Below are 71,285 nucleotides of genomic sequence, written 5' to 3' on the forward strand. Positions count from 1 at the left end.
TGAGCAGAGAGATCGGCCTATAGGACCCACATGCCTCCGGGTCTTTGTCCCGTTTCAATATCAGCGAGATGGTGGCCTGTGACATCATCGGGGTTAACACCCCTCCGTCTCTTGCCTCATTAAAAACCCTGGCCAGCACCGGCCCCACTATCTCGGAGAACTTTTTGTAAAACTCCACCGGATACCCATCCGGCCCTGGGGCTTTACCCGATTGCATGGCCCTCAAGCCCCCCAATATTTCTTCAGTCCTGATCGGGGCCCCCAACCTATCTACCAATCCCCTGCCCACTTTTGGGAAGGTCAGTTCATCCAGAAAGCGTCTTATCCCCTCCCACCCCGGGAGTTCTGAGGAGTAAAGCTTGCTATAGAAATCCCTGAACACCTTGTTCAGCCCCGCCGAATCCCCTACCAAGTTTCCCCCCCCCCACCCCGTCGACTACCTTCCCTATTTCCCTGTTCGCTTCCCTCTTCCTCAGTTGCTGTGCCAGCATTCGACGGGCTTTCTCCCCGTGCTCGTAAATCGCACCCCTCGCCTTCCTAAGCTGCTCCACAGCCTTACCTGTGGACAACACCCCAAACTCAGTCTGTAGCCATCGTCGTTCACTTAATAGCTCTGCCCCCGGGGTCTCCGCATACCTCCTATCTATCTGCAAGATCTCCTTTACCAGTCGGTCCGTTTCTGCCCTGTCCGTCCTGTCCATATGTGCTTTGATCGAAATCAGCTCCCCTCTCACCACTGCCTTCAGCGCCTCCCAAAGCACCACCACTGAGACTTCCCCTGTGTCATTGACGTACAGGTCGTTTTGCATACATTTCCTCAGCCTCTCACACACCGCCTCGTCCGCCAACAATCCAACTTGTGAGCGCTGAAAACTTTCCTTGCAGGCCAACCCAATGTGGAGCATGGTCCGAAAGAGCGATCGCCGAATATTCTACGTCCGTCACCCCCACTGACAAATCCCTGCTCATGATGAAAAAATCAATGCGGGAATACACCTTATGGACGTGTGAATAGAATGAAAACTCCCTACCCGTCTAGCCCTCCATGGATCAGGCCCCCTCCATTTGCTCCATGAACCCCCTCAGTTCTTTTGCCATTGCCTGCATCTTACCCGTTCATGAACACGACCGGTCTAGGCCGGGATCAAGGACTGTGTTAAAGTCCCCTCCCACAATCAGTCTGTGCGAGTCCAGGTCAGGTGTCTTCCCCAGCAGTCTCTTTATAAAATCCACATCGTCCCAATTTGGGGCGTATACATTGACCAAAATTACCCTCATCCCCTCGAGCTTGCCACTCACCAAGACAAATCTGCCTCCCCATCCGTGATTGTGCTGCCCGCCTCAAATTGCACCCGTTTGTTGACCAAAATCGCAAACCTCCTGGTTTTAGTGTCCAGCCCCGAGTGGAAGACCTGGCTAATCCAGCCCTTCCTCAATCTGACCTGGTCAGCCACTTTCAGATGCGTCTCCTGAAGCATTATCATGTCCGCTTTCAGCGCCCTCAGATGCGCGAGCACACGCGCCCTATTTACCGGCCCATTTAACCCTCTCATGTTCCAGGTGATCAGCCTGGTTGTGGGGCACCGCCACCCCCCCCCCCCGGGCCGATCAGCCATCCCCTTTCTTGGGGCCGCCCCGAGCCCCTGTGTCGTGCTTCTCCTGGCAGCCCCCACCTCCGACCTCGTCCATGATCCCGCACCTAAGTCCCTCCCTCGTCAGCAGAACAACTACCCCCCCCCCCTCCCCCGCGCCTCCCCCCAGCAACAACACCCTGTAACCTAACCCCTGCCATAAACTAACTAAATACACCCCCCCCCCCCAACCTGGCTTCCGTAGACCAGCTCACCCAGCTAGCCTGGTGACTCTCGACTCTGGTGCCAATAACTTTCCCACCTATTGTTCCCTCTGACCCATCCGCCCGGCTTCCGTAGACCAGCTCACCCAGCTAGCCTGGTGACTCTCGACTCTGGTGCCAATAACTTTCCCACCTATTGTTCCCTCTGACCCATCCGCCCGGCTTCCGTAGACCAGCTCACCCAGCTAGCCTGGTGACTCTCGACTTTGGCGCCAACAAGTCTCCCACCGATTGTTCCCTCTGACCCATCCCCCCCACCCATCGACACCACTTCCCCAAACCAGTCGTCCTCGATCAATTGCTCTGAAAAGAAACAAACAAAACAAGAAACAAAGAGAACCCCAACACTAGTGCAAATCAAATAAAACAGAATAAGTAACAGGCACTTGCAACCTCGCCGATCCGAACACAAAAAGCCCCCAGCACCACATACCTTAATCTCCCTCTTTTATCCCAACAAAAACTCAAGTACAGGAGGGAAACAGAAAAACCAGGAAGAAATAAAAAGAAAAACACAGCACCAGAAAAATGTGAAAACATCGCTCAGTGTCTTATTAACCCAAGTCCAAAAAGTCCTCAGTTCGACACCAGCCCTTCTCTCTTGGCGAAGTCCATCGCATCCTCGGGCTCCTCAAAGTAATGATGCCGTCCTTTGTGTGTGACCCACAGGCGCGCCGGGTACAGCAGCCTAAACTTCACCTGCTTCTTAAACAGAATCTCTTTGACTTGCCTGTAGCCTGCCCTCCTTCTGGCCACCTCCACGCTCAGGTCCTGGTAGATGAGCATGACACTGTTATTCCAATGGCTGCTCCGTGTGCGCTTGGCCCACTGTAGCACCCGCTCCTTGTCCAGGAACCTGTGAAACCGGGCCACCATCGCTCGGGGAGGGGGGGGGGCGCCGCTCGCAGCTGCCTCGCCAGCGCCCTGTGCTCCCTGTCCACCTCCACCGGACGCGGGAAGACATCATCTCCCAACAGCTTCTGGAACATGCCCGCCACATACGCTGCGGCATCCTCTCCCCCAGCCCCCTCCGGGAGACCAACGATTCTCAAATTCTGCCGACGAGACCTATTTTCCAGGTCCTCCACCTTTTCCAGGAGCCTTTTTTGCTGGTCCTTCAGCCTCCCCATCTCCACCTCCACCACCGTTTGGTGATCCTCCTGCTCCTCCAGCGCCTTCTCCAGCTTCTGGATCGTACGATCCTGGGCATCCAGCCGATGCTCAAGGCGCTCGATAGACTTCTGAATCAGGTCTAAACTGTCCAGCTTCAAAGTAGTAAAGCCCTCTTGGATGACCTTCAACAGATGCTCCGTTGTTGGCTGGGCTGTCTGCACCGGGGTCCGGACATTGGCCATATTGTCCTCAGCAGCAGCTTGTACACTGCCCTTGTTTGCCCACTTCTTCAACTGTTTGCGATTCTTTCTGCTTCTTAATTCCATACTCCTGTGTCTGGAGTCACTGCCTGAGTGCCTATGCCTTCCGAACTAGCACTCAAACGTACAAACAAGTCGGGGGAAAAGGTCCAAAAGTCCGACCAGATCGAGAGCCACCAAATGTGCAACTTACTCCTCCATAGCCGCCACCAGACGTCTGAAGCCTTATTCTTAATGAAATTCTGATCAAGGTCTAATCCCTCATTTACTCTCATTGGTTTCTAATTCTCAGCTGAAGATTCCTGATTTATTCAAATAACTGTCTATCACTCAGAAAATGATTTGTTGTCCAAGCATTGGTCATTACTTAAGATTTACTAATCTCCATCAAATGAATTAAATGTCTACGTGCCCCCGTCACGTGTACCAATCCTACAAATATAAGGAGCTTGCATTAACCTTGCTGTTGCTAAGGCTTTCATACATTTTTATTACCAAATGTTGCTGTTGCTAAGGCTTTGATACATTTTTATTATAAATGTTGCTGTTGCTCAGGCTGTGATACATTTTCATTACAGAATGTGTTGAGGAAGAATGGTTTATTAATTACAAGGGGCTTTGATGCAACTTTTCATGAAACAATGTTAGATTCCAGCTTAGCAGTTATTACTTATTATCTGAAACAATGACTATCTTTCCACATTAGCCTTGTGGATATTCCATTCTCTGTCTGAATTAAGAAATGTACGGCATCAATTGTTAAAGGCACCAATAAATCAGTGAATCAATAAATCAGTGAATCAATAAATCAATAAATAGCTGGCCGTTCATCTGCTGTGTGTGTGGGAAAGGTTTTCCCTGTTATCCACCCTGTGCAGCTACCAGCGAGTTCACAAGTGGTGACAGGGGTTGGGCTCTGCTGTTATTGCTGCTGTTAATCACACCCAGGACTGAACCATGTCCATTCTGACACTTGGTGAAGTGGGAGGGTCAGAGGGTTTCTCTCTGCTGGACTCAGTGAGGGGCTGAGGAGATTTACGAGAACGGCACCAGGGATGAGGGACTTCAGTTAGTTGGAGAGACTGGAGCAGCCAAAATTGTTCTCTTCAGACCACAGGGTCATTCGGGAAGAGAAGGAGGCCATTCAGCCCATTGATCCCATGCTGGATCTCTGTGGAGCAAACCGGTCAGTCCCATTTCCCTCAAGTACCCATCCAAATTTCAATCTGAAATTGTTCAGGGTGTCTGCTTCCACCATCCTCACGGGCAGCGAGTTCCAGGTCACTCCCTGTGTACCTCCCCACACACCCGCATCTTTCTATTTTCATTCTTCATGGGATGTGGTGTTTCTGGCCGGGCCCAGCATTTGTTGTCCGTCCCTAATTGCCCCTTTAGAAGGTGGTGGGTGAGGCACCTTCTTGAACTGCTGCAGTCTGTGTGGTGTCGGTGACACCCCGGTAACACCCACAGTGCTGTCTGGGAGGGATCCAGAACTGGACTCAATATTCTAGTTGTGACCTAACCAGAGCTATAGAAAGGTTCAGCAGAACCTTCCTGCTTTTGTTCTCAATCCCTCGATTTCTGAAGCCCAAGATCCCATTTGCTCCGAACAGGAATATCAGAATTGTTTTTTCTTGAACATTAACAAACATTTGAGTGACATTCTTAAAATGGCTGAAGATGAGTTTGACCATTGACGTAAAAAGAAGCCATTTTGAACTTACATGGGCTGGATTCTCCCATCCTGCGGCTATGTCCACAGGATCTGTCTGGTCTTACGACCAGAAAGTCGGCGGAACCCCCTCACCGATCCTCTGCCCGGTGGGGGGGCTTTCAGCCGCACAGCGTAAAGCCCGTGGCTTTACCTATGGATACGGCCGGAGAATGGCCATGCAACATGGTGCCGGCCACGCGCGGACCCGGCCTGCCTCGGGATGGGGCCTTGGGTGACGTCCAGAGGCTGCCCATATGGTGTGTGGAGTACTCCCCGAGTACGGCGTTTTTGAGGGAGTGAGCATCACAAAAACGGTGCCGCCCCCGATTCCGGCACAAACGGGGATTCTCCGGCCCATCGCCGAACACGATTTCAGCGCCGGCGATCGGAGACCCCCAGCCCACTGGCTCCAAAAGACAATCCAAAATGTTGGAGTCTGGGAAATGAACTGGAAAATGAGGCTCCGCCTACAACTGAGCCAGAAGAAGAGAGTTTAAATGTGGGATTGACCGGGACATTCCCTTTGGATCGAAACAATGGGGAAACTACACACATGGAAGAAAATAAAGTTCAAAAGGTGAACTCTGAACAGACTGTTTTCAAAACTGAACTTGAAACCTCCCATCTGAGCAGCAACGAGGACTCTCCTCTCGCAGAAGGAACTTTGGATGATAATTATTGGAAGAAGATAACTTTCAGAACACACAGCAGCAGCAATGTTTCCATCTTCAGTGGTCGGTGATTCCTGGACATGGAATTCAGCAGCGTGCTGTCAGCAAGATAGACTGGTGAATGTGAAGGGGACAATGGAGGGATTATTATGGATTTTCCAGGTTATCAGATATTTAAACACTGGGAAACATCGGAGTAGGAGTCGGCCATTCGGCCCTTCGAGCCTGCTCCACCACTCAACAAGATCACGGCTGTTGTTAAGATGTACAGCACGTTGTAACTGGTAATATTCCGAATGGGAGGGTGATACATTTTCATTTCTTCCTGGGAATATCTAGTTTCTGAATTCATGTTTTAGAAATATAACATAGTTTGGGAATTGGATTTTTTAAAATGTAAGATTAATGGAAACCCTGGGTTCTGGTTCAGATAAAAATACCCTCCGGGAATTTGCAATCACAAGGTGTGGCTCATGTTGACTGAAGAAGTCAAAGCTGGAAGGGTAAGTTCTGTAAAAGGGCAGCTGGGCTCCTTTAGCTGGAGACCCGGAGACATCGGGTCTGACAATTACTGTCCTGTCTCTGTGCAGACCTCGGGGTCGGAAAGTTTGGTTTTGAAGCGGAAAGTCGATTAATTTGAACATCTGTTGGACATCCCAACGAGTCTGTGTTACCATGGGGATAAGTGATTCAGGGTGGGGCCTTGGTTGGAATTCTGGGTGTTTCTCACAGAAAGCAGGCAGTCTGCAGTTAGCTGGGATGCAGTCAGCTGTGGGAGCAGGAGCTGTGAACCAGCTGTGGGAGCAGGAGCTGTGAACCAGCTGTGGGAGCAGGAGCTGTGAACCAGCTGTGGGACCAGGAGCTGTGAAGCTGCTGTGGGACCGAGGAGCTGCGAACCAGCTGTGGGTGCAGGAGCTGCGAGCCGGCTGTGGGAGCAGGAGCTGTGAACCAGCTGTGGGAGCAGGAGCTGTGAACCAGCTGTGGGACCCAGGAGCTGTGAACCAGCTGTGGGAGCAGGAGCTGTGAACCAGCTGTGGGACCCAGGAGCTGTGAACCAGCTGTGGGAGCAGGAACTGTGAACCAGCTGTGGGAGCAGGAGCTGCGAACCGGCTGTGGGAGCAGGAGCTGTGAACCAGCTGTGGGAGCAGGAGCTGTGAACCAGCTGTGGGAGCAGGCGCTGTGAACCAGCTGTGGGAGCAGGAGCTGTGAACCGGCTGTGGGAGCAGGAGCTGTGAACCAGCTGTGGGAGCAGGAGCTGTGAACCAGCTGTGGGAGCAGGAGCTGTGAACCAGCTGTGGGAGCAGGAGCTGTGAACCAGGTGTGGGACCAGGAACCTAGATGGCCATGAGGAACCAGGTGTGTTCCTAATGTTTAAATCCCTCAGGAGAAGGGAGTGAAGCTCCGCTTGGACTGAGGAGTCAACAATTTTGAGGTCTTAAAGGAAAGTTGGAGGGTTGTTCAGTCGAAAGCTGATGGAAGGACCCCAGATATTCTTGGGGCTTCGGGAATACTGAGGAGAATTAAAGTGAATTCTGGAGAGTTTTCACATACCTTTGGGATGGTCCTGGGAACAGAAATGAATGAAGTTAAGATATTGTTATGTATAAGGGGATGTGATTTTTAATTTTCTTTTGTTTTAAATAAACAGTAAAGTTTGATTTTGGTTAAAAACATGGAATCTTGTGACGTAATTCTTCCAGTTAATTACTGGGTGTTCACATTTCTCTTTAAACATCAATGGTCCCAAACGGTATCGTAACGATTCACACAAACAATATTTCAAAACTATTCAAAAAAGAAAAAATCATGATTTTCCTTTTGTAATCTAATAATAATCGCTTATTGTCACAAGTAGGCTTCAGTAAAGTGACTGTGAAACGCCCCCTAGTCGCCACATTCCGGCGCCTGTTCAGGGAGGGAAGTACGGGTTTTGCACAAGTCATTACATTAACTTATAATGTAAGTTATTGCAACTCATAAGCTGAACAAAAGAACAGACCAAAACTGGACGAGAATTGCAAAGGATATATTCCATTTTAAAAGGACAAATGCTGTCCAGAAACCATCTCTGCAGACAGACAGCAGAATTTACATCCCCTAGACTCATCTCGGATAGGAACAAAGCAGGGCCATGGGTCATGACAAGGCCAACGGAAAGATTATGCGGGAGGGTCTGCACGGCTCGAATTCACTCCCAGAGAAACAATGGGGTGGAAATGAGTTTTGCCCTGGCCAGATAAAATCGCACTATACTAATGGGAAAATGAGTAAAATTGTCCCCAACGTCCACTTGAGCCATTTGCAAGAGATCCGCGGTCTGCGGAGACATTATGGAACCTTTTGTGGAGAAACTGATCCCATCAGTCAGCAAATTGTCTGTGTAGCTTTCAAACTATTTTCTTGATTTCTCTCTGATTCCCATCACCCAACGCCATTAATCCTTGTCAAACACTGATCAGAAACATCAGAGATTGTTTCGGGGTTACGGTAATGTCCTGATTGAGTAAACTGCACATCCACTGACTTTCCAAAAACAATTACTTTACCCTGCTCCATGTCCAGCTGTATTTGTGCCTTTTTATGGAAGATACGCTCAGCAGTGAGGATATCTCACTGGAGACTACACCGGTCCCCATCAATTGGCTGCCTCCAGCTTTTTTGCATGAAATCACCACTCTTTCTAAGTGACTTCAATGTGTTGACATCACCAAAGCAAAACAAGGAGAGCTTTAATACTTCTTAACCCAGTATCGATCTTCACTCCAAGGAGAATCTGTGAAGCATTTTCACCAGTCTGATCCCCGTTCTGTTGATGCAGCCACTGTCCAGCACAGTTGAATGAAGCACAGTTGAATGAGTCAGTGACAAACACACACTGGATCAAAAAGCTCCTTGTGACTGGTCCAATTTCTTCAGCGTGATCACCACCTTCAGCCTCAGAATTCGCTTTGTCACCTTGAAGACCCTGGCTGGAATTTTCTGGTTGTCAGAATTCCCTTTGCCCGCTGCCAGCACACCCCCAGCAGGGTTTTGCGGCATCACGGGTTGGTTTCAATGGGGACATTCGGCCAAAAAGCACGCGGCGGGAGAACGGAGAATCTCGCTCCTGACTTTCTGCGCAAAACCAGCACATGCTCAGAGCCCTCCTTAGACACCAATAAAACAATTACATAGGAGAAAGACATCAATAAACACTCTGTACTCAAAATGCCACTCTGTAATACCCGGTCATTCCTGGGGTTCATTCACTCATTAGCGCTGTTCCAATCGTGTCTTGTTGCGATATCCAGATCTGCTAAAGATGCTTTCACCCAGATTTGAAACCTACAAAAGGTACCAAAATTGGCTTCCAGGGTTCCGTGGCAGGCCAGGCTGATCTGTACAACTTGAGTTTCATGTAGTTTCCTGTTCGTCCAATCCGTGGTTGGTTTCTTCTCTGATTGGAAGTGCTGGAAACAGCACAAAATTAAAATTTTGAGATCGGGGTGAGCGCGGATAGTGGAGCAATGGTGAGACTGGGGCCTGCAAGAGGGAGCTGGACCTGTGAGAGGAAGTGGTGCCTCAGAGAAGAAACTGGGAGGCCTGGGACTCCGAGAAGGAGCTGTGGGATGAGAGTGTCTGAGACAAGCCTTGGAGGAGCGGGGTGAGGAACGAGTTGGGCCTCGGAAAGAGGTATACGAGTGAAATACGAGAGCAAGTGAGTATATGTGAAAGATGAGAGTGTAGGAGTTAAGAGTGTGTGTGAGCGAGGACTGTGGTGATATACATCACTGTAAGTACACAAAGGGTTAATGTACATATACTACACCTAGCTAGACACTAGAGGGAACACCAGAGACATGACACACAGACAGTCAACCACTAGGTCAGTAAGATAGGACACGACCAATGGGCATTCACAATACGCACAGAGGTGACACTACCACAGGAGGGCATTACACCAACCCATATAAAAGGACACATCACACATGCTCAGTCTTTTTCCAGTGGAGACTCTCAGTGAGTACGGACACAGGGTTGATTGAACATCACTCCCACCACGTGGATTGTAGCAGACTGGTTCGTCAGTCTGAGTAGCTATAGAAGGATTAACAGTAGCGTCGAATCCAAGTAGGAGAATTGTTAATAGTTTAATAAACGTGTTAAAGCTATCTCCAAGTCTGAACCTTCCTCTGTCAGAGTGCACATCAAGGAAGCAGCTTATGCAACGACAAGAGCATAACAAAACATGGTACCCAGGAGTGAACTGTTTCAATCCATACAGTTACAACTCAGCAAACAGTGACTACCAGCAACAGCAGCCAGGCAAGATGATGTTCGAGATTCCGGTCCCACAGCAGCTCAGGTACCAAGGCAATCTCAGTGAAAACTGGCGTTGGTTCAGGCAGACATTCGAGATCTACCTGGTAGCGTCCGATCTAGATGGCGTTGCGGATGCAGAGAAAATAAAGCTTCTAGTTACCATCGCAGGTCCAGAAGCAGCTGAAATCTTCCAAATTGTCAAATACTCAAAGGGGCAAAACAAGCGATTTCCAGGCAGTCCTGGACAAATTCCATGAATTCTGCGAGAAACATACAAGAAGAAAAGGTAAAAGAGGTGCCAAAACTCACCACGAGGTAGGCTTGCAGCAATGAATGGCAGTTTTGAATTGCAACCATCTTGGGAAAGGTGCTGCACACGCGCAGTTGCACGAAGAGCGCACAGAATGGGAAGGTCCGTTTGCTCATGCGCGAGAAGCCGCACATGCGCAACTGAGAACAAGGCCCCAAGTAAAGGAACAGCGATCTGCATATGCGCAATCGCTTCCTACGCATTACATCACACACTTCAGGACGTCAGAAGGGTTTTGTGGGGGCAGCACGGTGGGCAGTGGTAGCACTGCTGCCTCACAGCTCTGGGTCACTGTTCGTGTGGAGTTTGCACATTCTCCTCGTGTTTGTGTGGGTTTTGACCCCGCAACCCAAAGATGTGCAGGGTAGGTGGATTGGCCAGGCTAAATTGCCCCTTAATTGGAAAAAATTAATTGGGCACTCTAAATTTATACCAAAAAAAAGGGTTCCGTGGATGGAAGTTTGGGAAGCCCTGCAATAGATCATCTTAATTGTCAATCTCTTCAATGAACCCGAATAGAAGATTCAAAACTTAATCAGGGCCCCACTGACGGGCACCCAGCTCCAAAAATATTTTGTTTCTGATTTTGCTTTTGTTAGGAAGTGAGAAGGCCAGGGCCAGACCTTGTTTCCTCCTTGGTGGAGACGTAACCCGTGTCCACATCTCCACTTCATTCTTCCACTGGTTGTATGGCTCAGGCTCCGAGAACACCAGCGGGTAATCAGACCCTGACAATTTCCACGCGGTGCGAATCGGGCACTGAAGGAGTCTCTTTCATGAGCTCAAGGGACTATCCAAGAAGTTCCCCCCATCTGTATATCCTAAACTGCGATTGAGAGAGTTAACACTGTCAGTCGGAGCATCTGAGGTCTCTAATCGGTGTGAAGCTGCTGGTGTGTCAATAGGATGAATATTGATGATACCTTTCCTGCACTCAGATCAGGTGAATGGACTCTCCTTGGTGTCAACACGGTGTGGCCACAGATTGCATGACTGAGCGAATCTGACATTCAATTTTTGATGCGCCGTTTGGTGTGAGATTTCTGTCTGTAAATACTCTCCTTCTACTATCACTGTCAGTCCATAATAGAAATTCAGAACAGACAATTCTAGTTTCTATGGAATACTATTTCCTCTCATTCCCCAAGATCTGTAAATCTCCATCCCACACACTCTCCCTCCATTCTCACTCTGCTGTATCTAATATTCACCCTCCCAATTCTCCTGAAGGTACTGATTCAGGCTGATTGACAGCCTGTCAATCACCCTGCTCCCTGTCCTGGACACAGAGACCTGAAAATTTTCCTGCAGACTACCAGACAAATGTGTGTCTACATCACTGGGCTGGATTCACTTAATTTCCCTTCAGCTGCTGCAAATCATCAGTGTCTAGGTGCATAGCTAGGGGGCATAGCCTCAAAATAAGGGGAAATAGATTTAGGACTGAGTTTAGGAGGAACCTCTTCACCCAAAGGGTTGTGAATCGATGGAATTCCTTGCCCAGTGAAGCAGTAGAGGCTCCTTCATTAAATGTTTTTAAGATAAAGATAGATAGTTTTTTGAAGAATTAAGGGTTATGGTGTTCGGGCCGGAAAGTGGAGGTGAGTCCACAAAAGATCAGCCATGATCTCATTGAATGGTGGAGCAGGCTTGAGGGGCCAGATGGCCTACTCCTGCTCCTAGTTCTTATGTCTCCCCAGAATGAGAAAAGGAATGGAAAGGGGGAAACATTGATTTCCTCCGAGATCAATGCCCCTCCGAGGGGCAGCACGGTAGCATTGTGGATAGCACAATTGTGTCACAGCTCCAGGGTCCCAGGTTTGATTGTGGCTTGGGTCACTGTCTGTGCGGAGTCTGCATATCCTCCCCGTGTGTGCGTGTGTTTCCTCCGGGTGCTCCGGTTTCCTCCCACAGTCCAAAGATGTGCAGGTTAGGTGGATTAGCTGTGATAAATTGCCGTTAGTGTCCAAAATTACCCTTAGTGTTGGGTGGGGTTACTGGGTTATGGGGATAGGGTGGCGGTGTTGATCTTGGGTAGGGTGCTCTTTCCAAGAGCCGGTGCAGACTCGATGGGCCGAATGGCCTCCTTCTGCACTGTAAATTCTATGAGAATCTATGAGATGTTGCAGAGGAGGCGGTTTTAGTCCAACTTCCGCATTGTGACGTCACATGGGAGCCCTGCCTGCATCAGACAATAGGAATCACCTTGCCTCGTGGTGACGTCTCCGGGTTCCAGTGCGCAGGCCCGGCGTGGACACGGGAACCCCGCCCCCACCCATTGTTCCCTGGACACCTCCTTCTGACAAGGTTTGCAGGCAACCGCCCATCAGTGACCGCCCCCTTGCCCTAGTCTGCGCATGTGCGGGTGAGAGCCCGCCCCCTGACCTTCCGGCTGCGCTGTTGACCAATGGTAATATTGGAGGATCGGAAGGACTCTGTTCCAACAGGTCATCAACCGCGGACTTCCGGTGACTCAAAATGGCGATTCACACAGACTGAAACTTCCTCCTGTCTCCAACATCTGTGAGTAAAACACTTTCTTTTCTCCCCTTTCCATTTCTTTTCTCATTCTCACCTTCAATTGGTCACTTGCAGCAACTGAAGGGAAAGGAAGTGAATCCAGGGAGAGTGCAGACTCTGCAAAGCTTGGCCCAGGTCTCTCTCTCTCTCTCAAAGACATTGACATCCTTTGCTCCCTCAGCTTGACACATTTATTTGTCTGGCTAAAAGGATGCTCTCTTTCCCAATGTTCCCAATTAAAGGGCTGAATTCAAATTGCACCATCTGCTGTGGTGGGATTCGAACCCTGGTCCCCAGAGCATTTACAAAGCATCTGCTGTGACAAAGAGTCATCCAGACTCCAAACGTTAGCTCCCTTCTCTCCCCACAGATGCTGTCAGACCTGCTGCGATTGGCCAGTATTTTCTGTTTTTGTTTCAGATTCCAACATCTGCAGTAATTTGCTTTTATCCCCAGAACATTATCCTGGATCTCTGGATTACTGAGCCAGTGATAATACCACTGCACCATGCGCAGTGGCTAGCCCTGGGTTCAATCACGGCACCGGGTCACTGTCCGTGTGGAGTTTGCACATTCTCGCAGTGTCTGTCTGGGTCTCCCCCCGCAACCCAAATATGCGCAGGGTAGGTGGATTGGCCACGATAAATTGCCCCTTGATTCGAAAAATTTCAAAAAAAACACTGCAACACAGCCTCCCCTCTCCATAATCCTGTTCCCCTGAAAGTTTATTTCCCTCAAGTGCCGATCCAATTTCATTTTGAAGTGCTTTGCCTTCCCATACGTCATTTAGATTGTCTGTCAGTTCCAGATTTCTCACATCCTCCTCCCACATAGGGTTCAGTATATTGCTCATTATCAGTTCAGTTATCTACACAGGGGCCGGTTTAGCTCAGATAGTTGTACAGTTGGTTCGAGATGCAGAGCGACGCCAACAGCGTGAGTTCAATTCCCGTATTGGCTGAGGTTGTTCATGAAGGCCCACTTTCTCAACCTTGCCCCTTGCCTGAGGTGTGGTGATGGTCAGATTAAATCACCACCAGGCAGTTCTCCCCTGCAAAGGGGAAAGCAGCCTATGGCAATCTGGGACTATGGCGACTTTGCTATAGATACAAATGGAGAATACAAGCAGCCTGGACAAAGATTTTAAGGCCTCTCTGTCTGGGTCATGAAACAGTGACCATGGATCTGTTGCTCAAATTAAATCGCACCTTAACAAGATTTCGGTGGAGTGAGTGTTGGATGACTTTTGGGAAGGAGAGATGATGGAATGTTCATAGATGCTAGAATTTACTGTTCTGAATTTCTATCCTGTACTGACAGTGATGATTTTGTAAACTCCTTTTACAGGATCTCAGAAGGTGAGGATTTACAGACAGAAATCTCAAAGCAAACATCACGTCAACATCCGACAGCGTCGCTCCATTCATCGGGACTGGAATATCCTCGGCCTTTAAATCTCGAAGGAGAAATGTTTGTCTGTTCTGTCTGCTTCAGAATGCTTTAAACATCAGTGTGACTGGAAAAGCACCGAGACACACGCACCCGAGTGAGAGTGTTCCAGAGCACTGACTGTGGAAAGAGCTTTAACCAGTTACACTGCCTGAAAAAATATCGCACCATTCACAGCGGGGAGAGACCGTACACGTGTTCTGTGTGTGGACGAGGCCTCAACTGGGCGGTGAATCGGAGAGACACAAGGACACCCGCACCATGGAGAAACCGTGGAAATGTGGAGACTGTGGGAAGGCATACAGAGTCCCATCACAACTGGAAGCTCATCGACGCAGTCACACTGGGGAGAGGCCGTTCACCTGCTCTCGGTGTGGGAAAGGATTCACTCACTTTTTCACCCTGCAGAAACACCAGAGAGTTCACACTGGGGAGAGGCCGTTCACCTGTTCTCAGTGTGAAAAGGGTTTTACTCAGTTATCCAGCCTGCAGACACACCAGCGAGTTCACACAGGGGAGAGGCCGTTCACCTGCTCTCAATGTGGAAAGGGTTTCACTCGGTTATCCAGCCTGCGGACACACCAGCGAGTTCACACCGGGGAGAGGCCGTTCACCTGCTCTCGGTGTGGGAAGGGATTCACTCGGCTGTGTAACCTGCAGTCACACCAGCAAGTTCACACCGGGGAGAGGCCCTTCACCTGCTCTGTGTGTGGGACAGGATTCACTCGGTTGTCCAACTTGCGGGTACACCAGCGAGTACACACCGGGGAGAGGCCATTCACCTGCTCACAGTGTGGGAAGGGTTTCAGTGATTTATCCAATCTGCGGGTACACGAACGAGTCCACACCGGGGAGAGGCCGTTCACCTGCTCTGTGTGTGGGACAGGTTTTGCTCAGTTGTCCAACCTGCAGACGCACCAGCGAGTCCACACCGGGGAGAGGCCATTCACCTGCTCACAGTGTGGGAAGGGATTCAGTGAGTTATCCAACCTGCGGGTACACGAGCGAGTCCACACTGGGGAGAGGCCCTTCACCTGCTCGGACTGTGGGAGGAGATTCTCTAAGTCATCCAACATGGTGTCACACCAGCGACTTCACACCAGGGAGAGGCCATTCACCTGCTCTGTGTGAGGGAAGGGATTCAGCGATTCATCCACCCGGCTGTCAGACCAACGCAATCACAGTGGGGAGAACCATTCACCATCTCTAAGTATGGGATGGGGTTCACTCGATCAACCTACCTGCCCAAACACCAGTGAATTCACACTGGGGAGAGGCCGTTCACCTGCTCCAAGTGTGGAAGGGATTCAGTCAGTTAACCTACCTGCTCAAACACCAGCAGGTTCACATCGGGAAGAGGCTGTGATATGATATGTTATCTTCAAAAAAGAGCCACAGGTCCGGTTGCTTTGAGGTGTCTAAAAATACAACTTTATTTGCCAATGATTCACCTTGATTATCTTAAATAGAAAAAATAAATCAAAACTTATATCAAATAATACATCAAAACATAATAGAGAGTTAAACAAAAACATAAGAAAATATTAGAAATTCAATCGATGGTTCACAATTTCTTCAAAAATAAGTTCAGAACAAAACTTTAATCATGAAGCCTTATTCTTAAAGAAATTCTTCTCAATGGTCTAATTCCTCATTTACTCTCATTGGTTTCTAATTCTCCGCTGAAGATTCCTGATGTTTCAAATAACTGTCTATCACTTAGAAAATGATTTGTTATCCAAGCATTGTTCATTACTTAAGACTTATTAATGTCCATCATATTAATGAAATGTCTACATGCCCCCGCCACTTGGACTAATCCTACAAATATAAGGTGCTTGCATTAACCTTACTGTCGCTAAGGCTTTGATACATTTTTATTACTAAATGTTGCTGAGGCTTTGACACATTTTCATTACAGAATGTGTTGAGGAACAATGGTTTATTCATTACAAGGGGCTTTGATGCAACTTTTCATGAAACAATGTTAGATTCCAGCATTGCAATTCTTATTTATTATCTGAAACAATTACTATCTTTCCACATTAGCCTTGTGGATATTCCATTCTCTGTCTGTGCGTTGAATTAAGAAATGTACTGCATCTATTCTTAAAGGCACCAATAAATCATCAAAACATTAAATCAGTGAATCAATAAATTAGTAAATATCTGGCCGTTCATCTGCTGTGTGTGTGGGAAGGGTTTTCCCTGTTATCCACCCTGCGCAGGTACAGCGAGTTCACAAGTGGTGACAGGGGTTGGGCTCTGCTGTTATTGCTGCTGTTAATCACACCCAGGACTGAACCATGTCCATTCTGAGACTTGGTGAAGTGGGAGGGTCAGAGGGTTTCTCTCTGCTGGACTCAGTGAGGGGCTGAGGAGATTTACGAGATCGGCACCAGGAATGAGGGACTTCAGTTAGTTGGAGAGACCGGAGCAGCTGAAATTGTTCTCTTCGGACCACAGGGTCATTCGGGAAGGGAAGGAGGCCATTCAGCCCATTGATCCCATGCTGGCTCTCTGTGGAGCAAACCGGTCAGTCCCATTTCCCTCAAATACCCATCCAAATTTCATTTTGAAATTGTTCAGGGTGTCTGCTTCCACCATCCTCACGGGCAGCGAGTTCCAGGTCACTCCCTGTGTACCTCCCCACACACCCGCATCTTTCTAATTTCATTCTTCATGGGATGTGGTGTTTCTGGCCGGGCCCAGCATTTGTTGTCCGTCCCTAATTGCCCCTTTAGAAGGTTGTGGGTGAGGCACCTTCTTGAACTGCTGCAGTCTGTGTGGTGTCGGTGACACCCCGGTAACACCCACAGTGCTGTCTGGGACGGACCCAGAACTGGACTCAATATTCTAGTTGTGACCTAACCAGAGCTTTAGAAAGGTTCAGCAGAACTTTCCTGCTTTTGTTCTCAATCCCTCGATTTCTGAATCCCAAGATCCCATTTGCTCCGAACAGGAATATCAGAATTGTTTTTTCTTGAACATTAACAAACATTTTTTTTTAAAAAAATATATTTTATTGAAAATTTTTCGATCACAATTTTTTGCCCTTACACATCAAACATAAGAAAAAGAAAATTTAACAGTACATGTAACATAGTAACCACAGTCTAATAATAAGTAACTAACCAACATGGTAAACTAATCATTTAACATAAAATAAAACTTCCCCCCCCCCCCCCCCCCGGGTTGCTGCTGCTGGTCATCTGTCTTCCCTCTAACGTTCCCCTAGGTAGTCGAGGAATGGTTGCCACCGCCTGGTGAATCCTTGAGCCGATCCTCTCAGCGCAAACTTTATCTGCTCCAGTTTAATAAACCCCGCCATATCGTTTACCCAGGCCTCCAGTCCGGGGGGTTTCGCCTCTTTCCACATGAGTAGAATCCTACGCCGGGCCACGAGGGACGCAAAGGCCACAACATCGGCCTCTTTCGCCTCCTGCACTCCCGGCTCGTCCGCAACTCCAAATAAAGCTAACCCCCAGCCTGGTTTGACCCGGACCTTCACCACCTTCGAGATCACTCCCGTAACTCCCCTCCAATACCCCTCCAGTGCCGGGCACGACCAAAACATGTGTGTGGTTTTCCGGGCTTCCGCCGCACCTCCCACACTTGTCCTCCACTCCGAAGAAACTGCTCAACCTTTCTCCCGTTATGTGTGCTCTATGTAGCACCTTAAATTGAATCAGGCTAAGCCTGGCGCACGATGAAGAGGAATTTACCCTGCTTAGGGCATCAGCCCACATACCCTCCTCTATCTCCTCCCCGAGCTCTTCTTCCCACTTTCCTTTTAGTTCGCCCACCAGCTCCTCCCCCTCTTCTCTCATCTCTCGGTATACCTCTGACACCTTGCCCTCTCCGACCCACACCCCCGAGAGCATTCTATCCTGGATCCCCTGTGTCGGGAGCAATGGAAATTCCCTCACCTGTTGTCTTGTGAACGCCCTCACCTGCATATACCTAAAAAAGTTTCCCCGGGCCAGCTTATACATTTCCTCCAACGCTCCCAAGCTCGCAAACGTCCCGTCTATAAATAAATCTCCCACCCTCCTAATTCCTAACTGGTGCCAGCTCTGGAATCCTCCATCCATCTTCCCTGGGGCAAACCTATGGTTGTTCCTGATTGGGGACCCCACCAGGGCTCCCAGCACACCTCTCTGTCGTCTCCATTGTCCCCAGATATTTAATGTTGCCGCCACCACTGGGTTCGTGGTAAATTGTTTTGGTGAGAGCGGTAGCGGCGCCGTCACCAACGCCTCTAGACTCGTCCCTTTACAGGACTTTCTCTCCAGTCTTTTCCACGCCGCTCCCTCTCCCTCCATCATCCACTTACGGATCATCGCCACATTGGCGGCCCAATAGTAGTCGCCCAAATTCGGCAGCGCCAGTCCCCCTCTGTCTCTGCTACGTTGTAGGAACCCCCTCCTTACCCTCGGGACTTTCCCTGCCCACACGAAGCTCGTGATGCTCCTGTCTATTTTTTTAAAAAAGGCCTTAGTAATTAGTATAGGGAGACACTGGAACACAAATAGGAACCTCGTGAGGGCCGTCATCTTAATTGCCTGCACTCTGCCCGCCAATGACAGTGGCTGCATGTCCCACCTCTTGAAGTCTTCTTCCATTTGTTCTACCAATCGTGTCAGATTAAGTCTGTGCAAGGTTCCCCAGCTCCTGGCGATCTGAATCCCCAGGTATTGAAAGTTTCTTTCCACTTTCCTTAGAGGCAGGCCTTCTATCCCTCTACTCTGGTCCCCAGGGTGTATCACAAAAAGTTCACTCTTCCCCATGTTAAGCCTATATCCCGAGAAATCTCCGAACTCCCTCAATATCTGCATGACCTCTGTCATCCCCTCCACTGGGTCCGTCACATACAGCAGTAGGTCATCCGCGTAGAGCGGCACTCGGTGTTCTTCTCCCCCTCTAATCACCCCTCTCCATTTCCTGGAATCTCTCAGCGCCATGGCCAGTGGTTCAATTGCCAACGCGAACAGTAATGGAGATAGCGGGCATCCCTGCCTTGTTCCCCTGTATAGTCGGAAATACTCCGATCTTTGCCGACCCGTGACCACACTTGCCGTTGGGGCCCCATAGAGAAGTTTGACCCAGCTAATAAACCCGTTCCCGAACCCGAACCTCCTTAGCACCTCCCATAAGTACTCCCACTCCACCCTGTCAAATGCCTTCTCTGCATCCATTGCCGCCACTATCTCTGCCTCCTCCCCTACTGGGGGCATCATTATCACCCCTAATAGCCGTCGCACGTTGACATTTAGTTGTCTCCCCTTTACGAACCCTGTCTGGTCTTCGTGCACCACCGCCGGGATACAGTCCTCTATCCTCGTTGCCAGCACCTTTTACTAGCAATTTGGCGTCCACATTCAATAGTGAGATAGGTCTATAGGACCCGCACTGCAGCGGATCTTTATCCCGCTTCAAAATTAGCGATATCGTCGCCTCCGACATTGTCGGGGGTAGAGTCTCTCCTTCCCTGGCCTCGTTAAAAGTCCTCACCAACAGCGGGGTCAGCAGGTCCACATATTTTCTATAAAATTCCACCGGGAACCCATCTGGTCCTGGAGCCTTCCCTGCCTGCATATTCCCCAGCCCCTTAATAACCTCGTCCACCCCAATTGGTGCCCCCAGGCCTTCCATCTCCTGCTCCTCCACCCTCGGTAACCTCAATTGATCCAGGAACTGCCACATCTCCTCTTTTCCCTCCGGGGTTGGGACCTATACAGTCCTTCGTAGAAGGTCTTAAACACCTCGTTTATCTTCCCTGCTCTCCGCACCGTAGCTCCCTTTTCGTCTCTAATTCCCTCTATCTCCCTCGCCGCTGTCCTCTTTCGCAGCTGATGGGCCAACAGGCAACTAGCTTTTTCCCCATACTCCTACCTCACCCCCTGTGCCTTCCTCCACAGCACCTCCGCCCTCCTGGTGGTCAGAAGGTCGAACTCCGTCTGGAGTCGTCGTCTCTCCCTGTACAGTCCCTCTTCCGGGGTCTCCGCAAATTCCCTGTCCACCCTTAAGATCTCCCCCAGTAGTCTTTCCCTTTCCTTGGCCTCTGTTTTCCCTTTGTGGGCCCTGATGGAGATCAGCTCTCCTCTGACCACCGCTTTTAGTGCTTCCCATACCACTCCCACTTGGACCTCCCCGTCGTCATTGGCCTCCAGGTACCTCTCGATACACCCCCGCACTCTTCCACAAACTCCCTCATCCGCCAACAATCCCACATCTAATCGCCAGAGTGCTCGCTGCTCCCTCTCCTCTCCTAGTTCCAGGTCCACCCAATGTGGGGCATGATCCGAAATAGCTATGGCTGAATACTCAGCTTCTTCCACCCTCGAGATCAACGACCTTCCCAAAACAAAAACATCTATCCGGGAGTACACTTTATGAACATGGGAGAAGAAGGAGAACTCCCTGGCCCTTGGTCTAAGAAATCGCCATGGATCCACTCCCCCCCCATTTGGTCCATAAACCCCTTAAGCACCTTGGCCGCTGCCGGCCTTCTTCCGGTCTTAGATCTGGATCTATCTAACCCTGGGTCCAGCACGGTGTTGAAATCTCCTCCCAATATCAAGTTTCCTACCTCCAGGTCCGGTATACGTCCCAACATCCGTCTCATAAATCCCGCATCGTCCCAATTCGGGGCATATACGTTAACCAACACAACCTCCATTCCCTCCAGCCTGCCACTCACCATTACATATCTGCCTCCACTATCTGCTACAATGCTCCTTGCTTCGAATGCTACCCGTTTCCCCACCAGTATGGCCACCCCTCTATTCTTTGCATCTAGCCCTGAATGGAACACCTGTCCCACCCATCCTTTCCTTAACCTAACTTGGTCCGCCACCTTCAGGTGCGTCTCCTGGAGCATAACCACGTCTGCCCTTAGTCCTTTCAAGTGCGCGAGCACTCGGGCCCTTTTAATCGGTCCATTTAGGCCTCTCACGTTCCACGTGATCAGCCTCACTAGGGGGCTACCTGCCCCCTTCCCGTGTCGACTAGCCATCACCTTCTCTAGGCCAGTCCCACGTCCCGCTTCCGCGCTCCCACTCGTTCCCCAGGTGTCGCATTCCAGCCCCGACCACCCATTCTTTAGCCAGTTCCTCTTTGATTTCCACAGCAGCAACCCAGTTACCACCCCCCCTCCCCGCTAGATCCCCCTCTAGCGTGATTGCTCCCCCCATATTACTTCCGCAAGTCAGCTGACTTCAACTGACCCCGGCTACTCCTGCTCACTCCCTGACCCCCCCCGTGTGGGGAACTCCCATCTACCTTGCGCCTATCTTCCCGCCATTATCTTTCTGGCGCGGGAACATCTCTATAGCTGACCCGCCTCTTATGGCGCAGCTCCCTTTCCCATCCCACTCCCATTCCTCATTCTCCGCCTATGTCCCTTCTTTCCCCCCTCACCGGCGCCCACATTTCCTAGTGTCTCCCCCCTTCCCAATTTACTTCTCTATTTACATCGACAATAACATTTCCCTGCAGTATCAGTCCCTCAGTTCCGATCCAATTTCTCCTCTTTCATAAAGGTCCATGCTTCTTCCGCCGTTTCGAAATAGTGATGTCTCTCCTGGTACGTGACCCATAGTCGTGCCGGCTGCAGCATCCCGAACTTCACCTTCTTCTTGTGTAACACCTCCTTGGCTCGGTTAAAACTTGCCCTCCTTCTCGCCACCTCCGCACTCCAATCCTGGTACACCCGTACCACTGCATTCTCCCATCTGCTACTCCGTACCTTTTTAGCCCATCTCAGAACCACTTCTCTATCTTTAAAGCGGTGAAATCGCACGATTGTCGCCCTAGGTGGTTCTCCCGCTTTTGGTCTCCTCGCCGGGATCCGATGAGCCCCCTCCACTTCTAAGGGGCCCAAAGGGGCCTCAGCTCCCATCAGCGAGCTTAGCATCGTGCTCACATAAGCCCCGCAGTCCGCTCCTTCCACTCCCTCAGGGAGACCCAGAATCCGAAGGTTCTTCCTTCGTGTTCTGTTTTCTAGGGCCTCAATCCTTTCAATGCACTTTTTGTGGAGCGCCTCGTGCGTCTGTGTTTTGACCGCCAGGCCCAGGATCTCGTCCTCATTGTCCGTCACCTTCTGCTCCACCACGCGGAGCTCTGTCTCCTGGGTCCTTTGTGCCTCCTTAAGCCCCTCAATTGCCTGTAGCATCGGGGCCAGCACCTCCTTCTTTAGTAGCTCCACACACCGTCTTAGGAATTCATCTTGATCGGGCCCCCATGTCGCCTGGGCTTTCTCCGCCGCCATCTTGTTTCTCTTTCCTTTCTGTCCCTATCGTCGAGGATTCCTTGCGCTGCAGCTGCCGCCGCCGATATTTTCCTCTTTCGTTGGGGGGGGGACTCCCTACTCACTCACCCCACACCGGGTTTCGTCGCGCGAAAATTTCCCGTTGGGGCTCTTAAAAGAGCCCGAAGGTCCGCTGGAGCTGCCGAAACGTGCGGCTTAGCTGGTCATCGCCGCAACCGGAAGTCCCAACATTAACAAACATTTGAGTGACGTTCTTAAAATGGCTGAAGATGAGTTTGACCACTGGCGTAAAAAGAAGCCATTTTGAACTTACATGGGCTGGATTCTCCCATCCTGCGGCTATGTCCACAGGCTCCGTCTGCTCCTACGACCAGAAAGTCGACGCCGCCCCCTCACCGATCCTCTGCCCGGTGGAGGGGCTTTCAGCCGTGCAGCGTAAAGCCCGTGGCTTTACCTATGGATACGGCCGGAGAATGGCCATGCAACATGGTGCCGGCCACGCGCGGACCCGGCCTGCCTCGGGATGGGGCCTTGGGTGACGTCCAGAGGCCGTCCATATGGTGTGTGGAGTACTCCCCGAGTACGGCGTTTTTGAGGGAGTGAGCATCGCAAAAACAGCGCCCCCCCCGATTCCGGCACAAACGGGGATTCTCCGGCCCATCGCCGAACACGATTTCAGCGCCGGCGATCGGAGACCCCAGCCCACTGGCTCCAAAAGACAATCCAAAATGTTGGAGTCTGGGAAATGAACTGGAAAATGAGGCTCCGCCTACAACTGAGCCAGAAGAAGAGAGTTTAAATGTGGGATTGACCGGGACATTCCCTTTGGATCGAAACAATGGGGAAACTACACACCTGGAAGAAAATAAAGTTCAAAAGGTGAACTCTGAACAGACTGTTTTCAAAACTGAACTTGAAACCTCCCATCTGAGCAGCAACGAGGACTCTCCTCTCGCAGAAGGAACTTTGGACGATAATTATTGGAAGAAGATAATTTTCAGAACACACAGCATTAGTAATGTTTCCATCTTCAGTGGACTGTGATTCCTGGACATGGAATTCAGCAGCGTGCTGTCAGCAAGATAGACTGGTGAATGTGAAGGGGACAATGGAGGGATTATTATGGATTTTCCAGGTTATCCGATATTTAAACACTGGGAAACATCGGAGCAGGAGTGGGCCATTCGGCCCTTCGAGCCTGCTCCACCACTCAACAAGATCACGGCTGTTGTTAAGATGTACAGCACGTTGTAACTGGTAATATTCCGAATGGGATATTACGAGGGTGATAAATTTTCATTTCTTCCTGGGGAATATGTTGAGAATATCTAGTTTCTGAATTCAGGTTTTAGAAATATAACATAGTTTGGGAATTGGATTTTTTAAAATGTAAGATTAATGGAAACCCTGGGTTCTGGATCAGATAAAAATACCCTCCGGGAATTCGCAATCACAAGGTGTGGCCCATGTTGACTGAAGAAGTCAAAGCTGGAAGGGTAAGTTCTGTAAAAGGGCAGCTGGGCTCCTTTAGCTGGAGACCCGGAGACATCGGGTCTGACAATTACTGTCCTGTCTTTGTGTAGACCTCAGGGCCGGAAAGTTTGGTTTTGAAGCGGAAAGTCGATTAATTTGAACATCTGTTGGACATCCCAACGAGTCTGTGTTACCGTGGGGATAAGTGATTCAGGGTGGAGCCTTGGTTGGAATTCTGGGTGTTTCTCACAGAAAGCAGGCAGTCTGCAGTTAGCTTGGAAGCAGTCAGCTGTGGGAGCAGGAGCTGTGAACCAGCTGTGGGAGTAGGAGCTGTGAACCAGCTGTGGGAGCAGGAGCTGTGAACCAGCTGTGGGAGCAGGAGCTGTGAACCAGCTGTGGGAGCAGGAGCTGTGAACCAGCTGTGGGAGCAGGAGCTGTGAACCGGCTGTGGGAGCAGGAGCTGTGAACCAGCTGTGGGAGCAGGAGCTGCGAACCAGCTGTGGGAGCAGGAGCTGCGAACCAGCTGTGGGAGCAGGAGCTGCGAACCAGCTGTGGGAGCAGGAGCTGTGAACCAGCTGTGGGAGCAGGAGCTGTGAACCAGCTGTGGGAGCAGGAGCTGCGAACCAGCTGTGGGAGCAGGAGCTGCGAACCAGCTGTGGGAGCAGGAGCTGTGAACCAGCTGTGGGAGCAGGAGCTGTGAACCAGCTGTGGGAGCAGGAGCTGTGAATCGGCTGTGGGAGCAGGAGCTGTGAATCGGCTGTGGGAGCAGGAGCTGTGAACCGACTGTTGGAGCAGGAGCTGTGAACCGGCTGTGGGAGCAGGAGCTGTGAATCGGCTGTGGGAGCAGGAGCTGTGAACCGGCTGTGGGAGCAGGAGCTGTGAACCAGCTGTGGGACCAGGAGCTGTGAACCAGCTGTGGGAGCAGGAGCTGTGAACCGGCTGTGGGACCAGGAGCTGTGAACCGGCTGTGGGAGCAGGAGCTGTGAACCGGCTGTGGGAGCAGGAGCTGTGAACCGGCTGTGGGAGCAGGAGCTGTGAACCAGCTGTGGGAGCAGGAGCTGTGAACCAGCTGTGGGAGCAGGAGCTGTGAACCGGCTGTGGGAGCAGGAGCTGTGAACCGGCTGTGGGAGCAGGAGCTGTGAACCGGCTGTGGGAGCAGGAGCTGTGAACAGGCTGTGGGAGCAGGAGCTGTGAACCGGCTGTGGGAGCAGGAGCTGTGAACCGGCTGTGGGAGCAGGAGCTGTGAACCAGCTGTGGGAGCAGGAGCTGTGAACCGGCTGTGGGAGCAGGAGCTGTGAACCGGCTGTGGGAGCAGGAGCTGTGAACCGGCTGTGGGAGCAGGAGCTGTGAACCGGCTGTGGGAGCAGGAGCTGTGAATCGGCTGTGGGAGCAGGAGCTGTGAACCGGCTGTGGGAGCAGGAGCTGCGAACCGGCTGTGGGAGCAGGAGCTGTGAACCGGCTGTGGGAGCAGGAGCTGCGAACCAGCTGTGGGAGCAGGAGCTGTGAACCAGCTGTGGGAGCAGGAGTTGTGAACCAGCTGTGGGAGCAGGAGCTGTGAACCAGCTGTGGGAGCAGGAGCTGTGAACCAGCTGTGGGAGCAGGAGCTGTGAACCAGCTGTGGGACTAGGAGCTGTGAACCAGCTGTGGGAGCAGGAGCTGTGAACCAGCTGTGGGAGCAGGAGCTGTGAACCAGAGGTGGGACCAAGAGCTGTGAACCGGCTGTGGGACGAGGATCTGTGAACCAGCTGTGGGAGCAGGAGCTGTGAACCAGAGGTGGGACCAAGAGCTGTGAACCGGCTGTGGGACTAGGAGCTGTGAACCAGCTGTGGGACTAGGAGCTGTGAACCAGCTGTGGGAGCAGGAGCTGTGAACCAGCTGTGGGAGCAGGAGCTGTGAACCAGCTGTGGGAGCAGGAGCTGTGAACCAGCTGTGGGAGCAGGAGCTGTGAACCAGTCTTGGAGCAGGAGCTGGGAACCGGCTGTGGGACTAGGAGCTGTGAACCAGCTCTGGGAGCAGAAGCTGCGAACCAGCTGTGGGAGTAGGAGCTGTGAACCAGCTGTGGGAGCAGGAGCTGCGAACCGGCTGTGGGAGCAGGAGCTGCGAACCAGCTGTGGGAGCAGGAGCTGTGAACCAGCTGTGGGAGCAGGAGCTGTGAACCAGCTGTGGGAGCAGGAGCTGTGAACCAGCTGTGGGAGTAGGAGCTGTGAACCAGCTGTGGGAGCAGGAACTGTGAACCAGCTGTGGGAGCAGGAGCTGTGAACCAGCTGTGGGAGCAGGAGCTGTGAACCAGCTGTGGGAGCAGGAGCTGTGGACCAGCTGTGGGAGCAGGAGCTGTGAACCAGCTGTGGGAGCAGGAGCTGTGAACCAGCTGTGGGAGCAGGAGCTGTGAACCAGCTGTGGGAGCAGGAGCTGTGAACCAGCTGTGGGAGCAGGAGCTGTGAACCAGCTGTGGGAGTAGGAGCTGTGAACCAGCTGTGGGAGCAGGAGCTGTGAACCAGCTGTGGGAGCAGGAGCTGCGAACCGGCTGTGGGAGCAGGAGCTGCGAACCTGCTGTGGGAGCAGGAGCTGCGAACCAGCTGTGGGAGCAGGAGCTGCGAACCAGCTGTGGGAGCAGGAGCTGCGAACCAGCTGTGGGAGCAGGAGCTGCGAACCAGCTGTGGGAGCAGGAGCTGTGAACCAGCTGTGGGAGCAGGAGCTGCGAACCAGCTGTGGGAGCAGGAGCTGTGAACCAGCTGTGGGAGCAGGAGCTGTGAACCAGCTGTGGGAGCAGGAGCTGTGAACCGGCTGTGGGAGCAGGAGCTGTGAACCAGCTGTGGGAGCAGGAGCTGTGAACCAGCTGTGGGAGCAGGAGCTGTGAACCAGCTGTGGGAGCAGGAGCTGTGAACCAGCTGTGGGAGCAGGAGCTGTGAACCAGCTGTGGGAGCAGGAGCTGTGAACCAGCTGTGGGAGCAGGAGCTGTGAACCAGCTGTGGGAGCAGGAGCTGTGAACCAACTGTGGGAGCAGGAGCTGTGAACCAGCTGTGGGAGCAGGAGCTGTGAACCTGCTGTGGGACCCAGGAGCTGTGAACCAGCTGTGGGAGCAGGAGCTGTGAACCAGCTGTGGGAGCAGGAGCTGTGAACCTGCTGTGGGACCCAGGAGCTGTGAACCAGCTGTGGGAGCAGGAGCTGTGAACCAGCTGTGGGAGCAGGAGCTGTGAATCGGCTGTGGGAGCAGGAGCTGTGAACCGACTGTTGGAGCAGGAGCTGTGAACCGGCTGTGGGAGCAGGAGCTGTGAACCAGCTGTTGGAGCAGGAGCTGTGAACCGGCTGTGGGAGCAGGAGCTGTGAACCAGCTGTGGGAGCAGGAGTTGTGAACCAGCTGTGGGAGCAGGAGCTGTGAACCAGCTGTGGGAGCAGGAGCTGTGAACCGGCTGTGGGAGCAGGAGCTGTGAACCGGCTGTGGGAGCAGGAGCTGTGAACCAGCTGTGGGAGCAGGAGCTGTGAACCAGCTGTGGGAGCAGAAGCTGTGAACCAGCTGTGGGAGCAGGAGCTGTGAACCGGCTGTGGGAGCAGGAGCTGTGAACCTGCTGTGGGAGCAGGAGCTGTGAACCAGCTGTGGGAGCAGGAGCTGCGAACCAGCTGTGGGAGTAGGAGCTGTGAACCAGCTGTGGGAGCAGGAGCTGTGAACCAGCTGTGGGAGTAGGAGCTGTGAACCAGCTGTGGGAGCAGGAGCTGTGAACCAGCTGTGGGAGCAGGAGCTGTGAACCAGCTGTGGGAGCAGGAGCTGTGAACCGGCTGTGGGAGCAGGAGCTGTGAACCAGCTGTGGGAGCAGGAGCTGTGAACCGGCTGTGGGAGCAGGAGCTGTGAACCGGCTGTGGGAGCAGGAGCTGTGAACCAGCTGTGGGAGCAGGAGCTGTGAACCAGCTGTGGGAGCAGGAGCTGTGAACCAGCTGTGGGAGCAGGAGCTGTGAACCAGCTGTGGGAGCAGGAGCTGTGAACCAGCTGTGGGAGCAGGAGCTGTGAACCAGCTGTGGGAGCAGGAGCTGTGAACCAGCTGTGGGAGCAGGAGCTGTGAACCAACTGTGGGAGCAGGAGCTGTGAACCAGCTGTGGGAGCAGGAGCTGTGAACCTGCTGTGGGACCCAGGAGCTGTGAACCAGCTGTGGGAGCAGGAGCTGTGAACCAGCTGTGGGAGCAGGAGCTGTGAACCTGCTGTGGGACCCAGGAGCTGTGAACCAGCTGTGGGAGCAGGAGCTGTGAACCGGCTGTGGGAGCAGGAGCTGTGAATCGGCTGTGGGAGCAGGAGCTGTGAACCGACTGTTGGAGCAGGAGCTGTGAACCGGCTGTGGGAGCAGGAGCTGTGAACCAGCTGTTGGAGCAGGAGCTGTGAACCGGCTGTGGGAGCAGGAGCTGTGAACCAGCTGTGGGAGCAGGAGTTGTGAACCAGCTGTGGGAGCAGGAGCTGTGAACCAGCTGTGGGAGCAGGAGCTGTGAACCGGCTGTGGGAGCAGGAGCTGTGAACCGGCTGTGGGAGCAGGAGCTGTGAACCAGCTGTGGGAGCAGGAGCTGTGAACCAGCTGTGGGAGCAGGAGCTGTGAACCAGCTGTGGGAGCAGGAGCTGTGAACCGGCTGTGGGAGCAGGAGCTGTGAACCTGCTGTGGGAGCAGGAGCTGTGAACCAGCTGTGGGAGCAGGAGCTGCGAACCAGCTGTGGGAGTAGGAGCTGTGAACCAGCTGTGGGAGCAGGAGCTGTGAACCAGCTGTGGGAGCAGGAGCTGTGACCCAGCTGTGGGAGCAGGCGCTGTGAACCAGCTGTGGGAACAGGAGCTGTGAACCAGCTGTGGGAGCAGGCACTGTGAACCAGCTGTGGGAGCAGGAGCTGTGACCCAGCTGTGGGAGCAGGCGCTGTGAACCAGCTGTGGGAACAGGAGCTGTGAACCAGCTGTGGGAGCAGGCACTGTGAACCAGCTGTGGGAGCAGGAGCTGTGGGAGCAGGAGCTGTGAACCAGCTGTGGGAGCAGGAGCTGTGAACCAGCTGTGGGAGCAGGAGCTGTGAACCAGCTGTGGGAGCAGGAGCTGTGAACCAGCTGTGGGAGCAGGCACTGTGAACCAGCTGTGGGAGCAGGAGCTGTGAACCAGCTGTGGGAGCAGGAGCTGTGAACCAGCTGTGGGAGCAGGCACTGTGAACCAGCTGTGGGAGCAGGAGCTGTGGGAGCAGGAGCTGTGAACCAGCTGTGGGAGCAGGAGCTGTGAACCAGCTGTGGGAGCAGGAGCTGTGAACCAGCTGTGGGAGCAGGAGCTGTGAACCAGTTGTGGGAGCAGGAGCTGTGAACCAGCTGTGGGAGCAGGAGCTGTGAACCGGCTGTGGGACCAGGAGCTGTGAACCAGCTGTGGGAGTAGGAGCTGTGAACCAGCTGTGGGAGCAGCAGCTGTGAACCGGCTGTGGGAGCAGGAGCTGTGAACCGGCTGTGGGACCAGGAGCTGTGAACCAGCTGTGGGAGTAGGAGCTGTGAACCAGCTGTGGGAGCAGGAGCTGTGAACCAGCTGTGGGAGCAGGAGCTGTGAACCAGCTGTGGGAGCAGGAGCTGTGAACCAGCTGTGGGAGCAGGAGCTGTGAACCAGCTGTGGGAGCAGGAGCTGTGAACCAGCTGTGGGAGCAGGCGCTGTGAACCAGCTGTGGGACCAGGAGCTGTGAACCAGCTGTGGGAGCAGGAGCTGTGGGAGCAGGAGCTGTGAACCGGCTGTGGGAGCAGGAGCTGTGAACCAGCTGTGGGAGTAGGAGCTGTGAACCAGCTGTGGGAGCAGGAGCTGCGAACCGGCTGTGGGAGCAGGAGCTGTGAACCAGCTGTGGGAGCAGGAGCTGTGAACCAGCTGTGGGACCAGGAGCTGTGAACCAGCTGTGGGAGCAGGAGCTGTGAACCAGCTGTGGGAGCAGGAGCTGTGAACCAGCTGTGGGACCAGGAGCTGTGAACCAGCTGTGGGAGCAGGAGCTGCGAACCGGCTGTGGGAGCAGGAGCTGTGAACCAGCTGTGGGACCAGGAGCTGTGAACCAGCTGTGGGAGCAGGAGCTGTGAACCAGCTGTGGGAGCAGGAGCTGTGAACCAGCTGTGGGAGCAGGAGCTGTGAACCAGCTGTGGGACCAGGAGCTGTGAACCAGCTGTGGGAGCAGGAGCTGTGAACCTGCTGTGGGAGCAGGAGCTGTGAACCAGCTGTGGGAGCAGGAGCTGTGAACCAGCTGTGGGACCCAGGAGCTGTGAACCGGCTGTGGGAGCAGGAGCTGTGAACCGGCTGTGGGAGCAGGAGCTGGGAACCAGCTGTGGGAGCAGGAGCTGTGAACCAGCTGTGGGACCCAGGAGCTGTGAACCGGCTGTGGGACCCAGGAGCTGCGAACCAGCTGTGGGAGCAGGAGCTGTGAACCAGCTGTGGGACCCAGGAGCTGTGAACCGGCTGTGGGACCCAGGAGCTGCGAACCAGCTGTGGGAGCAGAAGCTGCGAACCAGCTGTGGGAGCAGGAGCTGCGAACCAGCTGTGGGAGCAGGCGCTGTGAACCAGCTGTGGGAACAGGAGCTGTGAACCAGCTGTGGGAGCAGGCACTGTGAACCAGCTGTGGGAGCAGGAGCTGTGACCCAGCTGTGGGAGCAGGCGCTGTGAACCAGCTGTGGGAACAGGAGCTGTGAACCAGCTGTGGGAGCAGGCACTGTGAACCAGCTGTGGGAGCAGGAGCTGTGGGAGCAGGAGCTGTGAACCAGCTGTGGGAGCAGGAGCTGTGAACCAGCTGTGGGAGCAGGAGCTGTGAACCAGCTGTGGGAGCAGGAGCTGTGAACCAGCTGTGGGAGCAGGCACTGTGAACCAGCTGTGGGAGCAGGAGCTGTGAACCAGCTGTGGGAGCAGGAGCTGTGAACCAGCTGTGGGAGCAGGCACTGTGAACCAGCTGTGGGAGCAGGAGCTGTGGGAGCAGGAGCTGTGAACCAGCTGTGGGAGCAGGAGCTGTGAACCAGCTGTGGGAGCAGGAGCTGTGAACCAGCTGTGGGAGCAGGAGCTGTGAACCAGCTGTGGGAGCAGGAGCTGTGAACCAGCTGTGGGAGCAGGAGCTGTGAACCGGCTGTGGGACCAGGAGCTGTGAACCAGCTGTGGGAGTAGGAGCTGTGAACCAGCTGTGGGAGCAGCAGCTGTGAACCGGCTGTGGGAGCAGGAGCTGTGAACCGGCTGTGGGACCAGGAGCTGTGAACCAGCTGTGGGAGTAGGAGCTGTGAACCAGCTGTGGGAGCAGGAGCTGTGAACCAGCTGTGGGAGCAGGAGCTGTGAACCAGCTGTGGGAGCAGGAGCTGTGAACCAGCTGTGGGAGCAGGAGCTGTGAACCAGCTGTGGGAGCAGGAGCTGTGAACCAGCTGTGGGAGCAGGCGCTGTGAACTTGCTGTGGGACCAGGAGCTGTGAACCAGCTGTGGGAGCAGGAGCTGTGGGAGCAGGAGCTGTGAACCGGCTGTGGGAGCAGGAGCTGTGAACCAGCTGTGGGAGTAGGAGCTGTGAACCAGCTGTGGGAGCAGGAGCTGCGAACCGGCTGTGGGAGCAGGAGCTGTGAACCAGCTGTGGGAGCAGGAGCTGTGAACCAGCTGTGGGACCAGGAGCTGTGAACCAGCTGTGGGAGCAGGAGCTGTGAACCAGCTGTGGGAGCAGGAGCTGTGAACCAGCTGTGGGACCAGGAGCTGTGAACCAGCTGTGGGAGCAGGAGCTGCGAACCGGCTGTGGGAGCAGGAGCTGTGAACCAGCTGTGGGACCAGGAGCTGTGAACCAGCTGTGGGAGCAGGAGCTGTGAACCAGCTGTGGGAGCAGGAGCTGTGAACCAGAGGTGGGACCAAGAGCTGTGAACCGGCTGTGGGACTAGGAGCTGTGAACCAGCTGTGGGATAGGAGCTGTGAACCAGCTGTGGGAGCAGGAGCTGTGAACCAGCTGTGGGAGCAGGAGCTGTGAACCAGCTGTGGGAGCAGGAGCTGTGAACCAGCTGTGGGAGCAGGAGCTGTGAACCAGCTCTGGGAGCAGGAGCTGGGAACCGGCTGTGGGACTAGGAGCTGTGAACCAGCTCTGGGAGCAGAAGCTGCGAACCAGCTGTGGGAGTAGGAGCTGTGAACCAGCTGTGGGAGCAGGAGCTGTGAACCGGCTGTGGGAGCAGGAGCTGCGAACCAGCTGTGGGAGCAGGAGCTGTGAACCAGCTGTGGGAGCAGGAGCTGTGAACCAGCTGTGGGAGCAGGAGCTGTGAACCAGCTGTGGGAGTAGGAGCTGTGAACCAGCTGTGGGAGCAGGAGCTGTGAACCAGCTGTGGGAGCAGGAGCTGTGAACCAGCTGTGGGAGCAGGAGCTGTGAACCAGCTGTGGGAGCAGGAGCTGTGGACCAGCTGTGGGAGCAGGAGCTGTGAACCAGCTGTGGGAGCAGGAGCTGCGAACCGGCTGTGGGAGCAGGAGCTGTGAACCAGCTGTGGGAGCAGGAGCTGTGAACCAGCTGTGGGAGCAGGAGCTGTGAACCGGCTGTGGGAGCAGGAGCTGTGAACCAGCTGTGGGAGCAGGAGCTGTGAACCAGCTGTGGGAGCAGGAGCTGTGAACCAGCTGTGGGAGCAGGAGCTGTGAACCAGCTGTGGGAGCAGGAGCTGTGAACCAGCTGTGGGAGCAGGAGCTGTGAACCAGCTGTGGGAGCAGGAGCTGTGAACCAGCTGTGGGAGCAGGAGCTGTGAACCAACTGTGGGAGCAGGAGCTGTGAACCAGCTGTGGGAGCAGGAGCTGTGAACCTGCTGTGGGACCCAGGAGCTGTGAACCAGCTGTGGGAGCAGGAGCTGTGAACCAGCTGTGGGAGCAGGAGCTGTGAACCTGCTGTGGGACCCAGGAGCTGTGAACCAGCTGTGGGAGCAGGAGCTGTGAACCGGCTGTGGGAGCAGGAGCTGTGAATCGGCTGTGGGAGCAGGAGCTGTGAACCGACTGTTGGAGCAGGAGCTGTGAACCGGCTGTGGGAGCAGGAGCTGTGAACCGGCTGTTGGAGCAGGAGCTGTGAACCGGCTGTGGGAGCAGGAGCTGTGAACCAGCTGTGGGAGCAGGAGTTGTGAACCAGCTGTGGGAGCAGGAGCTGTGAACCAGCTGTGGGAGCAGGAGCTGTGAACCGGCTGTGGGAGCAGGAGCTGTGAACCGGCTGTGGGAGCAGGAGCTGTGAACCAGCTGTGGGAGCAGGAGCTGTGAACCAGCTGTGGGAGCAGGAGCTGTGAACCAGCTGTGGGAGCAGTAGCTGTGAACCGGCTGTGGGAGCAGGAGCTGTGAACCTGCTGTGGGAGCAGGAGCTGTGAACCAGCTGTGGGAGCAGGAGCTGCGAACCAGCTGTGGGAGTAGGAGCTGTGAACCAGCTGTGGGAGCAGGTGCTGTGAACCAGCTGTGGGAGTAGGAGCTGTGAACCAGCTGTGGGAGCAGGAGCTGTGAACCAGCTGTGGGAGCAGGAGCTGTGAACCAGCTGTGGGAGCAGGAGCTGTGACCCAGCTGTGGGAGCAGGCGCTGTGAACCAGCTGTGGGAACAGGAGCTGTGAACCAGCTGTGGGAGCAGGCACTGTGAACCAGCTGTGGGAGCAGGAGCTGTGACCCAGCTGTGGGAGCAGGCGCTGTGAACCAGCTGTGGGAACAGGAGCTGTGAACCAGCTGTGGGAGCAGGCACTGTGAACCAGCTGTGGGAGCAGGAGCTGTGGGAGCAGGAGCTGTGAACCAGCTGTGGGAGCAGGAGCTGTGAACCAGCTGTGGGAGCAGGAGCTGTGAACCAGCTGTGGGAGCAGGAGCTGTGAACCAGCTGTGGGAGCAGGCACTGTGAACCAGCTGTGGGAGCAGGAGCTGTGAACCAGCTGTGGGAGCAGGAGCTGTGAACCAGCTGTGGGAGCAGGCACTGTGAACCAGCTGTGGGAGCAGGAGCTGTGGGAGCAGGAGCTGTGAACCAGCTGTGGGAGCACGAGCTGTGAACCAGCTGTGGGAGCAGGAGCTGTGAACCAGCTGTGGGAGCAGGAGCTGTGAACCAGCTGTGGGAGCAGGAGCTGTGAACCAGCTGTGGGAGCAGGAGCTGTGAACCGGCTGTGGGACCAGGAGCTGTGAACCAGCTGTGGGAGTAGGAGCTGTGAACCAGCTGTGGGAGCAGCAGCTGTGAACCGGCTGTGGGAGCAGGAGCTGTGAACCGGCTGTGGGACCAGGAGCTGTGAACCAGCTGTGGGAGTAGGAGCTGTGAACCAGCTGTGGGAGCAGGAGCTGTGAACCAGCTGTGGGAGCAGGAGCTGTGAACCAGCTGTGGGAGCAGGAGCTGTGAACCAGCTGTGGGAGCAGGAGCTGTGAACCAGCTGTGGGAGCAGGAGCTGTGAACCAGCTGTGGGAGCAGGCGCTGTGAACCAGCTGTGGGACCAGGAGCTGTGAACCAGCTGTGGGAGCAGGAGCTGTGGGAGCAGGAGCTGTGAACCGGCTGTGGGAGCAGGAGCTGTGAACCAGCTGTGGGAGTAGGAGCTGTGAACCAGCTGTGGGAGCAGGAGCTGCGAACCGGCTGTGGGAGCAGGAGCTGTGAACCAGCTGTGGGAGCAGGAGCTGTGAACCAGCTGTGGGACCAGGAGCTGTGAACCAGCTGTGGGAGCAGGAGCTGTGAACCAGCTGTGGGAGCAGGAGCTGTGAACCAGCTGTGGGACCAGGAGCTGTGAACCAGCTGTGGGAGCAGGAGCTGCGAACCGGCTGTGGGAGCAGGAGCTGTGAACCAGCTGTGGGACCAGGAGCTGTGAACCAGCTGTGGGAGCAGGAGCTGTGAACCAGCTGTGGGAGCAGGAGCTGTGAACCAGCTGTGGGAGCAGGAGCTGTGAACCAGCTGTGGGACCAGGAGCTGTGAACCAGCTGTGGGAGCAGGAGCTGTGAACCTGCTGTGGGAGCAGGAGCTGTGAACCAGCTGTGGGAGCAGGAGCTGTGAACCAGCTGTGGGACCCAGGAGCTGTGAACCGGCTGTGGGAGCAGGAGCTGTGAACCGGCTGTGGGAGCAGGAGCTGGGAACCAGCTGTGGGAGCAGGAGCTGTGAACCAGCTGTGGGACCCAGGAGCTGTGAACCGGCTGTGGGACCCAGGAGCTGCGAACCAGCTGTGGGAGCAGGAGCTGTGAACCAGCTGTGGGACCCAGGAGCTGTGAACCGGCTGTGGGACCCAGGAGCTGCGAACCAGCTGTGGGAGCAGAAGCTGCGAACCAGCTGTGGGAGCAGGAGCTGCGAACCAGCTGTGGGAGCAGGCGCTGTGAACCAGCTGTGGGAACAGGAGCTGTGAACCAGCTGTGGGAGCAGGCACTGTGAACCAGCTGTGGGAGCAGGAGCTGTGACCCAGCTGTGGGAGCAGGCGCTGTGAACCAGCTGTGGGAACAGGAGCTGTGAACCAGCTGTGGGAGCAGGCACTGTGAACCAGCTGTGGGAGCAGGAGCTGTGGGAGCAGGAGCTGTGAACCAGCTGTGGGAGCAGGAGCTGTGAACCAGCTGTGGGAGCAGGAGCTGTGAACCAGCTGTGGGAGCAGGAGCTGTGAACCAGCTGTGGGAGCAGGCACTGTGAACCAGCTGTGGGAGCAGGAGCTGTGAACCAGCTGTGGGAGCAGGAGCTGTGAACCAGCTGTGGGAGCAGGCACTGTGAACCAGCTGTGGGAGCAGGAGCTGTGGGAGCAGGAGCTGTGAACCAGCTGTGGGAGCAGGAGCTGTGAACCAGCTGTGGGAGCAGGAGCTGTGAACCAGCTGTGGGAGCAGGAGCTGTGAACCAGCTGTGGGAGCAGGAGCTGTGAACCAGCTGTGGGAGCAGGAGCTGTGAACCGGCTGTGGGACCAGGAGCTGTGAACCAGCTGTGGGAGTAGGAGCTGTGAACCAGCTGTGGGAGCAGCAGCTGTGAACCGGCTGTGGGAGCAGGAGCTGTGAACCGGCTGTGGGACCAGGAGCTGTGAACCAGCTGTGGGAGTAGGAGCTGTGAACCAGCTGTGGGAGCAGGAGCTGTGAACCAGCTGTGGGAGCAGGAGCTGTGAACCAGCTGTGGGAGCAGGAGCTGTGAACCAGCTGTGGGAGCAGGAGCTGTGAACCAGCTGTGGGAGCAGGAGCTGTGAACCAGCTGTGGGAGCAGGCGCTGTGAACTTGCTGTGGGACCAGGAGCTGTGAACCAGCTGTGGGAGCAGGAGCTGTGGGAGCAGGAGCTGTGAACCGGCTGTGGGAGCAGGAGCTGTGAACCAGCTGTGGGAGTAGGAGCTGTGAACCAGCTGTGGGAGCAGGAGCTGCGAACCGGCTGTGGGAGCAGGAGCTGTGAACCAGCTGTGGGAGCAGGAGCTGTGAACCAGCTGTGGGACCAGGAGCTGTGAACCAGCTGTGGGAGCAGGAGCTGTGAACCAGCTGTGGGAGCAGGAGCTGTGAACCAGCTGTGGGACCAGGAGCTGTGAACCAGCTGTGGGAGCAGGAGCTGCGAACCGGCTGTGGGAGCAGGAGCTGTGAACCAGCTGTGGGACCAGGAGCTGTGAACCAGCTGTGGGAGCAGGAGCTGTGAACCAGCTGTGGGAGCAGGAGCTGTGAACCAGCTGTGGGAGCAGGAGCTGTGAACCAGCTGTGGGACCAGGAGCTGTGAACCAGCTGTGGGAGCAGGAGCTGTGAACCTGCTGTGAGAGCAGGAGCTGTGAACCAGCTGTGGGAGCAGGAGCTGTGAACCAGCTGTGGGACCCAGGAGCTGTGAACCGGCTGTGGGAGCAGGAGCTGTGAACCGGCTGTGGGAGCAGGAGCTGGGAACCAGCTGTGGGAGCAGGAGCTGTGAACCAGCTGTGGGACCCAGGAGCTGTGAACCGGCTGTGGGACCCAGGAGCTGCGAACCAGCTGTGGGAGCAGGAGCTGTGAACCAGCTGTGGGACCCAGGAGCTGTGAACCGGCTGTGGGACCCAGGAGCTGCGAACCAGCTGTGGGAGCAGAAGCTGCGAACCAGCTGTGGGAGCAGGAGCTGCGAACCAGCTGTGGGAGCAGGAGCTGTGAACCAGCTGTGGGAGCAGGAGCTGTGAACCAGCTGTGGGAGCAGTAGCTGTGAATCGGCTGTGGGAGCAGGAGCTGTGAACCAGCTGTGGGAGTAGGAGCTGTGAACCGGCTGTGGGAGCAGGAGCTGTGAACCGGCTGTGGGAGCAGGAGCTGTGAACCAGCTGTGGGAGCAGGAGCTGTGAACCAGCTGTGGGAGCAGGAGCTGTGAACCGGCTGTGGGAGCAGGAGCTGCGAACCAGCTGTGGGAGCAGGAGCTGTGAACCAGCTGTGGGAGCAGGAGCTGTGAAGCAGCTGTGGGAGCATGAGCTGCGAACCAGCTGTGGGAGCAGGAGCTGTGAACCGGCTGTGGGAGCAGGAGCTGCGAACCAGCTGTGGGAGCAGGAGCTGTGAACCAGCTGTGGGAGCAGGAGCTGTGAACCGGCTGTGGGAGCAGGAGCTGTGAACCAGCTGTGGGAGCAGGAGCTGTGAACCAGCTGTGGGAGCAGGAGCTGTGAACGAGCTGTGGAAGCAGGAGCTGTAAACCAGCTGTTGAAGCAGGAACTGCGAACCTGCTGTGGGAGCAGGAGCTGTGAACCAGCTGTGGGAGCAGGAGCTGTGGGAGCAGGAGCTGTGAACGAGCTGTGGAAGCAGGAGCTGTGAACCGGCTGTGGGAGCAGGAGCTGTGAACCAGCTGTGGGAGCAGGAGCTGTGAACCAGCTGTGGGAGCAGGAGCTGTGAACCAGCTGTGGGAGCAGGAGCTGTGAACCAGCTGTGGGAGCAGGAGCTGTGAACCGGCTGTGGGACCAGGAGCTGTGAACCAGCTGTGGGAGCAGGAGCTGTGAACCAGCTGTGGGAGCAGGAGCTGTGAACCAGCTGTGGGAGCAGGAGCTGTGAACCGGCTGTGGGACCCAGGAGCTGTGAACCAGCTGTGGGACCCAGGAGCTGTGAACCAGCTGTGGGAGCAGGAGCTGTGAACCGGCTGTGGGACCCAGGAGCTGTGAACCAGCTGTGGGAGCAGGAGCTGTGAACCGGCTGTGGGACCCAGGAGCAGTGAACCAGCTGTGGTAGCAGGAGCTGGGAACCAGCTGTGGGAGCAGTAGCTGTGAACCAGCTGTGGGAGCAGGAGTTGTGAACCAGCTGTGGGACCAGGACCTGTGAACCAGCTGTGGGACCAGGAGCTGCGAACCGGCTGTGGGACCCAGGAGCTGCGAACCAGCTGTGGGAGCAGAAGCTGCGAACCAGCTGTGGGAGCAGGAGCTGCGAACCAGCTGTGGGAGCAGGAGCTGTGAACCAGCTGTGGGAGCAGGAGCTGTGAATCAGCTGTGGGAGCAGGAGCTGCGAACCGGCTGTGGGAGCAGGAGCTGTGAACCAGCTGTGGGACCAGGAGCTGCGAACCGACTGTGGGAGCAGGAGCTGTGAACCAGCTGTGGGACCAGGAGCTGTGAACCAGCTGTGGGACCAGGAGCTGTGAACCGGCTGTGGGAGCAGGAGCTGCGAACCGGCTGTGGGAGCAGGAGCCGTGAACCAGCTGTGGGACCAGGAGCTGTGAACCAGCTGTGGGAGCAGGAGCTGTGAACCAGCTGTGGGAGCAGGAGCTGCGAACCGGCTGTGGGAGCAGGAGCTGTGAACCAGCTGTGGGACCAGGAGCTGTGAACCAGCTGTGGGAGCAGGAGCTGTGAACCAGCTGTGGGAGCAGGAGTTGTGAACCAGCTGTGGGAGCAGGAGCTGTGAACCGGCTGTGGGAGCAAAATTATGTAGGAGGGTCTGCACGGCTCGAATTCACTCCCAGAGAAACAATGGGATGGAAATGAGTTTTGCTCTGGCCAGATAAAATCGCACGAGACTAATGGGAAAATGATTAAAATTGTCCCCAACGTCCACTTGAGCCATTTGCAAGAGATCACCGCGGTCTGCGGAGACATTATGGAACTTTTGTGGAGAAACTGATCCCATCAGTCAGCAAATTGTCTGTGTAGCTTTCAAACTATTTTCTTGATTTCTCTCTGATTCCCATCACCCAACGCCATTAATCCTTGTCAAACACTGATCAGAAACATCAGAGATTGTTGAGGGGTTACGGTAATGTCCTGATTGAGTAAACTGCACATCCACTGACTTTCCAAAAACAATTACTTTACCCTGCTCCATGTCCAGCTGTATTTGTGCCTTTTTATGGAAGGTTTGCTCAGCAGTGAGGATATCTCACTGGAGACGACACCAGTCCCCATCAATTGGCTGCCTCCAGCTATTTTGCATGGAATCACCACTCTTTCTCAGTGACTTCAATGTGTTGACATCACCAAAGCAAAACAAGGAGAGCTTTAATACTTCTTAACTGCTGTCGGCTTTAAAAAAATAAAATTTTAAAAATGGGCAGCACAGTAGCATTGTGGATAGCACAATTGCTTCACAGCGCCAGGGTCCCAGGTTCGATTCCCGGTTTGGGTCACTGTCTGTGCAGAGTTTGCACATCCTCCCCGTGTGTGCGTGGGTTTCCTCCGGGTGCTCCGGTTTCCTCCCACAGTCCAAAGATGCGCAGGTTAGGTGGATTGGCCGTGATAAATTGCCCTTAGTGTCCAAAATTGCCCTTAGTGTTGGGTGGGGTTGGGTTATGGGGATAGGGTGGAGGTGTTGACCTTGGGTCGGGTGCTCTTTCCAAGAGCCGGTGCAGACTCGATGGGCCGAATGGCCTCCTTCTGCACTGTAAATTCTATGATTAACCCAGTATCGATCTTCACTCCAAGGAGAATCTGTGAAGCATTTTCACCAGTCTGATCCCCGTTCTGTTGATGCAGCCACTGTCCAGCACAGTTGAATGAAGCACAGTTGAATGAGTCAGTGACAAACATACACTGGATCAAAAAGCTCCTTGTGACTGGTCCAATTTCTTCAGCGTGATCACCACCTTCAGCCTCAGAATTCCCTTTGTCACCTTGAAGACCCTGGCTGGAATTTTCCGGTTGTCAGAATTCCCTTTGCCCGCTGCCAGCACACCCCCAGCTGGGCTTTGCGGCATCACGGGTTGGTTTCAATGGGGAATTTCGGCCAAAAAGCACGCGGCGGGAGAACGGAGAATCTCGCTCCTGATTTTCTGCGCAAAACCAGCACATGCTCAGAGCCCTCCTTAGACACCAATAAAACAATTACAGAGGAGAAAGACATCAATAAACACTCTGTACTCAAAATGCCACTCTGTAATACCCGGTCATTCCTGGGGTTCATTCACTCATTAGCGCTGTTCCAATCCTGTCTTGTTGCGATATCCAGATCTGCTAAAGATGCTTTCACCCAGATTTGAAACCTACAAAAGGTACCAAAACTGGCTTCCAGGGTTCCGTGGCAGGCCTGGCTGATCTGTACAACTTGAGTTTCATGTAGTTTCCTGTTCATCCAATCCGTGGTTGGTTTCTCCTCTGATTGGAAGTGCTGGAAAAGCAGAAAATTAAAATGTTGAGATCGGGGTGAGCGCGGATAGTGGAGCGATGGTGGGACTGGGGCCTGCAAGAGGGAGCTGGACCTGTGAGAGGAAGTGGTGCCTCAGAGAAGAAACTGGGAGGCCTGGGACTCCGAGAAGGAGCTGTGGGATGAGAGTGTCTGAGACAAGCCTTGGAGAACGAGCGGGATGGGGAGCGAGTTGGGCCTCGGAAAGAGGTATACGAGTGAAATACGAAAGCAAGTGAGTATATGTGAGAGATGAGTGTGTATGAGATAAGAGTGTGTGTGAGCGAGGACTGTGCTGATATACATCACTGTAAGTACACAAAGGATTAATGTACATATACTACACCTAGCTAGACACTAGAGGGAACACCAGAGACATGACACACAGACAGTCAACCAATAGGTCAGTAAGATAGGACACGACCAATGGGCATTCGCGATACACAACAGTGGTGACGCTACCACAGGAGGGCATTACACCAACCCATATAAAAGGACACATCACACATGCTCAGTCTCTTTCCAGTGGAGACTCTCAGTGAGTACAGACACAGGGTTGATTGAGCATCATACCCACCACGTGGATTGTAGCAGACTGGTTCGTCAGTCTGAGTAGCTATAGAAGGATTAACAGTAGTGTCGAATCCAAGTAGGAGAATTGTTAATAGTTTAATAAACATGTTAAAGCTATCTCCAAGTCTGAACCTTCCTCTGTCAGAGTGCACATCAAGGAAGCAGCTTATGCTACGACAAGAGCATAACAAAACATGGTTCCAGGAGTGAACTGTTTAAATCCATATAGTTAAAACTCAGCAAACAGTGACAACCAGCAACAGCAGCCAGGCAAGATGATGTTCGAGATTCCGGTCCCACAGCAGCTCAGGTACCAAGGCAATCTCAGTGAAAACTGGCGTTGGTTCAGGCAGACATTTGAGATCTACCTGGTAGCGTCCGACCTAGATGGCGTGGCGGATGCAGAGAAAATGAAGCTTCTACTTACTATCGCGGGTGCAGAAGCAGCTGAAATCTCCCAGACCTTCAAATACTCAAAGGGGCAAAACAAGCGATTTCCAGGCAGTCCTGGACAAATTCCATGAATTCTGCGAGGAACATACAAGAAGAAAAGGTAAAAGAGGTGCCAAAACTCACCGTGAGGTAGGCTTGCAGCAATGAATGGCAGTTTTGAATTGCAGCCATCTTGGGAAAGGTGCTGCACACGCGCAGTTGCACGAAGAGCGCACAGAACAGGAAGGTCCGTTTGCTCATGCGCGAGAAGCCGCACATGCGCAACTGAGAACAAGGCCCCAAGTAAAGGAACAGCGATCTGCATATGCGCAATCGCTTCCTACGCATTACATCACACACTTCAGGGCGTCAGAGGACCACGCCCACTTAAAGGGGAAATGTCCCAAAACACGGAAAAGAAATTTAAAGCCTCAAAACGAGATTCTTTCACCTGGAACGACAGCACAATGCCTGAAATTCGAGCTGAAAGTAACCTCTGCAGAACCCTGCAACAAGCAGCTAGCACCACCCAAAGAGATGATACAGTCCTTGAAGACTATGACTCGGACCTTGAATTCTTCTTTGGACATCGCGAGCCCAATGCCAGCTCCGACACAAACCGTGATGATGTGGTCTTGGAAGACAACGTTTCAGACAAAGCTTTCACCTTGGGAGGCTACCCCAGTACCAAATCCGAACCGCAACTAGACGTGTTGCACATTGACGACCCCGACGACGAGTTCTTCGGATTTGAGGATCTTCAGCCCAGCAGATATGACATCCCGACTCGTGAGTGCAGGATTAGGCTGCGGCCTGAAACCAAGAGACAGAGAGCGGTACAAGCCCACTGAGAGCGGCCTGCTGCCACACAGAGAGTGGTCCACACACCACAAAGGGTCCCAGCCTCCACACAGAAAGCGATGAATGACTCCACAGCGAGCTCGTGGACAGACTCCACGATAGAAGCAACGCAAGACTCCACAGCGCAGTCCTTGCATGAACAAGAAGTGACTCGAGTGACACAAGCCTCCACAATAGAAGCAATGCAAGACTCCAAAGCACAGTCCTTGCATGAACAAGACCATGAGGGTCTAGCAACCTCCACTGAGCAACCAGCAGTAGATACTGCAAGTCTGCCACGCTCTAGTGTACAGCAAGCAGACTATGACAGTCAACTATGCTCCAGTGAACAAGAAGAAGACTCTGACAGTCTACCACGCTCAAGTGTACAGCAAGCAGACTATGACAGTCCACCCAGATTATTTGAGCCACCAGAAGAAGACTCTGACGGTCGACCCAGCTCAAGTGTACGACAAGAAGACACTGAGGCTCTACCTACTGTATGTGAGACAAGTGATGATGGCATCCCACTTCCCATACCAGATGTGCAACGTGACAGACCTCAGCTAGAATGTACAGAGGCACTCGACAATCACAGTGAGACTACTGGTGACACCACGTTACTTCAAACCTCACTCGCTTGAGCCTCTCTGGAAGCAAATGCATTCCTGAATGTTTTGACTCCGGACGTGGAGCATCAAGAAACCTCAGAAGATGCAAGTGAACCTGCAATGACTCCGGATGGGGAGCATCGACAAACCAAAACTGACTCAGGTGAAACAGCCCAGACTCCAGACGGGGAGCATCGACAAGCCAAAGCTGATTCAAGTAAGCCGGACATGACTCCAGACGGGGAGCGCCGCAAACTCAGTGACGGCACGCTCAAGGAGACAGCAGATGCCACAGAGCACGCTAACAAGAGTAACTGTGTGAAGGACTCGTATTATCCACAGAGTGTGGTCCTTGAGCGCAACAAACACGGCAACAAAACCAACCAACACAACAACAACATCAAAGACAAGAGCAAGAAGCGTACCAAAGGCAACAACGTCGACAAGAAGCACGACAAACACAACGCCAATGGAACAACGACAGGTACGACATGGTACAACTCTGCCCATGAGGGACACTGTTACTGCCCAGCTCAGTACAATGACATGCCATGGCAGGACGATGCATCTTACCAATTCACGTTTGCTGCACTACCAACAGGCAACATGGCTTTCAGGACAGATGCCATCAAGAATTACCACCACAAGCATCGAAAGAAAAATCAGACAACGAAGTGATGTGACCACTTCTTGGTTCCTTCAGCACAGGGACACTGACGGTGTTTGCAATGCAATGCCACCATCAACATCACCAACTCACCAACCAAACAAGAAAGCCACTTGACCATAATGAATGAACTTTGGACTCATGCATATGATTTGGACTTATTATTTAATGATCACTGTTATCATAACTTGTACAGACTATCACTCATCTACCTAGTTTGTTCAATTTTCTTTGACACTGTACAGAAAATATGTAACACGAAAAAAGGGGGGATGTGGTGATATACATCACTGTAAGTACACAAATGTACAATCACTACACCTAGCTAGACGCTAGAGGGAACTCCAGAGACATGACACACAGACAGTCAACCAATAGGTCAGTAAGATAGGACACGACCAATGGGCATTCACGATACACACAGAGGTGACACTACCACAGGAGGGCATTACACCAACCCATATAAAAGGACACATCACACATGCTCAATCTCTTTCCAGTGGAGATGCTCAGTGAGTACAGACACAGGGTTGACTAAGCATCACTCCCACCACGTGGATTGTAGCAGACTGGTTAGTCAGTCTGAGTAGCTATTGAAGGATTAACAGTAGTGTTGAATCCAAGTAGGAGAATTGTTAATAGTTTAATAAACGTGTTAAAGATATCTCCAGATCTGAACCTTCCTTTGTCAGAGTGCACATCAAGGAAGCAGCTTATGCTACGACAAGAGCATAACAAAACAAGGACTGTGTGACGACAGAGCAGAGTGCACGTGTGGGAGATGAAAGTGTGTGTGTGCGAGAGAGAGATGAGAGTGTATGTGAGAGGAGTGTAAGTGAGAAATTGTACATATTGCGCAAAAACAATTTTTTTTGTAGTTTAACTTCAACGCAATAACAATGTTTCTCAGGGGTTTTGTCAGTACTCTTGGGAGGTCAGAAGGGTTTTGTGGGGGCAGCACGGTGGGCAGTGGTTAGCACTGCTGCCTCACAGCTCTGGGTCACTGTTCGTGTGGAGTTTGCACATTCTCCTCGTGTTTGTGTGGGTTTTGCCCCCGCAACCCAAAGATGGGCACGGTAGGTGGATTGGCCGCGCTAAATCGCCCCTTAATTGGAAAAAATTAATTGGGCACTCTAAATTTATACAAAAAAAAAGGGTTCCGTGGATGGAAGTTTGGGAAGCCCTGCAATAGATCATCTTAATTGTCAATCTCTTCAATGAACCCGAATAGAAGATTCAAAACTTAATCAGGGCCCCACTGACGGGCACCCAGCTCCCAAAATACTTTGTTTCTAATTTTCCTTTTGTTAGGAAGTGAGAAGGCCAGGGCCAGACCTTGTTTCCTCCTTGGTGGAGACGTAACCCTTGTCCACATCTCCACTTCATTCTTCCACTGGTTGTATGGCTCAGACTCCGAGAACAGCAGCGGGTAATCAGACCCTGACAATTTCCACTTGCTTCAGTCATTTCTCACAAAATCTACTGGGATTTTGAGATTCTGTCTGAAATTTTATTTTCCAACCTTCACCATCAGACAAGCATTCTCGGTTTCCATGTTATAATCCTGACAACGTCATCCTGACCGTCTCCCAGTGAGTTCTCCCAGTAAGCCAGAGAACACAGAGCCAGGAGTGAGACACAGCTAAGAGTGAGTTTGGGAATTTGAATCTAGGTGGGAATTGAATCAAATCAGTAAGGCAGCTCCTTTTAAATTTCAGGAGTTTAAATTAATTTAAATTAAGCTACAATTGTGCAGTGTAGGTTAACAAGGGCTGCCCCACCCACTCACATAACTGGTTGGCAGTTAAGTGTCAGTCACTTAAATCTACCTTGATCTAAAAGCAGGTGGGGGAGGGGTGTCAATTCAGGAGAGTTTAAAAAGAGCAACTTGTAAACTCACTCCCAGTGAGTTCTCCCAGTGAGCCAGAGAAGACCGAGCCAGGAGTGAGACACTTCTAAGTGTGAGTTTGGGAATTTGAATCTAGGTGGGAATTTGAAACTGGGTGGGAAGTGCTTTTTATCCCTGGTAAGTGACTGGGAAGTAGTGTTTCTGTTTCTTTTCATTGGTATATTTATTTATTTTTTCTTTGTTGTTTTTTTTTGCTGAACTTGTAGTTGTTGAAGTTAACCGAAGGTTTAAGACATGGCAGGAGATCTCAGACCCGTGTCATGCTCCTCGTGTGCGATGTGGGAGCTCAGGGACACGTCCACTGTCCCTGGCTCCTTCACGTGCAAGAAGTGTGTCCAGTTGCAGCTCCTGTTAGACCGCTTGACGGCTCTGGAGCTGCGGATGGACTCACTTTGGAGCATCCGCGATGCTGAGGACGTCGTGGATAGCACATTTAGCGAGTTGGTCACACCGCAGGTGAAAGGTACTGAGGGAGATAGAAAATGCGTGACCAAAAGACAGAGCAAGAGTAGGAAGGCAGTGCAGGTGTCCTCTGCGGTCATCTCCCTGCAAAACAGATATACTGCTTTGGATACTGTTGAGGGAGATGGCTCACCAGGGGAAGGCAGCAGCAGCCAGGTTCATGGCACCGTGGCTCGCTCTGCTGCGCAGCTGGGCAGGAAGAAGAATGGCAGGGCTATAGTGATGGGGGACTCAATTGTAAGGGGAATAGACAGGCGGTTCTGCGGACGCAATTGAGACTCCAGGATGGTATGTTGCCTCCCTGGTGCAAGGGTCAAGGATGTCTCGGAGCGGCTGCAGGACATTCTGGAGGGGGGAGGGTGAACATCCAGCAGTCGTGGTGCACATAGGCACCAACGATATAGGTGAAAAAACGGTCCTACAAGCTGAATTTAGGGAGCTAGGAGTTAAACTAAAAAGTAGGACCTCAAAGGTAGTAATCTCAGGATTGCTACCAGTGCCACGGGCTAGTCAGAGTAGGAATGTCAGGATAGAGAGGATGAATGCGTGGCTCGAGAGATGGTGCAAGAGGGAGCGATTCAAATTCCTGGGACATTGGAACCTGTTCTGGGGGAGGTGGGACCAGTACAAACCGGACGGTCTGCACCTGGGCAGGACTGGAACCGATGTCCTAGGGGGCGGGGTGTTTGCTAGAGCTGTTGGGGAGAGTTTAAACTAATGTGGCAGGGGGATGGGAACCGATGCAGGAAGTTGGAAGGTAGTAAAACAGGGACAGAAATAAAAGGCAGTAAGGGGGAAAGTGTAAGGCAGAGAAGCCACAGTAAAAAATCAAAAAGGGCGACAGTACAAGGTACAGTGACTGAGGGGAGCTCAGTGAATAGGACCAGGAATACTAAAAGAAAGAAAATGGGAAGTGAAAACATTAATGGTAAGCGACGCGGCAGGTTGTTACATGAAGATATGGGTTTAACGACAAGGAAAATTAGGAGAAAGGTTAAGAGGAAATATAACTTAGGAGAGGTTACTGATCGAGGTGTGAAGATTCAGAACAGAGGTAAAAAAGCCAACATAAGTGTACTTTACCTGAATGCTCGTAGTATTCGGAATAAGGTAAATGAGTTGATGGCGCAAATCATTGTGAATGACTATGATTTAGTGGCCATTACTGAAACATGGTTAAAGGATGGTCACGACTGGGAGTTAAATATCCGAGGGTATCAAACTTTTCAGAAGGACAGAGTGGATGGTAAGGGAGGTGGTGTAGCTCTGTTATTTAAGGATGACATCCGGGCAACAGTAAGGGATGACATCGGTGCTATGGAGGATAAGGTTGAATCCATTTGGGTGGAAATCAGGAATAGTAAGGCGAAAAGGTCACTGATCGGAGAAATCTATAGGCCACCAAATAGTAACATTATGGTGGGGCAGGCAATAAACAAAGAAATAACTGATGCATGTAGAAATGGTACAGCAGTTATCATGGGGGATTTTAATCTACATGTCAATTGGTTTAACCAGGTTGGTCAAGGTTGAGGAGGAGTTTATAGAATGTATCCGCGATAGTTTCCTAGAACAGTATGTAATGGAACCTACGAGGGAACAAGCAGTCCTAGATCTGGTCCTGTGTAATGAGACAGGATTGATTCAGGATCTCATAGTTAGGGATCCTCTCGGAAGGAGCGATCACAATATGGTGGAATTTAAAATACAGATGGAGGGTGAGAAGGTAAAATCAAGCACTAGTGTTTTGTGCTTAAACAAAGGAGATTACAATGGGATGAGAGAAGAACTAGCTAAGGTAGACTGGGAGCAAAGACTTTATGGTGAAACAGTTGAGGAACAGTGGCGAACCTTCCAAGTGATTTTTCACAGTGCTCAGCAAAGGTTTATACCAACAAAAAGGAAGGACGGTAAAAAGAGGGAAAATCGACCGTGGATATCTAAGGAAATAAGGGAGAGTATCAAATTGAAGGAAAAAACATACAAAGTAGCAAAGATCAGTGGGAGACTAGAGGACTGGGAAATCTTTAGGGGGCAACAGAAAGCTACTAAAAAAGCTATCAAGAAGAGTAAGATAGATTATGGGTAAACTTGCTCAGAATATAAAAACAGATAGTAAAAGTTTCTACAAATACATAAAACAAAAAAGAGTGGCTAAGGTAAATATTGGTCCTTTAGAGGATGAGAAGGGAGATTTAATAATGGGAGATGAGGAAATGGCTGAGGAACTGAACAGGTTTTTTGGGTCGATCTTCACAGTGGAAGACACAAATAACATGCCAGTGACTGATGGAAATGAGGCTATGACAGGTGAGGACCTTGAGAGGATTGTTATCACCAAGGAGGTAGTGATGGGCAAACTAATGAGGCTAAAGGTAGACAAGTCTCCTGGACCTGATGGAATGCATCCCAGAGTGCTAAAAGAGATGGCTAGGGAAATTGCAAATGCACTAGTGATAATTTACCAAAATTCACTAGACTCTGGGGTGGTCCCGGCGGATTGGAAATTAGCAAACGTGACACCACTGTTTAAAAAAGGAGGTAGGCAGAAAGCGGGTAATTATCGGCCAGTGAGCTTAACTTCGGTAGTCGGGAAGATACTGGAATCTATCATCAAGGAAGAAATAGCGAGGCATCTGGATGGAAATTGTCCCATTGGGCAGATGCAGCATGGGTTCATAAAGGGCAGGTCATGCCTAACTAATTTAGTGGAATTATTTGAGGACATTAACAGTGCAGTAGATAATGGGGAGCCAATGGATATGGTATATCTGGATTTCCAGAAAGCCTTTGGCAAGGTGCCACACAAAAGGTTGCTGCATAAGATAAAGATGCTTGGCATTAAGGGGAAAGTAGTAGCATGGATAAAGGATTGGTTAATTAATAGAAAGCAAAGAGTGGGGATTAATGGGTGTTTCTCTGGTTGGCAATCAGTCGCTAGTGGTGTCCCTCAGGGATCAGTGTTGGGCCCACAACTGTTCACAATTTACATAGATGATTTCTAGTTGGGGACCAAGGGCAAAGTGTCCAAGTTTGCAGACGACACTAAGATAAGTGGTAAAGCAAAAAGTGCAGAGGATACTGGAAGTCTGCAGAGGGATTTGGATAGGCTAAGTGAATGGGCTAGGGTCTGGCAGATGGAATACAATGTTGACAAATGTGAGGTTATCCATTTTGGTAGGAATAACAGCAAAAGGGATTATTATTTAAATGATAAAATATTAAAACATGCTGCTGTGCAGAGAGACCTGGGTGTGCTAGTGCATGAGTCGCAAAAAGTTGGTTTACAGGTGCAACAGGTGATTAAGAAGGCGAATGGAATTGTGTCCTTCATTGCTAGAGGGATGGAGTTTAAGACTAGGGAGGTTATGCTGTAATTGTATAAGGTGTTGGTGAGGCCACATCTGGAGTATTGTGTTCAGTTTTGGTCTCCTTACCTGAGAAAGGACATATTGGCACTGGAGGGAGTGCAGAGGAGATTCACTAGGTTGATCCCAGAGTTGAGGGGATTAGATTATGACGAGAGGTTGGATTACGAGGAGAGGTTGTGTAGACTGGGACTGTACTCGTTGGAATTTAGAAGGATGAGGGGGGATCTTATAGAAACATATAAGATTATGAAGGGAATAGACAGGATAGATGCGGGCAGGTTGTTTCCACTGGCGGGTGAAAGCAGAACTAGGGGGCATAGCCTCAAAATAAAGGGAAGTAGATTTAGGACTGAGTTTATGAGGAACTTCTTCACCCAAAGGGTTGTGAATCTATGGAATTCCTTGCCCAGTGAAGCAGTAGAGGCTCCTTCATTAAATGTTTTTAAGATAAAGATAAATAGTTTTTTGAAGAATAAAGGGATTAAGGGTTATGGTGTTCGGGCCGGAAAGTGGAGCTGAGTCCACAAAAGATCAGCCATGATCTCATTGAATGGTGGAGCAGGCTCGAGGGGCCAGATGGCCTACTCCTGCTCCTAGTTCTTATATTCATGGTGAAGGAAGAAACTGCAGCCGATCTGTACTTGGGACAGATTTATTCACGGGTGAAACATTACAGGGATTTACCTCCTGACCCCACTCCAGTCTTTATCAATAAGTGACTCTTGATACTCATTTTGATTAAAACAAACAAACAATTTAGGTGGGATGACAGGCCCTGGTCGGGCTCTGTAACTAAAAAAATATGAAAGATTAAACAAACTGAACCAAATTGTAATTCCTGGGGGTGATGATGCACCCCAGCCCCCGCGGTGCCGATCGGGCACTGAAGGAGTCTCTTTACATGAGCTCAAGGGACTATCCAAGAAGTTCCCCCCCATCTGTATATACTAAACTGCGATTGAGAGAGTTAACACTGTCAGTCGGAGCATCTAAGGTCTCTAATCGGTGTGAAGCTGCTGGTGTATCAATAGGATGAATATTGATGATACCTTTCCTGCACTCAGATCAGATGAATGGACTCTCCTTGGTGTCAACACGGTGTGGGCACAGATTGCATGACTGAGCGAATCTGACATTCAATTTTTGATGCGCCGTTTGGTGTGAGATTTGTCTGTAAATATTCTCCTTCTGCTATCACTGTCAGTCCACAATAGAAATTCAGAACAGACAATTCTAGTTCCTATGGAATACTATTTCCTCTCATTCCCCAAGATCTGTAAATCTCCATCCCGCACTCTCCCTCCATTCTCACTCTGCTGTATCTAATATTCACCCTCCCAATTCTCCTGAAGGTGCTGATTCGGGCTGATTGACAGCCTGTTAATCACCCTGCTCCATGTCCTGGACACACAGACCTGAAAATTTTCCTGCAGACTACCAGACAGATGTGTGTCTACATCACTGGGCGGGATTCACTTCATTTCCCTTCAGTTGCTGCACCAACGTCTCCCCAGAATGGGAAAAGAAATGGAAAGGGTAAAAGTTTTAGTCCAACTTCCGCATTGTGGCGTCACCAGAGAGCCCTGCCTGCATCAGCCAATAGGAATCACCTTGCCTCGTGGTGACGTCTCCGGGTTCCAGTGCGCAGGCCTGGCGTGGACACGGGAGCCCCGCCCCCACCCCACCCCACCCATTGTTCCCCGTGCATCTCCTCGAGACAAGGTTGGCAGGCAACCGGCTGACGGCTCCGGTCAGAACGAGAATCCGCTCAGTGACCGCCCCCTTGCCCGAGTCTGCGCATGTGCGGGTGAGAGCCCGCCCCCTGACCTTCCGGCTGCGCTGTTGACCAATGGTAAAATTGGAGGACCGGAAGGACTCTTTTCCAACAGGTCATCAGAGCGCGGACTTCCGGTGACTCAAAATGGCGATTCACACAGACTGAAACCTCCTCCTGCCTCCAGCATCTGTGAGTAAAACACTTTCTTTTCTCCCCCTTTCCATTTATTTTCTCATTCTCACCTTCAATTGGTCACTTGCAGCAACTGAAGGGAAAGGAAGTGAATCCAGGGAGGGTGCAGACTCTGCAAAGCTTGGCCCAGGTCTCTCTCTCTCTCTTAAAGACATTGACATCCTTTGCTCCCTCAGTTTGACACATTTATTTGTCTGACTAAAAGGATGGTCTCTTTCCCAATGTTCACAATTAAAGGGCTGAATTCAAATTGCACCATCTGCTGTGGTGGGATTCGAACCCTGGTCCCCAGAGCATTGACAAAGCATCTGCTGTGACAAAGAGTCATCCAGACTCCAAACGTTAGCTCCCTTCTCTCCCCACAGATGTTGTCAGACCTGCTGCGATTGGCCAGTATTTTCTGTTTTTGTTTCAGATTCCAACATCTGCAGTAATTTGCTTTTATCCCCAGAACATTATCCTGGATCTCTGGATTACTGAGCCAGTGATAATACCACTGCACCATGCACAGTGGCTAGCACCAGGTCACTGTCCGTGTGGAGTTTGCACATTCTCCCCGTGTCTGTCTGGGTCTCCCCCCGCAACCCAAATATGCGCAGGGTAGGTGGATTGGCCACGATAAATTGCCCCTTGATTCGAAAAATTTCAAAAAAAACACCTCTGCAACACAGCCTCCCCTCTCCATAATCCTGTTCCCCTGAAAGTTTATTTCCCTCAAGTGCCGATCCAATTTCATTTTGAAATGCTTTGCCTTCCCATACATCATTTAGATTGTCTGTCAGTTCCAGATTTCTCACATCCTCCTCCCACATAGGGTTCAGTATATTGCTCATTATCAGTTCAGTTATATACACTGGGCCCGGTTTAGCTCAGATGGCTGGACAGTTGGTCCGAGATGCAGAGCGACGCCAACAGAGTGGGTTCTATTCCCGTACTGGCTGAGGTTATTGATGAAGGCCCACTTTCTCAACCTTACCCCTCGCCTGAGGTGTGGTGATGGTCAGATTAAATCACCACCAGGCAGCTCTCCCCCGCAAAGGAGAAAGCAGCCTATGGTCATCTGGGACTATGGCGACTTTGCTATAGATACAAACGGAGAATACAAGCAGCCTGGACAAAGATTTTAAGGCCTCTCTGGGACATGAAACAGTGACCATGGATCTGTTGCTCAAATAAAATCGCACCTTAACAAGAATTCGGTGGAGTGAGTGTTGGATGACTTTTGGGAAGGAGAGAGGATCGAATGTTCATAGATGCTAGAATTTACTGTTCTGAATTTCTATCCTGTACTGACAGTGATGATTTTGTAAACTCCTTTTACAGGATCTCAGAAGGTGAGGATTTACAGACAGAAATATCAAGGCAAACTTCAACATCCGACAGCATCGCTCAATTCATCGGGACTGGAATATCATCGGCCTTTAAATCTCGAAGGAGAAATGTTTGTCTGTTCTGTCTGCTTCAGAATGCTTTAAACATCAGTGTGACTGGAAAAGCCCCGAGACACACACACCCGAGTGAGAGTGTTCCAGAGCACTGACTGTGGAAAGAGCTTTAACCAGTTACACAGCCTGAAAAAACATTGCACCGTTCGCAGTGGGAGAGACCGTACACGTGTTCAGTGTGTGGACGAGGCCTAAACTGGGCGGTGAATCGGAGAGACACAAGGACACCCGCACCATGGAGAAACCGTGGAAATGTGGAGACTGTGGGAAGGCATACAGAGCTCCATCACAACTGGAAGCTCATCGACGCAGTCACACTGGGGAGAGGCCGTTCACCTGCTCTCGGTGTGGGAAAGGATTCACTCACTTATTCACCCTGCAGAAACACCAGAGAGTTCACACTGGGGAGAGGCCATTCACCTGCTCTGTGTGTGAAAAGGGTTTTACTCAGTTATCCAGCCTGCAGACACACCAGCGAGTTCACACTGGAGAGAGGCCGTTCACCTGCTCTCGGTGTGGGAAGGGATTCACTCGGCTGTGTAACCTGCAGTCACACCAGCAAGTTCACACCGGGGAGAGGCCGTTCACCTGCTCTGTGTGTGGGACAGGATTCACTCGGTTGTCCAACCTGCGGGTACACCAGCGAGTCCACACCGGGGAGAGGCCGTTCACCTGCTCACAGTGTGGGAAGGGATTCAGTGAGTTATCCAACCTGCGGGTACACGAGCGAGTCCACACCGGGGAGAGGCCGTACACCTGCTCGGACTGTGGGAGGAGATTCTCTAAGTCATCCAACATGGTGTCACACCAGCGACTTCACACCAGGGAGAGACCATTCGCCTGCTCTGTATGTGGGAAGGGATTCAGCGATTCATCCACCCGGCTGACACACCAATGCACTCACAGTGGGGAGAGCCGTTTACCATCTCTAAGTATGGGATGGGGTTCACTCGATCAGCCTACCTGCCCAAACACCAGCGAGTTCACACCGGGGAGAGGCCGTTCACCTGCTGCGAGTGTGGAAGGGATTCAGTCAGTTAACCTACCCGCTCAAACACCAACAGGTTCACACAGGGAAGAGGCTGTGATATGATATGTTATCTTCAAAAAAGAGCCACAGGTCCAGTTGCTTTGAGGTGTCTAAAAATACAACTTTATTTGCCAATGATTCACCTTGATTCTCTCAAATAGAAAAAATAAATCAAAACTTATATCAAATAATACATCAAAACATAATAGAGAGTTAAACAAAAACATAAGAAAATATTAGAAATTCAATCGATGGTTCACAATTTCTTCAAAAATAAGTTCAGAACAAAACTTTAATCATGAAGCCTTATTCTTAAAGAAATCCTGATCAATGGTCTAATCCCTCATTTACTCTCATTGGTTTCTAATTCTCAGCTGAAGCTTCCTGATTTATTCAAATAACTGTCTATCACTCAGAAAATGATTTGTTATCCAAGCATTGGTCATTACTTAAGACTTATTAATGTCCATCATATTAATGAAATGTCTACATGCCCCCGCCACTTGGACTAATCCTACAAATATAAGGTGCTTGCATTAACCTTACTGTTGCTAAGGCGTTGATACATTTTTATTACTAAATGTTGCTGAGGCTTTGATACATTTTCATTACAGAATGTGTTGAGGAACAATGGTTTATTCATTACAAGGGGCTTTTATGCAACTTTTCATGAAACAATGTTAGATTCCAGCATTGCAATTCTTATTTATTATCTGAAACAATGACTATCTTTCCACATTAGCCTTGTGGATATTCCATTCTCTGTCTGTGCGTTGAATTAAGAAATGTACTGCATCAATTCTTAAAGGCACCAATAAATCATTAAAACAATAAATCAGTGAATCAATAAATCAGTAAATATCAGGCCGTTCATCTGCTGTGTGTGTGGGAAGGGTTTTCCCTGTTATCCACCCTGCGCAGCTACCAGCGAGTTCACAAGTGGTGACAGGGGTTGGGCTCTGCTGTTATTGCTGCTGTTAATCACACCCAGGACTGAACCATGTCCATTCTGACACTTGGCGAAGTGGGAGGGTCAGAGGGTTTCTCTCTGCTGGACTCAGTGAGGGGGCTGAGGAGATTTACGAGAACGGCACCAGGGATGAGGGACTTCAGTTAGTTGGAGAGACCGGAGCAGCTGAAATTGTTCTCTTCAGACCACAGGGTCATTCGGGAAGGGAAGGAGGCCATTCAGCCCATTGATCCCATGCTGGATCTCTGTGGAGCAAACCGGTCAGTCCCATTTCCCTCAAGTGCCCATCCAAATTTCATTTTGAAATTGTTCAGGGTGTCTGCTTCCACCATCCTCACGGGCAGCGAGTTCCAGGTCACTCCCTGTGTACCTCCCCACACACCCGCATCTTTCTGTTTTCATTCTTCATGGGATGTGGTGTTTCTGGCCGGGCCCAGCATTTGTTGTCCTTCCCTAATTGCTGCTTTAGGGACTTCCGGTTGCGGCTATGCGGAGCTAAGCCGCACATTCGGCAGCTCTCTCTAAAACAGACTTTTGGGCTCTCTTGAGGAGCCCCAATGGCAATTTTTTCGACAACGTCTAGTGTGGAAAGTGAGCAAGGTCCCCCCTCCATAGTATATGGATTGGACCAGGAGTGGAGCGGTCAAAAAAGCGTTTTTGGAGCAGCAAAAAGTGCGAGGGAGAAAAAACAAGATGGCGGCGGGCGTAGATCAAGCGGCATGGGTGCAGGAGGAGCAGGAGTTTCTCAGGCGCTGCTTTGTGAACCAGCTGTGGGAGCAGGAGCTGTGAACCAGCTGTGGGAGCAGGAGCTGTGAACCGGCTGTGGGAACAGGAGCTGTGAACCGGCTGTGGGAGCAGGAGCTGTGAACCGGCTGTGGGAGCAGGAGCTGTGAACCAGCTGTGGGAGCAGGAGCTGCGAACCGGCTGTGGGAGCAGGAGCTGTGAACCAGCTGTGGGAACAGGAGCTGTGAACCGACTGTGGGAGCAGGAGCTGTGAACCGGCTGTGGGAGCAGGAGCTGCGAACCGGCTGTGGGAGCAGGAGCTGCGAACCGGCTGTGGGAGCAGGAGCTGCGAACCGGCTGTGGGAGCAGGAGCTGCGAACCGGCTGTGGGAGCAGGAGCTGCGAACCGGCTGTGGGAGCAGGAGCTGCGAACCGGCTGTGGGAGCAGGAGCTGCGAACCGGCTGTGGGAGCAGGAGCTGCGAACCGGCTGTGGGAGCAGGAGCTGCGAACCGGCTGTGGGAGCAGGAGCTGCGAACCGGCTGTGGGAGCAGGAGCTGCGAACCGGCTGTGGGAGCAGGAGCTGCGAACCGGCTGTGGGAGCAGGAGCTGCGAACCGGCTGTGGGAGCAGGAGCTGCGAACCGGCTGTGGGAGCAGGAGCAGCGAGCCGGCTGTGGGAGCAGGAGCTGTGAACCGGCTGTGGGAGCAGGAGCTGTGAACCGGCTGTGGGAGCAGGAGCTGTGAACCGGCTGTGGGAGCAGGGCTGTGAACCGGCTGTGGGACCAGGAGCTGTGAACCAGCTGTGGGAGCAGGAACTGTGAACCAGCTGTGGGAGCAGGAGCTGTGAATCAGCTGTGGGGTGAAGTTAAAAAGTAGAACTGAGTTTACAGCACAAATATTTCTAACCTATGTTACATTTCTCGTGCTAGATTTCCACTTTTCTTTTCTTTTAAATAAACAGTAAAGTTTGTTGGTTAGAAATGTGGAATCTCGTGACAAAATTATTCTAGTTAATTACTGGGTGTTCGAATTTCTCTTTAAACATTAATGGTCCCGAACAATTCACATAAATAATATTTCAAAACAAATCGAAGAAGATAAAAACATGATTTTCTATGGTTTCCACAAATCTTTACATTATAAGACTTCCCTCTTCTCGGATCCCCAATAGTTTCTTCGTTCAAACATCTCTTTTTGTGAAACAATCTGATAATTGGTGAATAAAAATGGAACTAATTGTTGTCCCTTCGAAAGCAGGAGGGCTGTCGCCCGGGACACAGGGTCTTTTGGGATTTTTCCCAGAGACCAATTTATCGGGACGATACCCTCCACCCATCTGAAGTGAATTGCGTACATGAATTGTCCCGGCCAGTGCAGGTGTCAACTTGCAGTTTGACTGATCAGCTCAGATTTCCTGCAGCATTTCATCGATGACCGTGTGATTCATTTCACAGAGTCCGGAGCTGAAAGCACTTTCAGCTGCAGTGTTCATGTTTTCACACACGTCTCGAAACTCCTCATCAGCAAATTCCCCTCTATCATCAGTCAGAAACTTAGCTGGTGCCCCAGGACCAGTCCCTGTCCATTTCTCCACAACTTGGTCTAGAATCACACTTTTGTCCGTGCCACGTATTATTGGAGAAGGACTAAATCAGGTTACCATGTCTATAAAGTGTGGAATGAAAATATTTCTGTCTTTGTGTCCCACACCTTTAGATCCACGACAACTCCCTCCTCAAAGTTACGTGCTGAGGGAAGGTTTACAATGGGATGTGACGGCGTCCTCTGATACTTTTTACACATTTCACATTTTCCACTAATCTCTTCTGAGCCTCGTAAACTCTTCATCAACTCCCCCAACATCTTGTAGCAGGATATTTAATCTTTGATAAAAAGAGTGAGCAAATTGTCTGTGCAGCTTGAAAACAATTTTGTTGCTTTCTCTCTGATTCCTATCACCCAATGCCAGTAATCCTTGTCAAACACTGATCAGAAACATTACGGTAATGTCCTGATTGAGTAAATTGTCACTTTCCAAAAACAATTACTTTACCCTGCTCCATATCCAGCTGTATTTGTGCCTTTTTATGGAAGGTTTGCTCAGCAGTGAGGGTATCTCACTGGAGACTACACCAGCCCCCATAAATTGGCTGCCTTCAGCTATTTTGCATGAAATCACCACTCTTTTTGAGTGACTTCAATGTGTTGACATCACCAAAGCAAAACAAGGAGAGCTTTCATACTTCTTAAAACAGTATCAATCTCACCCCAAGGAGAATCTGCGTAGCATTTTCGCCAATGTGATCCCCAAACTGTTGAGATGCAGCCACCGTCTAACACAGTACAGTTGAATGAGTCAGCGACTGGTGAGGTGCAGCCACTGTCTAACACAGCACAGTTGAATGAGTCAGTGACTGGTGAGATGCAGCCACTGTCTAACACAGCACAGTTGAATGAGTCAGTGACCTGTGAGGTGCAGCCACTGTCTAACACAGCACAGTTGAATGAGTCAGTGACTGGTGAGGTGCAGCCACTGTCTAACACAGTACAGTTGAATGAGTCAGTGACTGGTGAGATGCAGCCACTGTCTAACACAGCACAGTTAAATGAGTCAGGAACTGGTGAGGTGCAGCCACTGTCTAACACAGCACAGTTGAATGAGTCAGTGACTGGTGAGGTGCAGCCACTGTCTAACACAGCACAGTTGAATGAGTCAGTGACTGGTGAGGTGCAGCCACTGTCTAACACAGCACAGTTGAATGAGTCAGTGACTGGTGAGGTACCGCCACCGTCTAACACAGCACAGTTGAATGAGTCAGTGACTGGTGAGATGCAGCCACTGTCTAACACAGCACAGTTAAATGAGTCAGGAACTGGTGAGGTGCAGCCACTGTCTAACACAGCACAGTTGAATGAGTCAGCGACTGGTGAGGTGCAGACACTGTTTAACACAGCACAGTTGAATGAGTCAGCGACTGGTGAGATGCAGCCACTGTCTAACACAGCACAGTTGAATGAGTCAGCGACTGGTGAGGTGCAGCCACTGTCTAACACAGCACAGTTGAATGAGTCAGCGACTGGTGAGGTGCAGCCACTGTCTAACACAGCACAGTTGAATGAGTCAGCGACTGGTGAGATGCAGCCACTGTCTAACACAGCACAGTTGAATGAGTCAGCGACTGGCGAGGTGCAGCCACAGTCTAACACCGCACAGTTGAATGAGTCAGCGACTGGTGAGATGCAGCCACTGCCTAACACACACAGTTGAATGAGTCAGCGACTGGTGAGGTGCAGACACTGTCTAACACAGCACAGTTGAATGAGTCAGCGACTGGTGAGATGCAGCCACTGTCTAACACAGCACAGTTGAATGAGTCAGTGACTGGTGAGGTGCAGCCACTGTCTAACACAGCACAGTTGAATGAGTCAGCGACTGGTGAGGTGCAGCCACTGTCTAACACAGCACAGTTGAATGAGTCAGCGACTGGTGAGGTGCACCCACTGTCTAACACAGCACAGTTGAATGAGTCAGCGACTGGTGAGATGCAGCCACTGTCTAACACAGCACAGTTGAATGAGTCAGTGACTGGTGAGGTACCGCCACTGTCTAACACAGCACAGTTGAATGAGTCAGCGACTGGTGAGGTGCAGCCACTGTCTAACTCAGCACAGTTGAATGAGTCAGCGACTGGTGAGATGCAGCCACTGTCTAACACAGCACAGTTGAATGAGTCAGCGACTGGTGAGGTGCAGCCACTGTCTAACACAGCACAGTTGAATGAGTCAGTGACTGGTGAGGTACCGCCACTGTCTAACACAGCACAGTTGAATGAGTCAGTGACTGGTGAGGTACCGCCACTGTCTAACACAGCACAGTTGAATGAGTCAGCGACTGGTGAGGTGCAGCCACTGTCTAACACAGCACAGTTGAATGAGTCAGCGACTGGTGAGCTGCAGCCACTGTCTAACTCAGCACAGTTGAATGAGTCAGTGACTGGTGAGGTGCAGCCACTGTCTAACACAGCACAGTTGAATGAGTCAGCGACTGGTGAGGTGCAGCCACTGTCTAACTCAGCACAGTTGAATGAGTCAGTGACTGGTGAGGTGCAGCCACTGTCTAACACAGCACAGTTGAATGAGTCAGCGACTGGTGAGGTGCAGCCACTGTCTAACACAGCACAGTTGAATGAGTCAGTGACTGGTGAGGTGCAGCCACTGTCTAACACAGCACAGTTGAATGAGTCAGTGACTGGTGAGGTGCAGCCACTGTCTAACACAGCACAGTTGAATGAGTCAGCGACTGGTGAGGTGCAGCCACCGTCTAACACAGCACAGTTGAATGAGTCAGCGACTGGTGAGGTGCAGCCACTGTCTAACACAGCACAGTTGAATGAGTCAGTGACTGGTGAGATGCAGCCACTGTCTAACACAGCACAGTTGAATGAGTCAGTGACTGGTGAGGTGCAGCCACTGTCTAACACAGCACAGTTGAATGAGTCAGTGACTGGTGAGATGCAGCCACTGTCTAACACAGCACAGTTGAATGAGTCAGTGACTGGTGAGGTGCAGCCACTGTCTAACACAGCACAGTTGAATGAGTCAGTGACTGGTGAGGTGCAGCCACTGTCTAACACAGCACAGTTGAATGAGTCAGTGACTGGTGAGGTGCAGCCACTGTCTAACACAGCACAGTTGAATGAGTCAGTGACTGGTGAGGTGCAGCCACTGTCTAACACAGCAAAGTTGAATGAGTCAGTGACTGGTGAGGTGCAGCCACTGTCTAACACAGCACAGTTGAATGAGTCAGTGACTGGTGAGATGCAGCCACTGTCTAACACAGCACAGTTGAATGAGTCAGTGACTGGTGAGGTGCAGCCACTGTCTAACACAGCACAGTTGAATGAGTCAGTGACTGGTGAGGTGCAGCCACTGTCTAACACAGCACAGTTGAATGAGTCAGTGACTGGTGAGGTGCAGCCACTGTCTAACACAGCAAAGTTGAATGAGTCAGTGACTGGTGAGGTGCAGCCACTGTCTAACACAGCACAGTTGAATGAGTCAGTGACTGGTGAGATGCAGCCACTGTCTAACACAGCACAGTTGAATGAGTCAGTGACTGGTGAGGTGCAGCCACTGTCTAACACAGCACAGTTGAATGAGTCAGTGACTGGTGAGATGCAGCCACTGTCTAACACAGCACAGTTGAATGAGTCAGTGACTGGTGAGGTGCAGCCACTGTCTAACACAGCACAGTTGAATGAGTCAGTGACTGGTGAGGTGCAGCCACTGTCTAACACAGCACAGTTGAATGAGTCAGCGACTGGTGAGGTGCAGCCACTGTCTAACACAGCACAGTTGAATGAGTCAGCGACTGGTGAGGTGCAGCCACTGTCTAACTCAGCACAGTTGAATGAGTCAGTGACTGGTGAGGTGCAGCCACTGTCTAACACAGCACAGTTGAATGAGTCAGTGACTGGTGAGGTGCAGCCACTGTCTAACACAGCACAGTTGAATGAGTCAGCGACTGGTGAGGTGCAGCCACTGTCTAACTCAGCACAGTTGAATGAGTCAGCGACTGGTGAGGTGCAGCCACTGTCTAACACAGCACAGTTGAATGAGTCAGCGACTGGTGAGGTGCAGCCACTGTCTAACACAGCACAGTTGAATGAGTCAGCGACTGGTGAGGTGCAGCCACTGTCTAACACAGCACAGTTGAATGAGTCAGCGACTGGTGAGGTGCAGCCACTGTCTAACACAGCACAGTTGAATGAGTCAGTGACTGGTGAGGTACAGCCACTGTCTAACACAGCACAGTTGAATGAGTCAGTGACTGGTGAGGTGCAGCCACTGTCTAACACAGCACAGTTGAATGAGTCAGTGACTGGTGAGGTGCAGCCACTGTCTAACACAGCACAGTTGAATGAGTCAGCGACTGGTGAGGTGCAGCCACTGTCTAACACAGCACAGTTGAATGAGTCAGCGACTGGTGAGGTGCAGCCACTGTCTAACACAGCACAGTTGAATGAGTCAGCGACTGGTGAGGTGCAGCCACTGTCTAACACAGCACAGTTGAATGAGTCAGCGACTGGTGAGATGCAGCCACTGTCTAACACAGCACAGTTGAATGAGTCAGTGACTGGTGAGGTGCAGCCACTGTCTAACTCAGCACAGTTGAATGAGTCAGTGACTGGTGAGATGCAGCCACTGTCTAACACAGCACAGTTGAATGAGTCAGCGACTGGAGAGATGCAGCCACTGTCTAACACAGCACAGTTGAATGAGTCAGTGACTGGTGAGGTGCAGCCACTGTCTAACACAGCACAGTTGAATGAGTCAGTGACTGGTGAGGTGCAGCCACTGTCTAACTCAGCACAGTTGAATGAGTCAGCGACTGGTGAGGTGCAGCCACTGTCTAACACAGCACAGTTGAATGAGTCAGCGACTGGTGAGGTGCAGCCACTGTCTAACACAGCACAGTTGAATGAGTCAGCGACTGGTGAGGTGCAGCCACTGTCTAACACAGCACAGTTGAATGAGTCAGCGACTGGTGAGGTGCAGCCACTGTCTAACACAGCACAGTTGAATGAGTCAGCGACTGGTGAGGTGCAGCCACTGTCTAACACAGCACAGTTGAATGAGTGAGTGACTGGTGAGATGCAGCCACTGTCCAACACAGCACAGTTGAATGAGTCAGCGACTGGTGAGATGCAGCCACTGTCTAACACAGCACAGTTGAATGAGTCAGCGACTGGTGAGGTGCAGCCACTGTCTATCACAGCACAGTTGAATGAGTCAGCGACTGGTGAGGTGCAGCCACTGTCTAACACAGCACAGTTGAATGAGTCAGTGACTGGTGAGGTGCAGCCACTGTCTAACACAGCAAAGTTGAATGAGTCAGTGACTGGTGAGGTGCAGCCACTGTCTAACACAGCACAGTTGAATGAGTCAGTGACTGGTGAGATGCAGCCACTGTCTAACACAGCACAGTTGAATGAGTCAGTGACTGGTGAGGTGCAGCCACTGTCTAACTCAGCACAGTTGAATGAGTCAGTGACTGGTGAGGTGCAGCCACTGTCTAACACAGCACAGTTGAATGAGTCAGTGACTGGTGAGGTGCAGCCACTGTCTAACTCAGCACAGTTGAATGAGTCAGCGACTGGTGAGGTGCAGCCACTGTCTAACACAGCACAGTTGAATGAGTCAGCGACTGGTGAGGTGCAGCCACTGTCTAACACAGCACAGTTGAATGAGTCAGCGACTGGTGAGGTGCAGCCACTGTCTAACACAGCACAGTTGAATGAGTCAGCGACTGGTGAGGTGCAGCCACTGTCTAACACAGCAAAGTTGAATGAGTCAGTGACAGGTGAGGTGCAGCCACTGTCTAACACAGCACAGTTGAATGAGTCAGTGACAGGTGAGGTGCAGCCACTGTCTAACACAGCACAGTTGAATGAGTGAGTGACTGGTGAGATGCAGCCACTGTCCAACACAGCACAGTTGAATGAGTCAGCGACTGGTGAGATGCAGCCACTGTCTAACACAGCACAGTTGAATGAGTCAGCGACTGGTGAGGTGCAGCCACTGTCTATCACAGCACAGTTGAATGAGTCAGCGACTGGTGAGGTGCAGCCACTGTCTAACACAGCACAGTTGAATGAGTCAGTGACTGGTGAGGTGCAGCCACTGTCTAACACAGCACAGTTGAATGAGTCAGTGACTGGTGAGGTGCAGCCACTGTCTAACACAGCACAGTTGAATGAGTCAGTGACTGGTGAGGTGCAGCCACTGCCGAACACAGCACCGTTGAATGAGTCAGTGACTGGTGAGGTGCAGCCACTGTCTAACACAGCACAGTTGAATGAGTCAGTGACTGGTGAGATGCAGCCACTGTCTAACACAGCACAGTTGAATGAGTCAGTGACTGGTGAGGTGCAGCCACTGTCTAACACAGCACAGTTGAATGAGTCAGCGACTGGTGAGGTGCAGACACTGTCTAACACAGCACAGTTGAATGAGTCAGCGACTGGTGAGGTGCAGCCACTGTCTAACACAGCACAGTTGAATGAGTCAGTGACTGGTGAGCTGCAGCCACTGTCTAACACAGCACAGTTGAATGAGTCAGTGACTGGTGAGATGCAGCCACTGTCTAACACAGCACAGTTGAATGAGTCAGTGACTGGTGAGGTGCAGCCACTGTCTAACCCACACAGTTGAATGAGTCAGCGACTGGTGAGATGCAGTCACTGTCTAACACAGCACAGTTGAATGAGTCAGTGACTGGTGAGCTACAGCCACTGTCTAACACAGCACAGTTGAATGAGTCAGCGACTGGTGAGATGCAGCCACTGTCTAACACAGCACAGTTGAATGAGCCAGCGACTGGTGAGGTGCAGCCACTGTCTAACACAGCACAGTTGAATGAGTCAGTGACTGGTGAGGTGCAGCCACTGTCTAACACAGCACAGTTGAATGAGTCAGCGACTGGTGAGGTGCAGCCACTGTCTAACACAGCACAGTTGAATGAGTCACTGACTGGTGAGGTGCAGCCACTGTCTAACACAGCACAGTTGAATGAGTCAGCGACTGGTGAGGTGCAGCCACTGTCTAACACAGCACAGTTGAATGAGTCAGTGACTGGTGAGGTGCAGCCACTGTCTAACACAGCACAGTTGAATGAGTCAGCGACTGGTGAGGTGCAGCCACCGTCTAACACAGCACAGTTGAATGAGTCAGTGACTGGTGAGGTACAGCCACTGTCTAACACTGCACAGTTGAATGAGTCAGCGACTGGTGAGATGCAGCCACTGTCGAACACAGCACAGTTGAATGAGCCAGCGACTGGTGAGGTGCAGCCACTGTCTAACACAGCACAGTTGAATGAGTCACTGACTGGTGAGGTGCAGCCACTGTCTAACACAGCACAGTTGAATGAGTCAGCGACTGGTGAGGTGCAGCCACTGTCTAACACAGCACAGTTGAATGAGTCAGTGACTGGTGAGGTGCAGCCACTGTCTAACACAGCACAGTTGAATGAGTCAGCGACTGGTGAGGTGCAGCCACCGTCTAACACAGCACAGTTGAATGAGTCAGTGACTGGTGAGGTACAGCCACTGTCTAACACTGCACAGTTGAATGAGTCAGCGACTGGTGAGATGCAGCCACTGTCTAACACAGCACAGTTGAATGAGTCAGTGACTGGTGAGGTGCAGCCACTGTCTAACTCAGCACAGTTGAATGAGTCAGTGACTGGTGAGGTGCAGCCACTGTCGAACACAGCACAGTTGAATGAGTCAGCGACTGGTGAGGTGCAGCCACTGTCTAACCCAGCACAGTTGAATGAGTCAGTGACTGGTGAGGTGCAGCCACTGTCTAACACAGCACAGTTGAATGAGTCAGCGACTGGTGAGGTGCAGCCACTGTCTAACACAGCACAGTTGAATGAGTCAGCGACTGGTGAGGTGCAGCCACTGTCTAACACAGCACAGTTGAATGAGTCAGTGACTGGTGAGGTGCAGCCACTGTCGAACACAGCACAGTTGAATGAGTCAGTGACTGGTGAGGTGCAGCCACTGTCTAACACAGCACAGTTGAATGAGTCAGCGACTGGTGAGGTGCAGCCACTGTCTAACACAGCACAGTTGAATGAGTCAGTGACTGGTGAGATGCAGCCACTGTCTAACATAGCACAGTTGAATGAGTCAGTGACTGGTGAGGTGCAGCCACTGTCTAACACAGCACAGTTGAATGAGTCAGCGACTGGTGAGGTGCAGCCACTGTCTAACACAGCACAGTTGAATGAGTCAGCGACTGGTGAGGTGCAGCCACTGTCTAACACAGCACAGTTGAATGAGTCAGCGACTGGTGAGGTGCAGCCACTGTCTAACACAGCACAGTTGAATGAGTCAGTGACTGGTGAGGTGCAGCCACTGTCTAACACAGCACAGTTGAATGAGTCAGTGACTGGTGAGGTGCAGCCACTGTCTAACTCAGCACAGTTGAATGAGTCAGTGACTGGTGAGATGCAGCCACTGTCTAACACAGCACAGTTGAATGAGTCAGTGACTGGTGAGGTGCAGCCACTGTCTAACTCAGCACAGTTGAATGAGTCAGTGACTGGTGAGGTGCAGCCACTGTCTAACACAGCACAGTTGAATGAGTCAGTGACTGGTGAGGTGCAGCCACTGTCTAACTCAGCACAGTTGAATGAGTCAGCGACTGGTGAGGTGCAGCCACTCTCTAACACAGCACAGTTGAATGAGTCAGCGACTGGTGAGGTGCAGCCACTGTCTAACTCAGCACAGTTGAATGAGTCAGCGACTGGTGAGCTGCAGCCACTGTCTAACACAGCACAGTTGAATGAGTCAGCGACTGGTGAGGTGCAGCCACTGTCTAACACAGCACAGTTGAATGAGTCAGCGACTGGTGAGGTGCAGCCACTGTCTAACACAGCACAGTTGAATGAGTCAGTGACAGGTGAGGTGCAGCCACTGTCTAACACAGCACAGTTGAATGAGTGAGTGACTGGTGAGATGCAGCCACTGTCCAACACAGCACAGTTGAATGAGTCAGCGACTGGTGAGATGCAGCCACTGTCTAACACAGCACAGTTGAATGAGTCAGCGACTGGTGAGGTGCAGCCACTGTCTATCACAGCACAGTTGAATGAGTCAGCGACTGGTGAGGTGCAGCCACTGTCTAACACAGCACAGTTGAATGAGTCAGTGACTGGTGAGGTGCAGCCACTGTCTAACACAGCACAGTTGAATGAGTCAGTGACTGGTGAGGTGCAGCCACTGTCTAACACAGCACAGTTGAATGAGTCAGTGACTGGTGAGGTGCAGCCACTGCCGAACACAGCACCGTTGAATGAGTCAGTGACTGGTGAGGTGCAGCCACTGTCTAACACAGCACAGTTGAATGAGTCAGTGACTGGTGAGATGCAGCCACTGTCTAACACAGCACAGTTGAATGAGTCAGTGACTGGTGAGGTGCAGCCACTGTCTAACACAGCACAGTTGAATGAGTCAGCGACTGGTGAGGTGCAGACACTGTCTAACACAGCACAGTTGAATGAGTCAGCGACTGGTGAGGTGCAGCCACTGTCTAACACAGCACAGTTGAATGAGTCAGTGACTGGTGAGCTGCAGCCACTGTCTAACACAGCACAGTTGAATGAGTCAGTGACTGGTGAGATGCAGCCACTGTCTAACACAGCACAGTTGAATGAGTCAGTGACTGGTGAGGTGCAGCCACTGTCTAACCCACACAGTTGAATGAGTCAGCGACTGGTGAGATGCAGTCACTGTCTAACACAGCACAGTTGAATGAGTCAGTGACTGGTGAGCTACAGCCACTGTCTAACACAGCACAGTTGAATGGGTCAGCGACTGGTGAGATGCAGCCACTGTCTAACACAGCACAGTTGAATGAGCCAGCGACTGGTGAGGTGCAGCCACTGTCTAACACAGCACAGTTGAATGAGTCAGTGACTGGTGAGGTGCAGCCACTGTCTAACACAGCACAGTTGAATGAGTCAGCGACTGGTGAGGTGCAGCCACTGTCTAACACAGCACAGTTGAATGAGTCACTGACTGGTGAGGTGCAGCCACTGTCTAACACAGCACAGTTGAATGAGTCAGCGACTGGTGAGGTGCAGCCACTGTCTAACACAGCACAGTTGAATGAGTCAGTGACTGGTGAGGTGCAGCCACTGTCTAACACAGCACAGTTGAATGAGTCAGCGACTGGTGAGGTGCAGCCACCGTCTAACACAGCACAGTTGAATGAGTCAGTGACTGGTGAGGTACAGCCACTGTCTAACACTGCACAGTTGAATGAGTCAGCGACTGGTGAGATGCAGCCACTGTCGAACACAGCACAGTTGAATGAGCCAGCGACTGGTGAGGTGCAGCCACTGTCTAACACAGCACAGTTGAATGAGTCACTGACTGGTGAGGTGCAGCCACTGTCTAACACAGCACAGTTGAATGAGTCAGCGACTGGTGAGGTGCAGCCACTGTCTAACACAGCACAGTTGAATGAGTCAGTGACTGGTGAGGTGCAGCCACTGTCTAACACAGCACAGTTGAATGAGTCAGCGACTGGTGAGGTGCAGCCACCGTCTAACACAGCACAGTTGAATGAGTCAGTGACTGGTGAGGTACAGCCACTGTCTAACACTGCACAGTTGAATGAGTCAGCGACTGGTGAGATGCAGCCACTGTCTAACACAGCACAGTTGAATGAGTCAGTGACTGGTGAGGTGCAGCCACTGTCTAACTCAGCACAGTTGAATGAGTCAGTGACTGGTGAGGTGCAGCCACTGTCGAACACAGCACAGTTGAATGAGTCAGCGACTGGTGAGGTGCAGCCACTGTCTAACCCAGCACAGTTGAATGAGTCAGTGACTGGTGAGGTGCAGCCACTGTCTAACACAGCACAGTTGAATGAGTCAGCGACTGGTGAGGTGCAGCCACTGTCTAACACAGCACAGTTGAATGAGTCAGCGACTGGTGAGGTGCAGCCACTGTCTAACACAGCACAGTTGAATGAGTCAGTGACTGGTGAGGTGCAGCCACTGTCGAACACAGCACAGTTGAATGAGTCAGTGACTGGTGAGGTGCAGCCACTGTCTAACACAGCACAGTTGAATGAGTCAGCGACTGGTGAGGTGCAGCCACTGTCTAACACAGCACAGTTGAATGAGTCAGTGACTGGTGAGATGCAGCCACTGTCTAACATAGCACAGTTGAATGAGTCAGTGACTGGTGAGGTGCAGCCACTGTCTAACACAGCACAGTTGAATGAGTCAGCGACTGGTGAGGTGCAGCCACTGTCTAACACAGCACAGTTGAATGAGTCAGCGACTGGTGAGGTGCAGCCACTGTCTAACACAGCACAGTTGAATGAGTCAGCGACTGGTGAGGTGCAGCCACTGTCTAACACAGCACAGTTGAATGAGTCAGTGACTGGTGAGGTGCAGCCACTGTCTAACACAGCACAGTTGAATGAGTCAGTGACTGGTGAGGTGCAGCCACTGTCTAACTCAGCACAGTTGAATGAGTCAGTGACTGGTGAGATGCAGCCACTGTCTAACACAGCACAGTTGAATGAGTCAGTGACTGGTGAGGTGCAGCCACTGTCTAACTCAGCACAGTTGAATGAGTCAGTGACTGGTGAGGTGCAGCCACTGTCTAACACAGCACAGTTGAATGAGTCAGTGACTGGTGAGGTGCAGCCACTGTCTAACTCAGCACAGTTGAATGAGTCAGCGACTGGTGAGGTGCAGCCACTCTCTAACACAGCACAGTTGAATGAGTCAGCGACTGGTGAGGTGCAGCCACTGTCTAACTCAGCACAGTTGAATGAGTCAGCGACTGGTGAGCTGCAGCCACTGTCTAACACAGCACAGTTGAATGAGTCAGCGACTGGTGAGGTGCAGCCACTGTCTAACACAGCACAGTTGAATGAGTCAGCGACTGGTGAGGTGCAGCCACTGTCTAACACAGCACAGTTGAATGAGTCAGCGACTGGTGAGGTGCAGCCACTGTCTAACACAGCACAGTTGAATGAGTGAGTGACTGGTGAGATGCAGCCACTGTCCAACACAGCACAGTTGAATGAGTCAGCGACTGGTGAGATGCAGCCACTGTCTAACACAGCACAGTTGAATGAGTCAGCGACTGGTGAGGTGCAGCCACTGTCTATCACAGCACAGTTGAATGAGTCAGCGACTGGTGAGATGCAGCCACTGTCTAACACAGCACAGTTGAATGAGTCAGCGACTGGTGAGGTGCAGCCACTGTCTAACACAGCACAGTTGAATGAGTCAGTGACTGGTGAGGTGCAGCCACTGTCTAACACAGCAAAGTTGAATGAGTCAGTGACTGGTGAGGTGCAGCCACTGTCTAACACAGCACAGTTGAATGAGTCAGTGACTGGTGAGGTGCAGCCACTGTCTAACACAGCACAGTTGAATGAGTCAGTGACTGGTGAGGTGCAGCCACTGCCGAACACAGCACAGTTGAATGAGTCAGTGACTGGTGAGGTGCAGCCACTGTCTAACACAGCACAGTTGAATGAGTCAGTGACTGGTGAGGTGCAGCCACTGTCTAACACAGCACAGTTGAATGAGTCAGCGACTGGTGAGGTGCAGCCACTGTCTAACACAGCACAGTTGAATGAGTCAGTGACTGGTGAGGTGCAGCCACTGTCTAACACAGCACAGTTGAATGAGTCAGAGACTGGTGAGATGCAGCCACTGTCTAACCCACACAGTTGAATGAGTCAGTGACTGGTGAGATGCAGCCACTGTCTAACACAGCACAGTTGAATGAGTCAGCGACTGGTGAGGTGCAGACACTGTCTAACACAGCACAGTTGAATGAGTCGGTGACTGGTGAGATGCAGCCACTGTCTAACACAGCACAGTTGAATGAGTCAGCGACTGGTGAGGTGCAGCCACTGTCTAACACAGCACAGTTGAATGAGTCAGTGACTGGTGAGGTGCAGCCATTGTCTAACACAGCACAGTTGAATGAGTCAGTGACTGGTGAGATGCAGCCACTGTCTAACCCACACAGTTGAATGAGTCAGTGACTGGTGAGATGCAGCCACTGTCTAACACAGCACAGTTGAATGAGTCAGCGACTGGTGAGGTGCAGACACTGTCTAACACAGCACAGTTGAATGAGTCGGTGACTGGTGAGGTGCAGCCACTGTCTAACACAGCACAGTTGAATGAGTCAGTGACTGGTGAGGTGCAGCCACTGTCTAACACAGCACAGTTGAATGAGTCAGTGACTGGTGAGATGCAGCCACTGTCTAACACAGCACAGTTGAATGAGTCAGTGACTGGTGAGTTACAGCCACTGTCGAACACAGCACAGTTGAATGAGTCAGTGACTGGTGAGGTGCAGCCACTGTCTGACACAGCACAGTTGAATGAGTCAGTGACTGGTGAGGTGCAGCCACTGTCTAACACAGCACAGTTGAATGAGTCAGTGACTGGTGAGATGCAGCCACTGTCTAACACAGCACAGTTGAATGAGTCAGTGACTGGTGAGATGCAGCCACTGTCTAACACAGCACAGTTGAATGAGTCAGTGACTGGTGAGATGCAGCCACTGTCTAACACAGCACAGTTGAATGAGTCAGTGACCTGTGAGGTGCAGCCACTGTCTAACACAGCACAGTTGAATGAGTCAGTGACTGGTGAGATGCAGCCACTGTCTAACACAGCACAGTTGAATGAGTCAGTGACTGGTGAGGTGCAGCCACTGTCTAACCCACACAGTTGAATGAGTCAGCGACTGGTGAGATGCAGTCACTGTCTAACACAGCACAGTTGAATGAGTCAGCGACTGGTGAGGTACAGCCACTGTCTAACACAGCACAGTTGAATGAGTCAGCGACTGGTGAGATGCAGCCACTGTCTAACACAGCACAGTTGAATGAGCCAGCGACTGGTGAGGTGCAGCCACTGTCTAACACAGCACAGTTGAATGAGTCAGTGACTGGTGAGGTGCAGCCACTGTCTAACTCAGCACAGTTGAATGAGTCAGTGACTGGTGAGGTGCAGCCACTGTCTAACACAGCACAGTTGAATGAGTCAGCGACTGGTGAGGTGCAGCCACTGTCTAACACAGCACAGTTGAATGAGTCAGTGACTGGTGAGGTGCAGCCACTGTCTAACACAGCACAGTTGAATGAGTCAGCGACTGGTGAGGTGCAGCCACTGTCTAACACAGCACAGTTGAATGAGTCAGTGACTGGTGAGGTGCAGCCACTGTCTAACACAGCACAGTTGAATGAGTCAGCGACTGGTGAGGTGCAGCCACCGTCTAACACAGCACAGTTGAATGAGTCAGTGACTGGTGAGGTACAGCCACTGTCTAACACTGCACAGTTGAATGAGTCAGCGACTGGTGAGATGCAG

General features: G+C 52.0%; 1 protein-coding gene across 1 annotated transcript; it reads left to right on the top strand.

The window, feature by feature from the left end:
• Positions 1–12,624: 12,624 nt before the first annotated feature.
• LOC140421894 (uncharacterized) lies at positions 12,625–55,085 on the top strand. The gene is made up of 5 exons (XM_072506862.1): positions 12,625–12,748; positions 14,093–15,258; positions 22,013–22,015; positions 41,529–41,555; positions 52,940–55,085. The coding sequence occupies exons 2-5, from the start codon at positions 14,456–14,458 to the stop codon at positions 53,718–53,720; spliced, it is 1,614 nt and encodes a 537-aa protein (XP_072362963.1). The 5' UTR covers positions 12,625–12,748; positions 14,093–14,455; the 3' UTR covers positions 53,721–55,085.
• The last annotated feature ends 16,200 nt before the right edge of the window (positions 55,086–71,285 follow it).

This window comes from Scyliorhinus torazame, chromosome 5 (genome assembly GCF_047496885.1).
Source record: "Scyliorhinus torazame isolate Kashiwa2021f chromosome 5, sScyTor2.1, whole genome shotgun sequence".
In the NCBI taxonomy this organism is placed as follows: domain Eukaryota; kingdom Metazoa; phylum Chordata; class Chondrichthyes; order Carcharhiniformes; family Scyliorhinidae; genus Scyliorhinus; species Scyliorhinus torazame.

Bases quoted from the DNA above. Each gene is read 5' to 3' on its own strand.
- LOC140421894 (XM_072506862.1), top strand. From the start codon at position 14,456: ATGGAGAAACCGTGGAAATGTGGAGACTGTGGGAAGGCATACAGAGTC. The intron at 41,556-52,939 runs GTGCTGCACACG...TCATCGACGCAG, and splicing joins TTGCAGCCATCTTGGGAAAG to TCACACTGGGGAGAGGCCGT.